The 72,089-nt window shown below is 34.8% G+C and overlaps 4 protein-coding genes across 4 annotated transcripts; 2 read left to right on the forward strand and 2 right to left on the reverse strand.

The window, feature by feature from the left end:
• Positions 1-11,964: 11,964 nt before the first annotated feature.
• On the forward strand, positions 11,965-14,399 carry LOC132179522 (uncharacterized). The gene is made up of 3 exons (XM_059592257.2): positions 11,965-13,061; positions 13,228-13,420; positions 13,542-14,399. The coding sequence occupies exons 1-3, from the start codon at positions 12,621-12,623 to the stop codon at positions 14,114-14,116; spliced, it is 1,209 nt and encodes a 402-aa protein (XP_059448240.1). The 5' UTR covers positions 11,965-12,620; the 3' UTR covers positions 14,117-14,399.
• Positions 14,400-23,811: 9,412 nt separating this feature from the next.
• Positions 23,812-28,444, forward strand: LFR (ARM repeat superfamily protein). The gene is made up of 8 exons (XM_059589944.2): positions 23,812-24,033; positions 26,161-26,330; positions 26,410-26,552; positions 26,735-26,991; positions 27,212-27,317; positions 27,414-27,552; positions 27,644-27,771; positions 27,910-28,444. The coding sequence occupies exons 1-8, from the start codon at positions 23,853-23,855 to the stop codon at positions 28,163-28,165; spliced, it is 1,380 nt and encodes a 459-aa protein (XP_059445927.1). The 5' UTR covers positions 23,812-23,852; the 3' UTR covers positions 28,166-28,444.
• Positions 28,445-29,931: 1,487 nt separating this feature from the next.
• Positions 29,932-32,771, reverse strand: LOC132177556 (3-ketoacyl-CoA synthase 11). The gene is made up of 2 exons (XM_059589927.2): positions 31,748-32,771; positions 29,932-30,848 (listed from the first exon to the last, which is right to left on the reverse strand). The coding sequence occupies exons 1-2, from the start codon at positions 32,516-32,518 to the stop codon at positions 30,063-30,065; spliced, it is 1,557 nt and encodes a 518-aa protein (XP_059445910.1). The 5' UTR covers positions 32,519-32,771; the 3' UTR covers positions 29,932-30,062.
• A 9,038-nt stretch (positions 32,772-41,809) lies between these two features.
• Positions 41,810-45,655, reverse strand: LOC132180009 (3-ketoacyl-CoA synthase 20-like). Its single transcript, XM_059592844.2, has 2 exons — positions 44,851-45,655; positions 41,810-42,754 (listed from the first exon to the last, which is right to left on the reverse strand). Exons 1-2 carry the CDS (start codon positions 45,589-45,591, stop codon positions 41,960-41,962), a joined length of 1,536 nt encoding a protein of 511 aa, XP_059448827.2. The 5' UTR covers positions 45,592-45,655; the 3' UTR covers positions 41,810-41,959.
• Positions 45,656-72,089: the final 26,434 nt, after the last annotated feature.

Raw genomic sequence — 72,089 nt, forward strand, 5'->3', positions numbered from 1 at the left:
CAGTTAGTTATATTGGAGGGGTATTTGTGTCCCCTCAAAAAGTGAAAAGACAAAAATACCCCTCTAATATAACTAACTGGATATTGTCCGATTCAAATGAACTAGATTCACAGACCGCATCAAAACTTATCAGTCATTGCTAGTATATTGAAAATTTTCTGTTATTTGAAAGAGTTTAAGAGAAAAAAATATAATTATTTGCTATTTTATAAATCACAGGAGATAATTAAATGAACATACTGCTTAAATATTGTGGCAAATTGTTTGTTTTAAAAGTGAATTAAAGAAATACTAAGGTTTGTAATCAATGGTTGGGTGAGATCATGTTCTCTATGAAGTAGATCATAAATTGATCACTTGATCGTATAAATGTGTCACCTAATCTACTTTTTGGGGGGTCATTTTCTTTTTAATTCACCTAATCTATTATTAGCTTGATATGGGTGATTATGTAATATTGGAAAATAAAATTAAAAGGATTGGATAGTTGATTATATCTTAGCAGTTAGCATCATTGTCAACATCATGCGTCCCATACAGATGGCCCATTGATTCATCACTCTGGACTCCTTCAACCCATATATATATATTAGATATCCTACCAAATATCACCTGAAATAATTTAAATTTGTGAACTGTTTGGCAAAGAAAAAAGTGACAGATATATCATCATGAAACACTTAGACCATGTTTAGAATTGCGTTTGAGAAATAGAGTTGTTAAGTAAAAAAAAAAAAAAAAACGTTTCGTTTTGGCTATTTTTAGAGTTTACAAAAAAATAATAATAATAATAGTTTTAAATTTTTTTATCAAACATGTAAGCTTTTGTTTGTCATAACTTTTTAGGTACTAAAAGTACTTTTTAAACTCTCTAATGCAATCTCAAACAAGTTCTTAATTATGCAATTATCTTAATGCAGTGACCTAAACCTCGTTTTAAAGAAAAAAGAAAAAGATAAAGAAATTGATACAACCTTAGAATACTCCTTGTTTGGCTTGAACAGAGAAGAAGAAGCAAACCCAAGAGAAGAATCCAAGCAGAATAGTCCCAAAGAGTGGGTTTTGGTGTAAAGAGGGACAAAGACAAAGCCATCATTTCATATAATAGCTTTTCCTGTCAAATGTCCTCAGCACTCATCATCTTCCATTGTAATAAAAATTGAAAGTTCATAGTTGAGACACCAACTTTGTTGTAATCGATGCAAACAAGCAGGGCAATACCTTTCTGATTATCATTATTCTATCTTTGGGTCTGAAATTATTTTTTAATTGCAGAGCTTCTACCTCTTCTTCATGGATCATATCCAATGTTCATACACACATACATATATAAATACATACAACTTTTTATCAAGTATATAATTTGCCCGATTACATCATTACCCATAATTTAAAATCGGAAAAAATACAAAGTAGAATTGTTTATGAGGATAATATATGACAAGAAAGAGAACAGAAAGGATTCTCTATGATACCCAATGGATTTGTAGCTATAGAATATAGGCATTAACAAGGCAAGGCAAGGGAAATAAGTATGAGGTGGGGGAAAACAAACATTTAAATCCGATGTGGGACCAAACCCATGTGGAGTATTATTTATAGGAGAGTACATGTAAAGGGCAGATTATGATATGGATGAATGAGGTAAGAGAGATATGGACTTGACTAAACTAGGGGCTAGAGGGGGGTTTGGTAGGCCAAAGAGATGGGGCATTTAGAGGAAGAAGATAGGGCAGTGACACCAACGGTGTGACATCTGCCCCTATTTGGTTTAATTGGTTACCTATTATATTGGTTTTCATAAAGGACCTAAACAGCTTCCCTTACCTTATCTCTCCCCCCCCCCCCCCCCCCCCCCCCCCCCCCAACAAAAAGCCTCAATAATCATCATGGGATTTGATTAAATCATGAAGTCAGTGCAGATCCTTTGTTCAAATCCATGGCAGAGAATGATCACAAACAAACAACCATAACAATATCTTTATGTTACAGCTAGCAATTCAGACAAAAAAGAGAGAGTTTTTATATGGTCTTTTAGAGTTTTGTTGAATATGCTAATTTTATAAGTATTCTTTTTATGTTTACTATCCGAATTGTTAGCAATCTAAGTAAAAAAAATGTGATAGTTTCAATGGGGTTGTCCGAATTTTGTTTGAGTGGATAAAATTTATACGAACTCTCTTATATTTACTGTCGGAATTGTACGGAAATGTCTTTTCATCCATGTTGTAGTTAGGTTTTCCAAATCCCAAATTTTGCCCCTTGCCAAGATTTCTCATACATGTAAGTAGTGCCATTATTGGGGGGTGGGGGTTCGAACAAGGATCTTGACCTCTCATCTACCACAAAGAGGCCCACTTCATCCAACACTCATTTATAAACCTCCATCAATTGTAATGACTTTGATGGAAAATGACACTCATCTACTTTACTCCCATGCCCCCACTCTTTTCCCCTTAATTCGGCAAAAAGAAAATTTCCCTAAAGTAAACCAAGGGAATCAGTTCAAGCCACTATAGTACCTTGCTATGTATGTCGCTCTAAAGCAAAGATAAGGGTTGATTTAGGTGGAGCAATCTCATGAAAAACCCATTTTGATTTTTGGCCATTGCAATTGTATTTACTACTTCTTGAAACATTGTGGATGAGATTAGCAATTTAAGAGTGCGTTTTGCAATGTCATTTAGCAAATAAAAAGGACGACTTTAAATCAAATTGCTGAAAATGTATCGTTTGGGAATGCGTTTCAAAAATATTGCGATTTGAAAACGTAAAAAAAAACAAAATTGAGTTTTCAAGTCGCAGGCAAAGGAATGCATATTTAAAAACGTACGATTTTAAATTGCTAAAGTGCGATTTTAAAGGCCAAATTCTAAGTTTACCAAACGCTTAACTGCGTTTTTAAATCGTTATTGTTTAATTGCACATTTTTGACTTCACCAAATACTTAACTGCATTTTAAAGTTGCACATATTAAAATAGTTATTTTTTAATAACGCGTTTTGAAATCAAAAACCCAATTAAACCCCTAGACTGTTTGGCTCATGAAAAGAGAATTAGGTGGCTAAACATGGATTTCTAGGGAATAAGAGTGATCAAGTAAAAACAATTGAAATGAAGGTTTGAGGAAACCATATGGGTCATTTGAAATTATGGAGGTAGGACCCTCCTAAGGCATTTCTTTAAGTCTTTCACCGAACAAAGTCTGAAACTTTTTCCTTGAGTCACAAAAAGCAAATTCATTGTAAATTTAAAAGCATTTGAGTCTCCAAAAGCTAATAACAAGCCCATGCTCCCAAAAGCTTTTAAAGAGGAATGATGAGTTTCTTTTTTTCTTTTTTTCTTTTTAAAAAAATAAAATAAAGAAAAGAAAAGAAAGAAATTCAATAATTTCAATAGACATCATGAAAAGAAGCTCACTAAAGTGGCATCAATTGCCTTGCCACATTAAAGTTGTAACAAGGAAAGATAATAAACCCAAGAGATTAATGCCAAATTGCTAAGCCATGGAACATCATTTTTGTTTTACCGCTTGTGCAGCTTTTGGCCTTTTATCATCCAAAGCATAAAAGTAGAAAAAAGATACATCCTGTTTTTTGACAAATAGAATAATTTTATATATATATATATATATATATATATATATATATATATAGAGAGAGAGAGAGAGAGAGAGAGAGAGAGAGAGGGTCTTGATGTTTGGGAAAAAGTAAGATGCTGTTATTTTGAAAACTTTACTTGCGCAAGAATATAGGTATTCTGTTTCCAACATTTTTACAGCTTTCCTAAATCATGCCAAAAACCCACAACCTCTATCCATGGAATGCCCACTTTTCCTAGGCAAGGCTAGCTTTTTATTATTATTATTATTATTATTATTATTTTTTTTTTTTTATCACTCTTTTAGGGTGCGTTTGGAATTGTGATTTCACAAGAATAATTTGTGTTTTTAAAAGATATCGCAAAACGTAAGGCGTTTGGCATTGCAATTTAAAAAGTATTTAATTTAAAATAAGAAAAAAATATGCCATTTCAATAAGCAGGTTAGTGGGTACTTATTTGAAAAAGTACGAATTTAAACCAAAACCATGAATTCGCATAACAAATAGTTAATAAAAAAAATATTTTTTAACATGTTTTACCAAACGCCTTTACAATTTTAAAAAGTAGCAATTTTAAAAACATTATTTTTAAAATCGCACTTATTGAAATCGCAATCTCAAACGAACCCCTTAGAGCATCTCCACCAAGAGTCTTCATTTTAACTACTCAAAATGCAACTTTTTTTTTAATTTTTTAATTTTTTATTTTAGCTACTAGTTTTTCACTATACATTCCAACAGAATATCTATTTTAACTATTTACTATAATTAAATATTATTTTATTATTTTGGGTTAAAAACTTTTTTGATACCTAGTTTTAGAGGTTTTTTAATTTTTCCCTCTAGGTTTTTTAAACCACCCCTAAGGGCTATGGGGGTGGTTTCAGCCACCCCCTTTTTGGCCCTTGGGGATGGCTCAGCCACCCCTAAGGTCAAACCGGGGGTGCCCAGGAGCTGTTCGGCCACCCCCATAGAATTTTTCAAACTGGAGGTGGTGATTCGGTCTTTTCCAAAATCTGAGGTACTAGTTTTGTCATGTTTTAAAACTTCGGGAAAAAATTAAAAAACTTCAAAACTCAGGTACTAAAAAGGTTATTAACCCTATTATTTTTTATTATTTCCTTGTCTTCCCCATAAAAATAGAGAGAGAGAATGAGAGAAAAGATTAAAGAAATAAAAAGAAAGAGAAAATATAATAAAATATTACTTACAAGTTGCTACAGTTTAGAGCATCTCCAGTAAGAGTTTTCATTTTATTATTCAAAATATAACTTTTTTCATTTTAGCTACTAGTTTTTCACTACACACTCCAACAAGAACATCTATCTGAATTATCTACTCTAATTAAATATTATTTTTAAGTATTATTTTATTAGTTTTTTATCATTTCCTTATCTTTCTCATAAAAAGAGAAAATGAGAGAAGGGCAGAGAAAAGATTAAAAAAATAGAAAGAAAGAGAAAATATAATAAAATATTACTTACAAGTTGGCAGGGACGGAGCCAGAAAATTTTATGGAAGGGGGCCAGCCAAATTTTTTTTTTTTCGGTTCTTTAGAATTTTTTTATTAAAAAAGATTATTTTAGATGTTTTTTATGAACTAAAGACTACTGTAAAGGCCAAAAAAAGTGGACATTTGAAAATAAGGACCAAAAATAAAAAATACTTAGTGGGTATGGGCCAACAAAATTAAAAATAGGGCAAAAAAATTTTATTGGATATGGCCAAAAAATTTAAAAATAGGGCCAATTTTTTTTATTTTTTGAAGGGGCCAAATGACTAAAATTAAAACTTTAATTATTTTTTTTACTTTTTTTTATTATTTTTTTAACTTATAATTTTTTTTTCCTTATTTTGGGGGGGACCATGGCCCACCCCGGTCCCCCCCTCCCTCCGTCTCTGCAAGTTGCTACAGTAACTTGTAAATATGAAAATTCACAGTAACAGTAGTAGGAAAACCTTTTATTTTACAATAGCAGTTGGAGCAAAAAAAGTTAACAAAATAGCTAAATTTAACTAAAAAACTAGTTTAGAAACACTGCTAGAGATCTCTTAAAGAGAATTTTCATTAGGGCTTTTAAACTAACTTTTAAGTTAAATTTAGCAATTTTGGTGCTCGAGCAGACCTTTTAAAATAGCAATTTTTTAAAAATTTGTTTCTTAAACCTTCTAAACATTTTTTTATTCTTTCTTTCTCCTCTCTCCTCTCTCTCCCTCTCTCCTCTATCTATAATAAAAAATAGGTTAAAAAATAATATTTAAATAAAGTAGATTGTAAAATAGATAGTCTGTTAGAGTTCATTGTGAAAAAATAGTAGCTAAACTAAAAAAGTTAATTTTGAGTGGTTAAAATAGCCATTAACGGCTGGAGAAAAAGTAATAGCTAAACTTTTAAATATAAAAGTTTACAGTAGCAATTATAGGAAAAAATGTTATTTTACAATAACTGCTGGAGCAAGAAAATATGATATAATAGCTAAATTTAACTAAAAAACTAACTTACAATGACTGCTGGGGCTGATGTAAAATGCCTATAACCTATTAGATTTATGAACACTTATTAATAAAATGTTGATTTAAAAGTTTATAAGCACTCCACATCAACCCAGTTGTACAAAATAATTGAGGCAATAACGTAATTGGTTCTGTTTGTTAATATTTTTTTGGAGGGCGTTTATTTTTATTTTTTATGTTTGAAAATTTTAAAAAGAAATGTTTTGATATGACATAAAGATGAAAACAATTTTAAATGTTTGTATTTTATGTTATTGTTGATATTTTTGTTTTATAAAGAGAAAAGAACAAGAAAAAGAAAAAAACTTTAACAACAAAAGACATGTCTATGTTTTTAAGAGACATTTAAATATAAGACAACAAATTATGGACTTAGTAGTTGCAATTTTGTTTCTTTTTTCCTTTCTAGTTTTGAAAACAAAGGTGAGGCAATGGGAGGGAGAGAGAGGCTTTTGTTGCACAAAACAGAAGTGTCCATTCAATTTCAAAACGTGCTATTTGCAATAAAAAAAATAGAAATAAAATTCAGTTAGTAAAAACATAATTAATTATTTAATAAAATCATAATTTAATGTTTAAAATCGTGTATTTTTAAAATTATAAACAAGATATTTTATGTGACATTGGTTAAAAACGCAACAACCCGGCCAACCTTGTCAACTTGACCATTTATGGGATTCGGTTGCCTTAAATTCATATTGGCTTGACTTGTTGATTTAATTTTGTCCCTTTTTATATGAATTGGATGACATGTTCTTAGGAAAATGCACGCAAGATTATAGTACACAAAAAATTATAACTTGGTGTCCATATTATAAAGTCCGAGGACAATGACCAGACAAGCGTACAAATGAAGGGTCATGATCACCGTAAATCTTGATTTAACTCTTTCTTTCTACCCTAATAAAGCACACCCATCGGCCATTTCTCTTAAATTTGGCTGCAACCATCGGTCCAATTCTTCCAACTGTTTTTTTTTTTTTCTAAGAAGAATTCTTCCAACTGTTGACTGGTCAATGTGGTCATGGTGCCTCCTAAAACATTAACACATGATTATTCCAGTATTATTCAATTGTTTATGTACTGGTTTTATCGTCAATTAAGCAGTTATCAATTATCATGATATTAAACACCAAATCTCTTTTACTTTTTTCTTTCCTCCATTATAAATCTTTGAGTTAAATTCACTTTATCCCATGAAGTTTTAGGAGTTTTTCAATTCGAATCCCAATGTTTCAAAAATTTTCGATTCAAACCCTCCGTTACTAATTTCCATCTAATTGGACGGAAATCATTTCACGTGCGTCTCACGTAGAATTTTAATACCCTCTATTTCAATTTTATCCTCATTAAAACCTATGCAAATGAGGGTAATTACATAATTTCATAGGTTTTAATGAGTGCAAAATTAGAATAGAGGGCATCAAAATCAGACGTGAGACGTATGTGTGATGATTTCTGTCTAATTAGGCATAAATTAGTAACGGAGGGTTTAAATTGAAAATTTTTGAAACATTAGGGGGGTACATTGCCAATTTTTAAACATTGAAGCTTGAATTAAAAACTCTTGAAACTCCAGGGGGTAAAGTGAATTTAACCCTAAATCATTTCGTTAGAATAAATGGGTAGTAGAAAAGATTTAACTAGAGAGCAAGGATGAAAGTTATTGTGGGTGCCAATTAACCTAATTGGTCAAGTCTCTTTGGCCTTATTAAGCTGGGATTTTAATTATGTCCACACAAGGGTGAGAGGTTTTAAGGCAGCATAAGGTCACCCTGTTATATTATTCAACCATGGGATTAAGAAAGAAAAATGGCAAAACAAAAACAAAAAAGAAAGATGACCAAATCTACTAATTGAGTTAACAAGGAAATGGTTCGATTAGAGTTCAATAATAATCAATAGGTACATTAGTGTCCAACTGACCCTGTAGTGCTCCGGCTGTCAATCAAGCTATGTAGTGAAAAATATTTGATTTTTTTATGTGACACTACTATTCACTAAACACTCGAACAAAAAATATTCAGAGATTGAACCAGGAGTTCGATCATCGGCCTGAACTGGCCAAGGCAAAATGTAGTCCGGAGCAAAACATTACCTTTAGTTCCTAGTCAGTTCAAACTGAGAGTCAATAAAATGTTTCGTATGCATAGATCCTATGCCTAATGGTAAATTGAAATTCAACATTTTAACCTCCACCCCCCCCCCCCCCCCCCCCCCAAAAAAAAAAATAGCATTATTCCAATTAGAATCAAATAATAATACTAAGGTATTATTATTTTTGGTTGGTCAAATTATTATTATTTTTTGGGTTGGTCAAACAATAATACTAAGGTATAATTAAAAGAGCAAAACCATATATTCCAATTAGAATCAAACGATTAGGCCTCTAGACAAATAGCATGACTTCGTCTGCAAAGCCAAAAAAAAAGAAAAAAAGAAAAAGAAAAAAACAAGTCTCTACTCTCTAGGTGGCCTCCTCGGTTTGATGCAATGAAAATGAAATGAAGATTTAAGAAAGAGATATTCGAGCACAATGACAGTTCCAAAAACCATATTTTTCTCCCCACAATGGGAGCTTGTTGATTACATATATGCTGTAATAATCATATGTGTTTTAATCAAACACAGCAACCTTCATTGTTGTTTTATATCCTGCACAAGAGAAAGTAACACTTTCCCTATTATATAATTAACATGACCATTCTTTTTCATTACCCCTTCCCCTTCTGATGTGCCCACAATTTGTTTGTATTCATCCATTATTTCTATGCACATTCTGAGTCACCCACAAGACCAATAATTGGATGGTCTACATGCATGACAACGTCTCTGTTTTTTAATATTTTTATTTATTTTTTAAAACGTGTTTAACCTAATGCAAATGTGAATACAGTTTTGAGTATTCTGTATTTTAGATTATTTGTTAATATTTTTTTTTGTTTGAATGCACTTTTTTAAGCACAATATAAAGCCACCACCTTAATTTTGTCTTAAAATACATGAGTATCCCACTTATACGTCTTGATGCTTATAAGAATACAAATTGATAGGCTAAACTAGAGGAGATTTTTAATGGAAAAAAGCAATAAGATTTAAGGAAAAATACTGTAGATGTTCTTGTTGTTTGACCTTTTATTAAATCACTAAATCATTCCTTAAAGTATGCACGCTTGTCAAATTATTATTATTTTCGTTAGATTTTTTAACGATGAACAATGACACATAGGCTGCTAGCCAGGTCATATATATCCAATCAAATTTTCATATTTGTACATGTATTTAGGTCAACATCATCAATTTTTTTTTTTTATAAGAAAAAAAGAAAAAACTAAACTAACAAAAAATGGAAGGAAAGAAAAAAGGGGGGTTGGGGTTGTCTAACATTGTTACTCCTTATTGGGCATTTGAAGGCAGTTAAACCACCTCCGTTTCTACTGCAAAGGAGCCAAAAGGGTGGCGGAAATACTCCTAATCTCTCTCTCTCTCTCTTCCTCTATTTTTTTTGTGTTATTTTTTTCTTTTCTATTTTTCTTTGATGTGGTGGTGCTGACAAAAATATATGTATACATGTCAAAACTTGATAAGATATGACATGGTTATCAGCTTACGTGTCATTGCTCATTGTTTAAAAATCTAACTGAGGGAGTGATTTGATAATGTCATATACTTTAAGGAGTGATTTTATGTGTTTAACCTTTTGGTTTAATTTGAAAAAATGTTGTCCCCAAGAGGTAGTTCAATTAGCTGGGGATCATACCTTATAAAGCGGAGGTCACTAGTGAATCTCTCCTCCCTCTCTTGTGTGGACATGTCAAAAAAAAAAAAAAATTGATAAAATGTGTAACCACATGGAACTCTACAATTTGTTTTGTTTTGTTTTTTTTTTTGTTTTTCTAATCTTAAATGATAATTAATACAAATACTTTATAAGCTTATCAAGAACATGATCGTCTCTAGTTCAAATCATTTGAATTGGATAATATCTAATTAATTATATTATAGGGATATTATTGTAGGGGACAAAAATATCTCTCAAATATAACTAACCGGATATTATCGAGATCCTAATTCCATCAGGACCATGGAAGAGAAGAATTGTCACCATTATTATGGCAAACATAATAAATTTTTTCCCACTCATTTCAACTTTAGATTAATTTGTTTGGACACATCTACTCAATTCAAAGCCCCCCAAAATTTTAAAACCCACCCCTAATTTTTTTTTTTTTTTTTTGGACCCCCAAACCTAAAAGTCTAGTTCCGCCCATGCATCTACTACTAGATTAGTGTGATTCTTAGAGTGGATTTTAGTAATTAACTTGAACCCTATAGGTGAAGAAGAAGAAGAAGAAAAGAAAAAAAAGACCATTCCGACATTTGTAGAAGTAGGTCGGCTGAGGCATGTACCTCGAGTTCTTTATTAATGAAAATTAAGTTCACATTAATCTTTGGATTAACTTCTATCCTGAGTTTAATCATATAATATTCTAGATAATTAGAATTTGATTCTATAATTCCTGCAAGAACGCAATGTTATTTTAATCAGTGGAATTAAAAACCTTAAACTTGGTATTTTTCAAATAATTAGAGAGTTATAAATGGGTGGTGTGAACTAGATTTATTATTAATTTAGTTTGTCTGTAGACTAATATCTTATCCAATCCTCATCTCATCCTAACATGAGTTTTGAAGTCCATAGAATTGTAAAACGACCCGGTTTGGGTAAAAAAAATATGTTCCCCCTTATAACTAAAGTAAACAAGTTCTTAGCCAAATTAATTTTCTTATTTTTAATAAAAATACTGATAATAATTTATTGTTATTATTATTATTATTTTATATTTTGGTTGTTTATTACAAATGAATAGGTGCGCTCACTGATTTGGTATTTATTTTTATTGTTTAGGGGATAATGTCTCATTTAAATGTTGACTTTTACACATTGAACAATGACTACAAGGGGGTTAAATATTAGAGAGATTCCATGTTTTAAATGTTTATTTCCCAAGAATTTGATTGAATTCAATAATATTTTAAGTCCATTTATTTTCTAATATATCCCAACTAATAAAAAGAAAAGGGCAAAAACACACACACACCCCCCTCAAAAATTTTAAAAAATAAAAGATAAACTAGAAATTGTCACCACAATTTTCCGCATAATCTTAACCTTTCTAATGTACCCCATTTTTTTTTTTATTCATGGAATTGAGGGCTTTAAGGTTAAGAGAAGGAAAAGTGTTACCTCTCTTCGTGTGTGAGGAGACAATGCATATACTATACTATAAAAATTTCAAGTAGCTAATTAAATATATAAATAAAAATAAATAATAATAATAATAATAATAATAAAAGAAGCTAAAAAAGACAACTTATCCTCGACCAGTACAGTACGTGTGGCGCAATGTTAGACGCACACATCTGAAGAACGTCCGAGCACACACACCGAAAGATCTCACCCTCCCCCTCCACCAACTTTTACTTTTCTTCGCCATTTTCAAAATTTGCACATTTTGCCACGATCCCCTCGTAGACGGTTTTCGATACCTCCGGTATGCGAGGGGAATCTACCCGGATAAATCACGCTAGTGGAAGGGTAGTTTAGTAGTTTCAAAAAGAAACCACCCAATCGAGCCCGCCCACGATCGTCCACGTGGCATTACCGGAAACGTCCATAAACTGGAACTACGTCCAACCCCTACCACGTGAGCAAACAGGCGCTTTCAGATAATCCTGGCCACGTAGGACTCGACCTGGCATCTGAATCCTAGTCAGCACTCCGCATTTCTCCAGCTCCCCTTATAAAATGCCAATCCGGCAATACCCAATCCATGAGTTTCCAGTTTCCACCAAAAACCAGAACCTCCCAAGCCAGCCCTTCCTTGCCATCTCGCTGACCTTCGCCGGCGACGATATCCTCACCGGAAAATGAATATTCCGGTGACCATCTCATCCCTACGAATACCCACTGTAGATATGTCCGATCATCGCCGTCACGTTTTCCACGAAACACACTTGTTGTAGAGTCACAAGTTATTCCTTTCTTCTTCGCTACGAGAATTCCAGAAGAAGGTACCCATTTCTCGCCCGTAAAGAAATTTTGGTAGATTATTCTTTTTCTTCTTTTCCTAGTTTAGTTTGGGACCGGATTGACCAGGTGATCGGACAGAATTTACCGTCTGCGGAGAAATTTTGCTTTGTTTAGTGAGAGACTTTTGAAAAGATGGAAGTAGATGGAGAATGTGCATGAATTTGTTGAGTGGTGGCGCTGAATTAACGTGTTACTGTTTTTCTCGTTCAGAGTGTTATCGGTTTTAGGTGCAGGTTGTTTAAAATTTTTTGGTTACTGTGAGGGTTTGGAAGCGAATCCAAGTTTATTGAGCACTGAAAATGGAGCAGAACTGACAGACCGATTTCAGTGCACGGTATAATTAGGCGGTTTTGAGAGGAGCGTACCCTTCGGACCTCTTTAAGAATTTCATTTTTTTTGTCAAATTTACCATGCCTTTTCCGATGAAGATCCAACCGATTGATATTGATTCTCAAGAACTGAGGGATCCAGCGGTTCGGGCCGATGCCGCCAAACCGGTTCTGAAATCGCGGCTCAAGAGACTCTTCGACCGGCAGTTTCCTAGCGTCCTCAAAATCTCGTCGGCAGAGAAGCCGAGCGGTGGCGAGGCGGCACAGTACGGAAACAAAGATGGAGGGGCAGAGTTCGAGCCGAGCTCGGTTTGCTTGGCGAAGATGGTGCAGAGCTTCATCGAGCAGGAGAGCAACGAGAAGCAGTCCTCGGCGGCGGCCAAGTGCGGCCGGAACCGCTGCAATTGTTTTAACGGCAACAACAATGACAGCTCCGACGACGAGTTCGACATGTTCTCTGGTTTCGCCGGCGATTCGGTCACCTCCGGGTCGTTCGGCGGCGATGCCTTCGATATACTAAAGGTAAAAAAAAATTCTGCTTCCGAAAATTCTAAATTTTCTTACGGTTTTCTCAGCAACTAAACGAAGCTTTAGAGTCTCGTTTAAAGAATCGAAAAAAATTTAACACTCCCAAGGGCCAAGAGCTTGAAATTAAACCCGAAGAAATTTGTGTGTTTTCTTTCAACAGAGCTTAACTCCTTGCGGGAGTGTTGCGGAGAGAAACCTCTTGGCAGACGCGGCAAAGATCGTCGAGAAGAACAACAAAATCCACAAACGAAAGGACGATCTGAGAGAAATCGTCACCGATTCTCTCTCATCCCTCGGCTACGATTGCTCAATTTGCAAATCCAAATGGGATAAATCCCCCTTTTACCCAGCCGGTACTCTCTCTCTCTCTCTCTTAACTTCTTGAGCTCAATTTTCATTTCATTTCAATTTTTTTTTTTTTTTTTTTTTAATTAGGAATAAAAATTAAGACGATTCACTTTGGTTTTGGTTCAGGGGAATACGAGTACATAGATGTGATTGTGGAGGGGGATAGATTGTTGATCGACATCGATTTCCGATCGGAGTTCGAGATAGCTCGGTCGACCGGGACCTACAAGGCGATCCTGCAATCTCTGCCGTACATTTTCGTGGGGAAACCTGATCGTCTGGGGCAGATCGTCTCGATCTTGTCGGAGGCAGCGAAGCAGAGCCTGAAGAAGAAGGGGATGCACTTTCCGCCCTGGAGGAAGGCGGAGTACATGCGGGCCAAGTGGCTCTCTACCTACACCAGAACCACCCGAAGCGACACCGTTTCGGTGACCGTGAACGAGAACGAGAACGAGAAGGACGAGGATAAATCTTTGGTCACCGCGGACAGTGATTGCGGTGAGCTGGAGCTGATCTTCGGTGAGGAAACGGCGCCGTCTGTTGACATTTTGCGGTGGTCGTCGTCGCCGTCGAAAAATTCCGACGAGGAAGTGAAGGAGGTAAGGCCGACGTGGCAGCCACCGGCGGTCAAACCGAAGAGCGTTGAGAGAGGAGCAAGGGTTGTCACCGGCTTAGCTTCTCTTCTCAAAGAGAAACCTTAAGAAAAATTTTGGAAATTTTTTGTTTTTTTCCCCCCTTAAAATTTTCAGGTATAAAAGATATGAGTATATATCAAAATATATATTCGTACTTCGGATAATAGTTTTTGATTCGCAAGTGCCTTATGTAAAAAGCAGCAACTCTATGATCGCTGTGATAAAAATAGAACTAGAAAAAGCAAAAAGAAAAAAAGAAAAAGAAAAAAAAGTAGATGTTCTTGTAAATTAAAACACCTGAGACTGATGATCGTTGAGAGGTCTTTAATTAAATTTTCCTTTTCATCGATTTCTTAAACCTGCAAGAGCTGTGTTTATCATAGTTGCTTTTAATTTTGTGCTTGCTTTTCTTATTTTAGTTCTTGTTTGGTGGGTGGGTGGTTTCTTTGAGGCATTGAGAGTACAACGACGGTTTCTTGAAAGGGAACAAAGGGGGATGAGACTTTCCTTTCTTAATTTCTCATCTTTTTAGGGTCCATTCACTTTTTTTGTTATTATTTTTCTTTGGCTATTTGGGATGACGGCAGAGTAAAAGAGAGAGAGAGAGAGAGAGGGGAGGCTCGTGGCGTCTCGAACGCCGTGAGGCGGAGGCAATATAGCCCTCATTAGAATTGCGTGATATTCCCTTTCTTTGATTTGTACGCTTTTTGTTGTGCTCGTGAAACCCATTGGTGAGATTCACGGCCATTGGGGGAAACTTCCTTGGGTGTGTGTGACAGGAGGTACTCTTGGACTTGGGGTATCTATTCACTGTTCAATGTGTGCACTGTCCTTTAACACGTGTCAGATTTTTGACTGGGGTATCTATTCACTGTTCAATGTGTGCACCGTCCTTTAACACGTGTCAGATTTTTGACTTGTTGAATTCTTGGAGGTTTGAACGAGACAAAAGTATTTTGGAATTTCTCTAGTCTCAGTAATAATCACCCCAGTGAGCCCACACATCCCAACACTTTACCCGTTTATAATTTAGATGTAATTTTATTTACCCTATTGTTTATTGGATTTTTTTTTTTTTTTTGAATCTAATGAGTAGTGCATAATATTGGAGATTTGCTGTTTTACATGGGTGTGTTTTAAAAAAACATCTCACAATCATTGTAGTGGGGGCTGTTTGTAATCTATGATGCTTTTGTATTTATCCTTATTATAATACCTTATGGAGTATAATTTATGAGGTAGGTGGGGTCCATGACAAGGCTGTCAGAGATCCAATAAGAAGGTTGTGGGTCCGTTTGCTTCTCTTATTTTTATTTATTTATTTATTTTATATATTGTAGATGATAAGACTGATACAGGAGGGGGTCTCTTTAGACTTTCCTGTGCAAAGCAAAAACAATAAAAGCGATTTTGCCCAAAGTTTGACAATAATACTACTACCCCCACGAAAGCAATATCCCACCTACTCTCCTCTTTCTCTTTTGGAGATTGCTTGCAAGGTGTAAATTCGACTTAATTTACTGATGAGTTTGCCTAGCCCATACGAAATCATTGGAGAAGACGATACACAATACGCTATTATCTGCTGCCCAGGGCTTCATGGTAACTACGCTGGACTCTACTGAATATATATATATATATATATATATATATATATATATTTGGCACAAATGATGAGGAATGGTAACAATTAGAAACCGTGCGAGAGAGTTCATGAAACGTCTAGACACTCACCCCCCTTATCCAATCATGATATGACATGTCTGCCCACAGTCTGGGCATCTTTATTATCCACCCGCTATGACGTGGACTCAGAACAAGGTACTGTTTGGGTGCCATTATTCTTTTGCCCTGCTCTCTTCCTTTCGTCCTTTTTCTCCCTTTTTTCTCTTTCCTTCTTTTTTTTTTCCTCTGTACTCCCTTTTCCTTTTGGTATACATATGTGGGGGAATGCAAGCATCTCTATGGGTTTCATGTGATGGCAACAAGATAGGACATGCAACTCGTGACAGGTTAAATCAGATGGCCAATTATGTAATTAACATTTAATATTTTACTGTAAATGTAATTAATATTTTTGACGAGATGTTACGGATTATCTATATTAAACTAATCGTTTAGCATATCTTGACTGGTTCTTCAGGCCATTGAAAAACACATATGAGCTCAATCTCATGAATATTCTCCAAAGAAGCAATTTGAAGTCGTACGTGTTGAGTACATTGTTCTTCTTCCTTCTGTCCTTGGCTCTTGTTTTTATTTATTTATTTAAGAATTCAAGTTAATAAATGAATCGGATTTTACTCATTTAATATTTATCATTAAGTGAGATAAATGATAAGTTTGAGAGAAAGAAAAAATAGAATGTTTGGAAGTTAGGATATATTGATAATAATCCGAACTATTTAATTTAAAAATAGTTGGAATTTTAGAAACTCAAACAATGAATTATTCTAAAGAAAATATATATAAAAGATTTTAATTTATGCGTGTAAGGATAATTTAAAGGGTTCACTTCTTTTAAATATTTATTAATTTATTAGAAATAAGTGGTCCAAAACCAATAATTACTTTCCGTCTTGATTAGATTACCTGTAGAATTGTTAGGCCAACGCCCACGAAAGTATAGCCCATTGACTAACAGCCCAAAAGGCAAAAGGGAACTACTCATTTGTGGAAAACGATATAGAATTTTTTTTTTTTTTTTTTTTTTTTTAATTTTCAAACTAAAGAAAAGTTCATGTATAAACTTTGGATTGCATCCATGTCCCTTCAAATTATCAAAAAGATAAAAATATTCTTATAAATTTAAAAAGAAAATTAAAGACCCACGTATCTTTGTTTTTGTTTATAAACTTTTTATTGAATGCATTTTTGTAATGAGGAGATTAATATTTTTTTATTTTTTTTATTTTATAGTTTAAGGGGACGTGCATAGGATGATCACACTATTATAAGTGTGGCCATATCGCACCAAATTGTATAATATATATAAGAAGGTAATATAACTTTCAGTGGAGGTAACCGATCAAGAAACACAATTCTTGGTCAAGAGTTGAGTTGTAGAATTCCATGAGAACACAAACACTATCCTAACAATCTACATTTTCCTACGTAGATTGGGTGTTCAAGTATTCTCTTGTTCTCCACAAAATTTCTACCCTAACAGAAGAAATCTTTTCCGAAAATTATTCTACAAGATCCTACGATCCAAATTCTAACGATATTGACAATCTAATGTTAATTTGAATGACATGTGTAGATTTTTTTCAAATTATTTTTATGTTTATGGCACATCATAACTTTTCTTTTCTTTTTTTCAAACAAAAATTACTCTGTAAAAAAAATTAACAAATGGAGCAAGACAACGTGAACATATTAAAAAAAATATAAAGAAAAACAAGTCAAGAAAAAGATAAAAGATAAAAGACAAAAGACAAAAGGGAGAGGGATTACTATAGCACACCAACCAAAAAAAAAAAACAGTGTCCATTAGCTGCATCGGTCACACATGTTGTTGACCAAATACTACAATCTTTGTATAAGCTGAACCACCGAACGGCAAACGACACGTCCCGAGCTGGATTATGCAGGAAATAAAAAAAAAAATTAAAAAAAAAAGCCAAAATAATAATAAAAGTCATACTTTTCAAAGTTAAATTTAGGAATATTAATGGCTTTGGTATCCTAAACAAATCCATTGACTTCCTTTGTAGACTGGGTTTTGGCAATGGCTCAACAAATATTGGTCAGACTCAGACTCAGACTCAGACTCAGACCCAGATTCAATTCAAGGTAGATGGAAGATGAAAGTACTTGAATGCAAGTAAGAAGTAAAGGGCAAAGAGCCCAATAAATTCTCCACGAGAGGACATCTCCAAAAGAAAAAGAAAAAAAGTAAAAAGAAAAATTGATGTAGCCCATCCCAATTTCCCAGACCAAGAATAGTCTGCATTTACAGCACAGGCCTGGAAGTCAGCTAGCGTAGCTCAAGGAAGGAATCCCATGGATAATGGTAGCCTCTCATAAATGTTATTTGCAGAAATCAAGTCATGGATTTAAACCATACAAGACAAAGGGTGCAATAAAACATACTTATCTCCCTCCAATTTTTGCTTCATTTATAGTTAGGAAAGCCAATGTAACCCGCGAACTAAACAGGAATACAACACGAAATTTTAAGGTTTGGATTTAGGTTAAATGAATTTGGGTTATAACAGGTCGTGTTTATGGTTTTACATAAACAGGTTTGCGGGTTGACACGTTTATATAATTTATTTATTTTATTTTTTTAAGTAAATTTTAAGTTTAACTTAATTTGTGATTGACAATTTAAATCGCAACTAGAGAACTCGATACGTAATTTCATGGTTAGAGTTTATGTTAAACGGGTTCATGTTATAAATAAACATGTCGTGTTCGAGTTGACACAAACTTGAGACGTGAACCTGTATTGTCAGCCCTTTATACACAATACAATAGCCAGAGTTGTTACACATCCAATGCTTTAATATAATGCGACAAATATGCTGATGTGGTACTAACGGAACGTCGCATAATTGGACGGAAGGATTCGTTTCAAATATGTGAAAAATTTAAAATGCACCTTTACTCATAAATTTATTATACATTTACCACATTTTTTAATAAAATTTGGGGTAATCCGTAAATAACAAGTGTACCCTATATGTATGTGTGAAAATAGTCTACAAACAACATAAATAGTCTGCAAGTAATAAGCATAATAATCAAGTAATAGTAATATGAGTAGTTTACCAGTAATTTCTTTTCTTTTTTATTTCTAATTTCTTTCTATCTAAAGATGTAGATGTTATATGGTTTGAACTTTGAACATTCAAAATAATATTCTTGAGTTTCTTTCTCTCATTATTTTTCTTAATTTTAATTTGCTTCGTTTCGTTTTACGTCAAAGTCTACAGACAAACAAAATAACCCATCGAATATGCGACAAGCATTATGAATATAATTTTCTTCTCACTTTTTAAATAGCTTCCATCACATCACTTGAAGGAAAAAGAAAAATATCTTATTTACATTTGGAATTTAGGATGTGTTTGGAATTGCGTTTAAAGATCTTAAAAGTATTTTTAACATTCAAAAAATCTGTTTAAAGAAAAAATTATTGTTTGATAAAAAAAATGAAAAGCACTTTTAAGAATCAAAAAAGTCTAAAAATAGCCAAAATGCTTTTTGCCCAAAAACTCTTTTTAACTTAAAATCATTACTTTTTAAATGCAATCTCAAACATGATCTTAAAGTGCAGTGAACAATTAGCCGCGAATCTCTCCTTAGCTTTTTTTTTTTTTTTTTTAATTGTTCTCCTTCGCTATTAGAATATGCTAAACATTACTCGTTCAACTTTCCACTAAGGATGACATTATTAAAGAGGAGAAATGCTATTCTTTTGTCTCTCAAGTCTCATCAATCTTTCATTATTTTTATTTATATATATATATTTTCTCAATTCATCATGAAATCTATAGTCTTCTTTCTATTAGAGCATATTCAACAGAAGTAGGCAAAATAACTCTGAAAAATTAAGTACAAATTTTTACTTTATAACATCTCCCACAGAAGCTCTAAGTGACCCTTTATAATTAAATATAACTATATATTATAAGCTATTTTTCTCTTCTAACAGACACTTCAAAATAAAAATTTTATTAAATTTTACTGTAATGAACTTTCAAATAGCACATTGTAAGATTTTTTTATTCCTTGTTTCTGTTTTTTTTTTTTTCCTCTCATTTTCTCTCTCCCTCTCCCTCGAAGTAGGGATAAAAAACAATAAAAACAATATTTAAAGAAAAGAGAAATGAGTATATTTCTCAATTTTTTTTTTTTTTTTTTTTTTTTAAGTTGATTCTCAAATGATATGTCACAATTCTATGAATTAGTAACACTTTTTCTAAAATAATAAATCTTATGAGACAGTGACATATAACTTGGGAACTAACTTTTGAAAAAAAAAAAAAGAAAAGGAAGTGGAGCATTTCTTTTTCCTTAAATATTGTTTTTATTGTTTTCTATCCATACTTTGAGAGAGGGAGAGAGAAATGAGAGGGACCAAAAAAAGTAAAAAAAAAAAAAAGAATAAAAAAAGCTTGCAAGGTGATTCGACCCCTCAAAAGAATTGAGGGGTCAAATCAACAATAATCTTATATCAATGCATTGACTTATATGTCGCGTATCGGGTTCGGATTATGTTAATGCATTGATGTAGGATTATATAAATCAACAATAATCGGACCCATTTAATAAAACATGTCATATTCCTCAATTCTAAACCGTTTATTTTCTATTGGATTTGTACTAGATTTGCAGATCGTGTAAAAAATTATATAAGTCCTAAATTTCGAGTGCCAGATTAAAGTTGTATCAAGACATGAGTATGCAATTATATAAGTTAACCCTAATATGATCCATATAATTAAACAAGTCAAGTCCTTCAATTATAATTCACTAATTTTACACTAAATTTGTATCATGTCAAAATTTGACCTCCCTATTGAAAGACCAAATGTTTATTAGTTTGAGTTGTTCATCTATTTGACCTTGTGGATTTCTCAGAAACTGCAATGGGCCGCTAACAAGGCCATCGATAAGCCATAAATTGGGCCAACTACCGATCAAACTGGGTAGACTTGGGCTGAATTAGTCTGGTTGACAAGCCCAAGGGAACAGGCTTTGCCACATGCATGATACGCACGATACGTGCAACTGTGCAAGGGAGAGGTGCATGGAGAATTTTGCTAGCAGTGCATGACGCGCATGACACAAAACGAGTGAAACTTTAAGCGAGATGTGAGAGCAAGTGCGATGACGTACTATGAGAAAAATATAAAGAAGAGAAGCGGAAACAAAGACAGAAAGAGAGGATTCGAGATGGTTTGGAGTTAGATACCTATGTTGACGTCGAAGGTAGAAAATGGCCGATAGCTAGGACTACATTTTTATTTTATTTTATTGACTTGAATACAATTGTACGTATTACAAAAGGGATTCTATTGGTAGATTTGGCCGGGGAGATAGAAAATGTAAGAAAAAGCTTCAACATGATGCTTTGATACCTAAAAAAATAAGAAAAGTTAGCCCCAAGATTTATCTAAACATTGTATATGCTTCAGAAGAAGGCAGAAGTGATGGCAACAAGACACCAAGTTGACGTTTGGGGAGAAGCATGGATGATAGATGGTAATTGGATTATAGACAGAACAAGCAATCACTCAATTAAACGCAATAATTATCACCAAACCTAATAAGCTGTCCCTAACACCCCCAATAAAGCAGAAAGATGCAGCAACTTGTTGTGTGTGTTTTTGTTAGACTTATAATGTTGGATTATTTATTCAACCATCAAAATTAATTAAATAATTAGATGTCTACATCTATCTTCAATTTTAATAATAGGGGGATCTTCCTAACCACCCCAACCCACATAAAAATAAATAATAATAATAATAAATAAAACCAGAAAATGACAAGAGTCCAATTATTATTAATTATCGACTGCATAAAAATCATTTAATTGATTTCTGTCTACTTCAACCGCTCATATTAGGATTCCCAGGTCAAGCAAAACAAGCACCTTTTAGTAATCATCGCATCAGAAGCATTAAGTATTATTAGATTTGAAGGATTATTGAATAGTGATGATAGATTAACTTAATTAAGTTGGTGAAGATTTTGTTTGATCTGTGAAATATTTTTAATTAAAATGTGAGTGAATTGTAGAAGTTAGGAATCAAATTTAGGATTTTTTTTTTTTTTTTTTTGCTGATATTATATTAAATTATTATTTATTTAAAAATTTTAATAATGAATTTAATTATTTAATTAATATTTTAATAAAAAAAATTGTTTTTCTTTTTTCAAGAAAAGGGTAACGTATATTAATGATAAAATGCTGGGGAAAAAAAAAAGGGTGCGCATCACCCTAGGGAATAGAATGTGGAGTCCATACAAAGCAATAGGCATGTTGAAAAATGGGCCTCTTGTGGATCGTGGACTGAGATCTTATGCAATACTAGGGGTGTTGGATGGGCTGCAGTGGCCGTTAATTTAAAATAAATGGTTCAGATTTAGACAATAAAAGTGAAAAAAGAAAAGAAAAGAACAAGTCAACCTTTGGGTGGTTTTTTGGGGTGATGGTTCGAGATGGTGGTCGAATTACTTTCAAGTGCTTGGGGTGGTTGACTCACCCTAGAATCTAGGGGTGTCAACCCGGTCCGGTTTTCCGGTTTTTGGCCAAAACCGGAACCGGAACCGGGGTACCCCGGTTCTTGGTTTTGGGAAACCGGAACCGGAACCGGGACCCCGGTTAACCGGGGTCCCGGTTCCCAGCCGGTTCCGGTTTTACCCGGTCCGGTACCCGGTTTTTGAAAATAATTAGTGTTTGGAGCTTATTTTAGGTATTGGGCCTAAATTAAAAAAAAAAAAAAAAAAAAAAAACTATTAATCTTTTTGTCTAAATTAAAGAGACTTGATTGTGATTGTTTCAAATAATTAAAAAATAAACCTAAAAAAGCATAAAAATCCTAAATAATCAATGTTTTTGCCTATATGAGCCTTAGAAATAAAAATTCAAATTTTTTAAAATACCCTAAACATAATTTTAAATTAGATACATAAAGAAAACATTAAAACAATAAAAAGTAAAAACAAGTATGTAAACAAACCAACATGCACAAGAAATAAATACCCCTTACTACAACAATTCAAAACTCAAAAAAATAAAAGAATTCAAATAATATATATATATATTAAAACACCGAAAACCTTCAAAAGACGCATTGGCAGTATTGCGTAATACTAACACTAGAAGAATTAATATATATATATATAAAATTTAATAAAATAATACCCGGTTCCGGTTTTCCCGGTTTTGACCGGGTGCCAAAAACCGGAACCGGAACCGGAACCGGGGTCCCGGTTTTTTTTTTTTTTTGGAACCGGAACCGGAACCGGGTCCCGGTTTTCCGGTTTCCCGGTTTTCCAGTCCCGGTTCCGGTTTCCCGGTTATTTTTGACACCCCTACTAGAATCGTTGGTTGGATCATCCTTATTGAGCTTAAATAGAAATAACGTTGCAACCTTTAAAAGAATGGGACAAATTTGCCCTTTATCAAGTTTGCTTCATCGAGCTTCGATCAAGTATCGATTGAACAATAGATCGATCGCATTTTTGATCTCTTGGAAATTTCTATTCAACAAATCTCATCGCTTTGCTTATTCAAACATTAATTAACTCTCTATCAGCAGTAACTCGTCCTCTCGATGGAAAGAAACTTGATATTTGCTCAAGTGAAAGGTTATTGAAATCTCAAGTACTTGTTGAATCACAAGTTCCTCTTTCTACGATCAAAACAAACAGCCTTTTAAATCTATAATTCAGTTGTCCCCAAAGATCATTCCCACGAAAGATGAAGCTAATTACCATAAAATGTGGTTTTCTATCTATTTAGTACTCACATTTTTATTTCATAATATTAACGTGACAATTCTAACTAATTATTGCTTAAAAAAAAAAAAAAAATTATTACATCAGCATCATAAAAATAATAAAAAAGTTGTAATATAAAAATGTAGTAACATTACTCTTCTTACAATTGTCAGCTTCTTTTATGTTTTAGAAGGCCCAAGGAAGGAGACAAATCCAACGAAAATTTTAAGAACCCAGCCCAGACTGACTGGGGCCCAAAAGTTTCCAATCCCAGAGAAGTAGATCAGATCTCTAATTCGCCATAAGCCGAACCAGAGAGAGAGAGAAAGCTGAGAGCGGAATGCAGAAGAGAGACCAGGGCAAGTCGGCTGGAGCGGTTGGCGGGGCCACCGCTCCCACGCCGAAGAGAGGCCGCCCATTCGGCAGCAGCAACAGTAACTCTGCCGCAGCCGCCGCAGCCGAAACAACGGCTCCATCGAACCTCCTCGGCCCGTCTCTCCACGTTCACAGCTCCTTCGCTGGTCAGTTTTTCAAAACCCTAGCTCTCTACTCTATTTCACTCCTACAGTCAAAATTTAGTCAATCTTCTAGTTGTTATGGACCCTAATACATGAATTAAGCTCTAAGAAGATATTAATTTCAGAGCTAGAAACTGAATATGTTACTGGTATTATGTAATTTTTATAAAACTAAAGTTCACGATTGTGCTTAAATGATATAAAATATGCTAGAAATTTCAAGAGTGTGTCGTTAGGATGCAACAAAATATTAAATGTGCTTTAAACCCTAATTCATGAGTTAAGTTATAAGGAACTATTAAATTTGCAGCTAGAAACTGAGTTTGGTACTGATGTTATGTATGGTTATAAAATTAAACTTTAGGATTTCGCTCAAATGCTGTAAAATATGCTAGGGATTTCAAGAGTGTATCATCAGGAGGCAAATGAATGTTCAGTGTGCTGTAAACGCTAGTGTGCTACAAATTCCTAGAGTTATTCATCTATGCATCTATTTGTATCTTGATTAGGGTTGCAGTTGTGATAGACCTAGATTTGACATGGAGTGTAGGAGGGTCAGATCAATGCAATACATTCTCTGTTGAATTGTCAGAGTTGGCATTTACATTGTTTTGCATCAAAGCCTAGCAGATTCGTATGGCGAATTAATTTATGGTTTGAGCATTCTCCTTGGGGACTGTTAAGTTTGAGTTGAATGCATTGTCAGTATTATAACATGTGTCCATTTTGAGAGGCTATGTTGAGTTGAATGTATTTTGTAGTGCATTTATTGGTTATTCTTGGACACTGGTTAAGTGGCCTACACTGCATGTTTTGCCTAATGCCTGTAAAGGTGATATGGCTTAATATAAGAATAACCTTGGTGACAGTGTGGGAAGCTGAAGCAGGAATGATTAAGTGTGTTTGAACTATGAAATGGAAGCAAGAAAAGGAAAATAGAATTTTGTGTGAGTGGGTTTAAGTGGGAAATTGAATTGAAATGTCGCAAGAATGCTTTGATGCAACAGATGGAATTTGTCAAGAACGTTTATGTGGTTGACCACAATAGGAGTTTTAGCAGAAGATGTAAAGAAATAGGGAAAAGTACACTTTACCCCCTCAAAGTTTGGGACGATTTTCAATTCGACCTCCAATGTTTCAATTTTTGCAATGCACCCTCTCAAACTTGCAAATTTTTTTCAATTCGACTAATATCATCCCAAAATTCCCATATTGCCCCTAATTTATTTTTTTATTTTTTATAAAAAAAAATAAAAAAAAAATATATGCCACCCCTTTTGGCCATCTGGCCATTTTTGCACCCCCAATTTTTTTTTTTAAAAAAATAAAAAAGTTAAAATTAGGAGCAATATGAGAATTTTGGGATGACATTGGTCGAATTGAAAAAAATTTGCAAGTTTGGGGGGGTGCATTGCAAAAATTGAAAATATTGGTGGTTGAATTGAAAATCGCCCCAAACTTTAGGGGGCTAAATTGCAATTTTCCCAAAAGAAATAAGTTTAGCTTGTATATGAGCCCTATAAAGTTTGGGAAGCAAAACATAATAAGAATGAGGAATGCCAAGCTTACAAAGACTTATACAAAAAAAAACCTTTACAAAGTGATGTGGCACAATATAATTGGAAATAAGATAAATTCAAATTTTGAAAAACCCAATCATGTTGTGCCACATCACTTTGTAAAAGGTTTTTTTTTTGTAAACCTGGCATTTCTCTAAAAGAATAACATGCTACAAGATCATTTATAATGAGTTCAATGTTATCTGTTCTGCTATTTCATTCATGCTTCCCAAGTGGTTTCAGTCTTTCTCTGAGATTTTTTTTTTTTCGATAATCTTTCTCTGAGATTTTTTGGGAGGTGTTCCCGAATGCTTCTGACATTCCCTTGACTTTCCCCAATGGTTCTGTTTTGCTTCATAAACCAGTTGGGACTAAATTTGCGGGTGGTTATGATTCTGATACGTTCACTTATCAAAAAAAAAAATGATTCTGATACGTTCTGCTGCATCTCTTCATTTTCTTCATTTCTCTTATCCATACACTGGCTCAGCAAGATGTTCACAATTTTTGTGCTCTCTTTATCTTATTTAGATTGTTGTTGACCCCCTTCTAACTGTTATGCTCTTTCTAGATCAAAACAATAAAAGGATCGTTCTAGCTCTTCAAAGTGGATTAAAGAGTGAGCTGACCTGGGCATTAAACACTCTCACATTGCTCTCCTTCAAGGAAAAGGATGACATGCGCAAAGATGCAACCCCTCTTGCAAAAATACCTGGTTTGCTGGATGCCCTTCTCCAAGTTGTATGTGTTTTTGTTCGTATATCCCATGCTTACTTTTATCATTATGACATAAGTACTCACTGGATATAAAATGAAACAGATTGATGACTGGCGTGATATAGCGCTTCCAAAAGAACACACAAGTGCACCGAGGGTGAGAACACTAGGTGTGAATTCCCTTGTAACAGGATTTGGGAATGAGTTTCAGGCATTGGGCTCAAATGGCGCTCACCTGCATCCTGGGTAAGTTCGACATTTTTTTGTTTTCCTTTTTTCTGTTTACATATATGAATTTCTGTGTGATACAAGTGTTGAATGCATTAAATTCTACACACACACACATTTCTGTTTGATCCAAGTGTTGAATGCATTAAATTCACTTTAAGTAATTGGAACTTGATTATGGGATAGTGTTCTTATGGCAGTCTAGGATCTGGTTCTTCTGTTACAGAAGCACTGGTGCAGAATAATGTGTCCAAATATCGTCCTTCAAGTTGGTGGTTTGATGAAGATGGTCTCTTTAATCTAGATGAAGAAGGGCGAGCAGAAAAACAGCAGTGTGCTGTTGCTGCTTCAAATATCATCCGAAACTTCTCTTTCATGCCAGAAAATGAAATTATTATGGCCCAGCATCGGCATTGTTTTGAAACGGTGTTCCAGTGCATAGAAGATCACATCACAGGTGAGAAGTTCTGTTTTAAAGCTCAAGAATTTCTTGTCATCAATTTTGAGTACATAATATCTCATCTAAAATGAGAAGTATAATTGCTTTTAGAAATTTATGCTTAAAAGTATAATATCATGATATCTCCTAGTACATATATTAAAATAAAAAGTTCTTTTAATGTTTCTGTTATTATATTTTGGTGTATAATGCCTCTAAAAGTTCTCATTGTTAACAGAGGATGAGGAACTTGTCACAAATGCCCTTGAGACAATTGTAAATTTGGCTCCATTGCTTGATCTTCGAATATTTAGCTCATCGAAGCCATCCTACATCAAAATAACGTGAGAAATCTGACCAGTTTTTTCTTTGCTTTTTCTCATGCTACTTTGATTTCTAAATTCTGGCTGATCAGTTCATCAATTATTTCCACAAAACAGAGAGAAACGTGCGGTTCAAGCCATCATGGGAGTGCTAGGATCTGCTGTCAGAGCATGGCATTGTGCGGCTGCTGAATTGCTTGGACGTTTGATAATAAATCCTGATAACGAGCCTTTCCTTCTTCCCTTTGTTCCACAGGTTGTTTACTTTTTATTTTTTTCACATACAAGTAGATTTGACAAGAAACTTATGCACTATGAATATAATGACGGATGAATGGAAACTGCAGATACACAGGCGTTTAGTTGATCTTATGAGCTTACCAGCCCTAGATGCACAAGCAGCTGCTGTTGGTGCACTCTATAACCTTGCAGAAGTTAATATGGACTGCAGATTGAAGCTTGCCAGCGAGCGATGGTGATTTTCTTTTTGTTCTTTCAAATGACTTAACAGTTTGCTATTTAAGTATTCTTTTTTCTCTTTTTAATATTTCAAAATGGGAAATTTTCTTGCTGAAATCCATAATAGTAACTCTTTATAATTAACCAAATTCAGGGCAATTGATCGCCTGCTGAAAGTGATCAAGGCACCACATCCTGTTCCAGAAATTTGCAGGAAGGCTGCAATGATACTGGAGAGCCTCGTCTCTGAACCACAGAACAGGACTTTGCTGCTAGCTTATGAGAATGCCTTCGCAGAGATACTTTTCTCAGATGGCAGATATTCTGATACATTTGCGAGGATATTATATGAACTGACATCTAGACCAAACAGCAAAGTGGCAGCAGCTCGCGGTGTTTGGGGCATGTAACTGGAAACCAGACATCTTTTGGTCTTTTGCCTCTGGTTTCCGAGAATATTGGATTCATGTTGAGCTAGTCACAAACACCTGGGATCACTGTATATATCTGCTGACGTGAGCATCAACGTTTGTAATCTTTTTCAGCATCACAGGCCGTATTCCTGTGCATTTGTAATTCGTTTTGGTTGTAATTTTAATGTAAATGGAAGACCATGTATCTGCTTTTTAGTACTTCCTTGGTTGCTACTGTAATTTTAATGAAGTAAGGGCTTGGAGATGCTATTTCAATCCTGGACCCAAAGCTGTAATGCTTTGTTGCAAATCACATGGCCCTCGAAAAGATTCTTGAACTAACTTTACAGTATTCAGCTCAACGCAGCAGAATCAGCCTATTATGAGGAGGTGTAGGAATCTGGAATTATGTGGAGAGGGAAAACCCTGCAGGCAGAGAACAAAGCAATATAGTATTGAAAATGATCAACGCTCTTGCGCGTGCACATCATGCGCCACCCAGGTGAGCGTGTACTGCACACACCACCACCTCAGTCTTGCCTTGTTTTTTTCTTTTTTGTCATGGAGATTCCGAGATTTAGTTGCAGATTCAAATGTGGTTTCTACTGAGCTTTTTCCTCCGGGTACCATTATCTCTAGATGCCACGGTGGTGTACCTTAACGGCGATTTTAGTTCTACCAGCTTCAATGCTCCTCTTCCTGTTGTGGATCTCAAGGCTTGTTGTAACAGAAGATATTTCAGGCATTTTATTGTCCCTTCAAACCGCCATCGTAGGTGACCCTTTTCTTGGCCTTTCAGTCGAAAATCGAGTGGATCGGGCCAATCACTTTGCCCATCCCCAATATCTCTTTGTTTTTTTTACCACTGTTATGGAGTTGTTGTAGGGTTACCCCCACCATTTTTTGTGTTTGTGCTTTATTGTTTATTTCCCCTCTCCTCTGCCCTTTTAAATTGCTTAGACAAAAAAAAAAAAACCCTTTATTTCTCTCATTTAATTTCAGAACCATGGAGAGAGCAGCTATCAAAACCAATTTTCATCGTGATAATATTACGGTACCCTTAGAGTAGGGCGAACCTACCAACCCCAAGAAAATCCTCAATTACGTACGTACCAACCTTCAATATTTGTATAAAAAGAAGGTAATTTTCAAGCTTTCTTCTGAGGATGGCTTGGTCTGCTCATATTTTCCATCCTTGGTAGGAAAGGTGTAACAGAAACCAGAAATTGAGCAACGTCTGTTTCTCAAAGTATCAAGAAAGATGTAAGCAGCGAGAAGATTTGCTCTGATTTTATAGAAAAAATGGATTATTCCTTAATCCTTTATAAAGTTCATTTTCGCTTTTGTTTTAACATTTTTTTTTGTTCAAAGTTTATACATGGGTGTGCTCTAAGAGCTTGCTGCAGCTTCCTATATATGCCTGTATTGTTGTTGAAGTATACTCCGCTGTTAAAAAAATATGTTTTTCTTATAAATGATATTGGAGCCGGAATATGAAAAATACGTTTGAGAAGATAAAATATCCCTTAGATTCAAATGAACGGGAGATGACACGCATGGAAGATCAACAACATCGCTAATATTAATTCAAGGAAAAAAGCTTTGCTTTTAGTAGTTTATAATTAATAAAATTATAAAGATCGAGTGAATGTTGACAAGTCAAGTTAAGTCAACGCTAATAATTGACAAGTGAGATTTGCATTTATACAGGTAGTAAGAGCATAAGATTTCATCACGGCATGAAAACTATAAGAGCCATTCAATTATGCAACAGATTTTGAGTATAAATTTATCACACACGATTGATCAAGACAGTCTTACCAGCTGAAAAAAAAATATAATTCAGTCAAACATAAAAAAAACAAATAAAAACTGACGTGGCAGCATGAAAGTTTCAAGAAACATTAATGGATGCCACTTTTGGCACATGAACGGGAAACTCATGAATCTCATCCATCCAAGGATTCTTCTCCTTAGCTGGGTCGATGGTCTTTAGCGCTTGCCAAACGGCACTGTTACACTTGAATCCAGAACCGAAAGCAATCTGCCATGTCCGATCACCCCTCCTGATCCTCCCCTTGGCCTCCGTGTAGGCCAACTCATACCACAAAGAGCTGCTGGAAGTATTTCCAAACCTATTAAGAGTCATTCTGGAGGGCTCCATATGCCAATCAGTGAGCTCAAGATTCTTCTCCAGCTCATCTAGCACTGCTCTCCCACCTGCGTGAATGCAGAAGTGCTCGAAAGCCAGCTTAAAATCTGGAATATATGGTTTTATCTTCATCTTAAGGATTTTTCTTCCCACCAAAGTTGAGAAAAATAGGAGTTGCTCCGACATGGGAAGCACCAGCGGCCCAAGCGTGGTGATGTTGGTTTTCAGGGCTTCTCCGGCGACTGCCATTAGGTCCTTTGACAGGGCGACGCCGATTTTTTTGTTGTCGTCCTCTCTTTGTAAGACGCAGTTGTAGCACTTATCATCGGCCCCCTTGTGGGTGCGGACGGTGTGGATGAGCTGATACTTTGAGCGGCGGCGATCAGAGGATCGGTTCGATAGGAGGATGGCCGCCCCGCCCATGCGGAAGAGGCAGTTTGAGACGAGCATTGAGCGGTCGTTGCCGAAGTACCAGTTGAGAGTGATGTTCTCCATGCTCACCACTAGAGCATATGAGTTTGGGTGCACCTATAGTCATTATTGAGAGGTGAAGAATTAGGTTAAGCATATTTATAAAGTTAGGTGGATATTACTTTCTAAAAAAAAAAATTGGTAATTATTTTTTTCACTCGATTTTTAAAAAATAATATATACATAAGATTAAGAAAACACTAAAAGAACATTTAACATTTTTTAAAATGAAAAGAGAAATGTTAAGAGTACAAATTTTTTTTACTAAAAGACTTATCAAACTGATGTGTAATTCATTAATTGGAGAGAAACAACAATTAATTTAAAAAAATGTAATGAGTATCAATGAATGAGGTACATATTAATTTGGTAAGTAAAAATAGTTAAGAATTTGCTAATTATAATGTTTAAAGCTCAACAACGGATAAAGAATATTTTAAATAAAACAGTTAAAATGGAAAAAAAGAAAGAAGCTCTAAATTAATTAATATTGCATATATATATATATATATATATATATGAGGAATGATAGGGACCCAACTTTTTTGCCCAACAAAAGTTCAACTTTTGCCTTATTTATTTTTAAAAAATAAAATAAAATAAAAAATGAAAAAAATGTTTGAAGCAACCCTATCTATTTTTTGTCTTTCTTTTATTTGGTATTTTAAAAAAAAAGAAAAATGGTATTTTTTTCATAATAATGTCATTTTTTTTTAAGAAAATGTCATTATTATGAAGAAAAATACTATTTTTCATTTTTAAAAAAATACTAAATAAAAGAAAGACAAAAAATAGATAGAGTTGCTTCAGACATTTTTTCCATTTTCCATTTTGGTTTTTTTAGAAAAAAAATAAAAGGTAAAAGTTGGACTTTTGTTGGGAAAAAAAGTTGGGCCTTTAGCATTTCTCAAAGAAGAATTGAAGGAAGTAAAAGTAGCCAATGACCAATTAATTACCTGCAACAGCTGTTTAGCAAGGTCTATGGAAATGAGGCCAGCACTGCAACCCATACCTCCAAGATTGTAGCTCAAAATGTTTCCTCTGAGTTTGTAGTGATTCACAATCATGGCGGAGAGTGACGGGGTTGGATTGAACAAGCTACAGTTCACCACAAGAATCCCAATATCCTTTGCCTTCACTCCGGTCTTTCCCAACAGCTCATCAATGGCGCCGAACATCACAGTCTCAGCCTCCTTCCTCGCCTCCGCCATGCACGGGTTCGGCGGCACTCGCAACACGGCCTCCGGCAAGTACGTCTTCTGCCCCAACCCCGACCTCTCCACAATCTTCTTCTGAAACGCCAAGTTTTCCTCCGAGAAACTCCCCGTCAGACCCGATCTCTCCATGAAAATCTCCCTCGTGCACATCCGCTCCTCCTCCGGCTTGTAACACGCAAAGTTCACCAAGTAAACTTTTCTCGGCCGGCTCGTGAAGTAAAGGGTGCCGAGGAAAACTATCAGGCTCAAGCACAGAGCCACCGAGACGAGATCGAACTCTAGCGTTCGCCATAGCTGGACGAAATCGTTTAAGGTGAATGTTGAAAGATGAACCGAAGCTATGCCGAGAAGCGGCACGAGCAAGAGGTACATGGCGTTGGAGATTAAGTAGTGGTACCCAAGCTTCACATATTTGAGTCTAACAGATAAGAGGAAGTTGGGAAGCTTATTTTTCCCACTTTCAACCGAAACCGACTCTGTTTCCCGGCTCTGTTTCCTCTCGTCCGCCATAGCCGATCAAAACAGTAATTGGTTTTGGAGAAAGAATGAGCAATACCCAGAAGATAATACAACAAAAAGCAAAACCCAAATTCAGAATTCTAGTGATCAACAGAATTTGAGAGGTGGAAAGCTAGCATTTGCTATGCATGTGATCAGAGAGACCAACAAGAAATCTTTGCAAAAGACGGAAGCAGAGGAACGAGATTTAAAGGGCACGAAGAGAGAGAGAGAGAGAGAGAGAGGATGAGGGGGAGAGGGAGGATACAACCACCCCAACGAACTTTTGATTGTTAACCCGCGGGGGCATTGAATATGCCAACCAGGAGAATAGGGTCCGTCGTTTCGTGGGGGTGACGTACGGTAAACATTTGACCTGCTTCCCCCAATTAATTGCTACTTTGCCAGTTCTACAGTGTCTACGAAGATTACAGTACCATGCAGTTGGGGTACGTGTCAGATAATGAATGGTGCAAGTCAGTCGACTTGCGCTCTCATAAGTCGTATTCAGTAATAATTAGAATTTAATTGGATTGCCGACTAAAGAGTAAAAACCACAATATGGAAGGACTATTTTCATTTCAAACTAATAATTAATGGAGATCGATGGGATTCAAAAATAAAAAATAAAATGAATGAAGATGATTTATAGTTAAGATTTAAGGTGTATCTAACGGTGCATGTGATGTCAATGTTGCTATATCTTTTAAAAACTTAAATACACCGTTAAATTCACAAACTTTAAATTCTGACCATATAATGAAAAAAATCTCCGTCCCAATTTTATATGCATATCTTCAGCAATAGTATGTATTTTAGCTATTCAAAATTTACCTTTTTGTATTTTAGCTACTAGTTTTTCAATACAAGCTCCAACAGATTATCTATTCAACTGTCTACTTTTTTTAAATATTATTTTTTAACACTATTTTTATTGAGAATAAAAAGTAATCCTTGAGAAATAATAAAATAGTCATCTAGTGTGTTGCAATGAATAGAAAAATGGTACTATTCACGGCAGCAAAATGTCCCCTTTAACTACTTTGGAGCTAATCTGCTGGAAAGAAAAAAAAAAACAAAAGGCTCAAAATAACTAAGTGTAGCTATTATGAGCCATTTAACTAATCTGGAGATGCTGGGAACATGATACGTTATTTCAAAAAATTAGATTTCATAGCATTTAATATTGTATATGTTAACCCAATGCTACCTCATTATTTGAAGGAAATTTAGATGAGTTATTTCGGATTAAGATCCTTACAATTAAATTCTTAAATTGTATGTTGGGAGATAAAACGATTATGGAATTTTTACCAGGAGTACATTAACATACATAATTGAATACAATTCTAACCCAAAAGCCTAAGCTAATGGGCTAAGGTTCACTTAGGTATATTAATTACTTTTTTTTTAATTTTATATTTTCTCAATGTGGGACACAACACTTACAAGTGTACCAACAACAATCTCCCTCTCATTTGTGAGTGTGACCCAACTCCCCTTTACTTGTGAGTCTTTTTACATTTTCAAGAGTGTCTCACGTCAAGATCATTGCGGATGAAGACACAACTCTAAACTCGACGCATACAGACACTTGTCTTAGGAAGGTAACCATGGCTCTGATACTATTTGTTGGGAGATAAAGCGATTATGGAGTTTTTATATACATAATTGAACACAACTCTAGCCCAAAAGTCTAAGCTAATGTGCTAAGGTCCACTTAGGTATATTAAACATTCTTTTTATTTTATATTTTCTCAATGTAGGACACAACACTCACAAGTGCACTCACAACATTGTAAAATTTAGGCCGTTTTTAACATCGAAACGCTTGAAAAATATCACCCATTAAAATTGTGAAAAGTTATCGAGTCAACTAGAAAGAATTTTCCTTTGATAATGCTTCTTATTCACTTTTGCACAGACACTTATTCTTTAGAAAACCAATAGATAATTTTTTGCTCAAAGTTTTTTTACAACATAGAGAGCAATAACATGATAAAAATATACTTAATTATCAATTATAACAAGCCATTGTTTAATAAGTTGCATTTTTCAAGTGTTTAGATGTAAAAAAATGACATAAATTTTGTGATTTGATAATTTACAATTTTAAAAAAATTGTAGGAGATCATAGTCTAATTATTTTATGGTTATAATTTAATGTTGTTATATTTAACGATGTAAATGGTACTACACACTATTACATGGCTTAATCTACACTGTTATATACAATAACATTAATTTCTGATCATGAAATGCGAATTTGGAATGCGATCTACACTCAAGATTTTATTTTAGGACACAAATTTCTTCCAAACTTAATTATTGTATTTAATGATATAAATGACGTCACATCATTTAAAGTCTTTAAATTATGTGACAATATATTTGGAATAGGATCCTAAATGAAATGGAGAATATCTTATTAATGTTTTTTAGAGGAGAAATGATAAAGACACAACTTTTTGGCCCAACTTTTCCCTTATGTGGTCATTTAAAAAAAAAAAAAAAAATTTTTTTTTTTTAAGCAATAACATCCTATGTGGTCCTTTTTTTTATTTGGTATTTTTTAAAAAAAATTTAAAAAAGGGTATTTTTCTTCATAATAATGACCATTTAAAAAAAAAAAAAAAACCAAATAAAAAAAGGACCACATAGAATGTTATTGCTTCAGAATTTTTTTTTTAAAATAAAAAATAAGATAAAAGTTGGGCCAAAGTTGTGCCAAAAAGTTGTGTCTTTGTCATGCATCTTTTTAGAGAGGTAAAATTGTTATTTTAATTTTGTGGACAATTTTACCACTCTAAAATATAGTGACTGGATACTCTCAATTTCAAATAAAATAGAGATGATTCTTTTCTAACATATTCATTACCTTACATCATACACTATTAAATATTTAAAATAAAATATTCCTTTCAATTTCAAGTACGAAGATGATATCCTGTTCCCATGAGATAGAACTCGGCTAAAAATCTTTAATCTAGGCATGGCTAAAAAGAGAAGATTTTTTTTTTTTTTTTTTAATATAACAATGCTTCTTTTCTATTAATTTCATAAAAATAAAGCATGTTTCTCTAACAAAATAATGTCATAGATATAGTGAGAAATTTCTTCTATCTAAATTTGATTCATGCTTTGTTTAACTCTTTGAGTGTCACCGTCTGAATTAATTCCTAGATATGCAACATATTTCGACGAGTCACGTCTTTGGTTGTTGTCCAGTTCATCACAACTTTCTTAACTATACAATGATTTCTTAACTTTTTCATCTCTGCTACAAGTTCATTCCCAAACGCAATCTCCTCCACTTCCTCTATGGTTAGTAACAATTGCTCCCTATGCCTGATAATTCTTTCATCATCGGTTAGTATTTGATCCCTGAAAAGAATCAGAGAGAAAACAAAAGACATACCAAGATCTAAGATTGTTACTTTTAAGGTTTCGTATAAACAAACCCTTAAAAAATGACTAAAGAAAATCAAAACCCAAAAAATAGAAAAAAAAAAAAAAAAAAAAATTCACCTCATAGATCGCTGTTAAAAACAAATCTAGAGAGAAGACAACCAAGAACTATTGCGGAGCCTAAGCATCAGCAAACTCACCATTGTATTATTCAGTTAAAAAAAAAAAAGGAAGAAAGAGTTAGGAGAGGAGGAAAGAAACGCCCTCCTCCTCCAAGAATAGTTATCTGGCAACTTAGCTTTTTAAAGAATATTATATAGTTTCAATGATTTTTCTAAATATAAAGATGGCTAGAAAAAGATGATCACCATGAAGTATATGCGGCTTCGTTCACAGAATTAATCACAAGGGACTGTTTGGAAGATGCATTGATGGGATGAGAAATTGGTCAATATATCTCATTTAATGCTTTTGTTTGGAGATGGGTGGGTGTCCCTATACAATACTGGCGTCCTACTAATTTCCCTATCTTCTCCCCTCCATTACAACTCATTCTTAGATATTCTGTGTCCCACACTAATGGAATAAGACAAATTCAATAATAATAATACAACTTTCTAAGGCCTTAATTATGATAAAGAAGCTAGTCAACATCAACTTAAGGTCCAAATTATGCTAAAAAAAAAAAAAAAAAATCAAACTAATATAATTTAATCACTAATTATAGAAAAATGTTAGGTGTTTTTTTAGTGTCCTCTTAACTGTCATGTGACTTTTAAAATCACTAATAAATTTAAAGTCAATAATGATAATCTCAAATTCAATAATAATTTTAAAAGGTACATCACAGTTAAAAAGATACCAGAAGAACGCTAGAAGAACACCTAACATTTTTTCTAATTATATACTACTTCAATTTACCGTCTAATGCCTCAAAAACTATTGAGCGTGCATGAGTTTTTTTTTTTTTTTAGACAGGTTGTAATGGGGGGGGGGGGGGGGGGGTGTTTAAATTAAAATGACAAAGTTTTTCTTTAAATTGATTTGAATGAATTTTCTTAAACATAGTCTATAAAAGTGACATGTATCCATTAAACATGTGAGATACACATGTTTTTTTAATAGTAGGGACAAAGTTAGAATAAATTTTATTAAAAACTCATGTGTATCTCACATGTTATTAAAAAAAAAAACACATGTCATTTTTATAGATTAGGTTGAAAGAAATTCTTTTAACCTAGTTTGGAGGAAAACTTTGTCTTTTAACCCGCAACTTGCGAATCCGAAACAAAAGAAAAAATACCCCTCAAAACTATGTCTTTTAACCCGCAACTTGACTTCTAAAAAGACAACTACTTCTAAAAATTATCAAAAAGAAAAAAATACCCCTCAAAAGAACAAAAATTTTTTTTCAAGAAAACCCTCATACCCATAGTGTAGGGTTTTTTTTTTATTTATTTTTTGTTTTTTAAATTGAGGTGCATTTTTTTTTTTCCTTTTTGAGATTTTTTTTATTGAACAAATATAATTTTCATTGATGAATAACAAATCAACCAGGGGTATAGTAGTTTGCTCCCTGATTACAATACTATAAATACAATTTTGAGTTTTCTCAATCCAAGCACTATCTATGACATGCTTAATGGCTTCTTTAGCTAAATCTTGAGCTACTGAATTTGCGTCCCTTTGAACATATTCAATCCCGCATGATCTCAATAAATACATACGTTTTTGAATACTAGCTACAATATGCCTGAAATTACTCCAATTTTTGTTCTTCGCTTTACCGCATTAGCAATTTGGAGGGCATCTCCCTCCATAATAACATCATAGAAACTCATCTACCTACAAAATTCCGTCACCTATAATGCTGCTAGAGCTTCCTCAACAGTAGGGTTAACTAATTTTTTTTTTTGTGTCAAACTACATGTTGCTAGAACTCTACCTTCATGATCTCATACAATAAGCCCAATACCTATTATTCCACACCCATTATCTACAACTACATCCCAATTAATTTTAAACATACCCGTGGGAGGTTGCTTCCAAATAATAGGTGTGTCTAGTTGGGGGAGACCCTACACTTCATGCTCCTTCTCGTTTACCCTTTGGAATTCATCAAGAGAGATAGTAGCATCACAGAATACTTGACATAGATGAGAGAATTCACCCCCATTCACTACATACATTATTCCTTCCAAAACCACATTTTCTGTGCTATCACTGCCATGAGCTAAAGTTTTGCTAATTCACATCTTGCCATCATCTCCTCTACAACATGAAAAAAATTAAGCGCCTCACCAATGCCTTTTTGCAATTGTTCTGGGCCACAACTCCAAACATTCTGAGCTGATGGACAACTCGATACATTGTGTTTGACCATTTCTTCATCCCTCCCACAAATTAGGCATTGTGCATCTTGAACAACTATTCTTCGCAATAAATTCACTTTGGTAGGTATAAGATTTTGACAAGCTCTCCAATTAAACATTTTAGCTGCAAATAGTCTTCCAAAATACATCACCATCTCGCTGCTTAGATAAAAGGCGAACATTAAAACTCCTTTAATAGATTGGCATGACACATTAAACTAATTAAAAGATTAAGGCCTCGTTTGGTTCGCGGAATGTCTAGTCCATTAGAAAAGGATTAACTACTACTGAGAATAGAAGAGTGTGAAATATATTAGCTATTCATATTCCTTTGTTTGGTTATAATGCTGTAATAGACTACTTAATCCTATTCTTTCGTTTGGTACAATGCAATATGTTGGTAAATGAAATCATATTGTGATCAAATTTCCTAAAATACCCTTATAATACAAATACAATTTATATTATTAATTCTTTTTTTTTTATTTTTTTAAAAAATAAATAAATAAACAACTTTACTATATTTTTTTTTCTTTTTTGTTTTTAATTGTGTCAGGTATGTGGCCCTTTTTTTTTTTTTTTTTTTGCAATTATGCTACAAAATTATTATATATAAAAAAAAGTAGTTGAAGAATGTATAGAGAATCAAAAGAAATCAAAAAATAGATTATATATATATATATATATTGTATTTTATAAAAACCTTGCAGATTCTGTTTCTCCGTAAAAAAAAAAAAAAAAACTGAGAAAAAAGAGATACGGAGAAACATAATAATAATAAAAAAGTTACATAAATAAAAACAACAGAGAAACGGAGCGAAGAAAATCAGAGAGAAATGGTACAGAGAATCAAAAGAAATAAAAAAAAAAAAAAAAACAAAACGGAGAAACGGTACAAAGAAGGGAGATGGCATAGAGAAAAAAAAAAAATCATTTGTATTTGCAAAAAAACTGTACCATAAGAATCAGAGAAAAAATAGAAAGAGAGAGAACGAAATATAGAGTCAGAGAAAAGAGAAACATATATATATATATATATATATAGAGAGAGAGAGAGAGAGAGAGAGAGAAATTTAATCCCACAAGTGGGGTTTTTTGTGGCAATTTACACAATTAATTTAATACCACAGGAAATGATTAGCTAAACCACTTATTTTTTAGTGGCTTAGCTAACCCTATGTGTATGAGATTAGTAGTTCCATGGGAATAGACTATTCTTATGAATAGAGTGTTACCAAACAAAGGACTAGCTATACCTAGTGTTAACTAGTCCAATCTAAGGGTCTATTTCGCAAACCAAATGGGGCCTAAAAAGACATTACAAATTAAGCAATAAATTGAAGTGTAATTGTAGTTTTTCCTAGAATTATTATTTTTGTGATTATGGCCTATTGAAGAAAGGAGGGAAAAGGGTAACCTTAATAACTATTGGTAGCTTAAAAATTAAAATTATGTTATATATATATTGAGAATTTATTGAGAGAAAAGACAGGTTCAGAAATGGCCGGATTAGCAGGAGGAAGGGTAGCCCCACCCTGAATCAAAGGTTGCAGCCTTTAGTTACTGATAGTGGATGAGTTCAAAAAAGAACCACAATAGCATAGGACTATACCCCACAAGAGGCCACTTCCACAAAAGAGAGAAGCGACCAACACAAAAACAAGGGACACCAACTCCCGATAAGGAAGAGTTCAAAGGTTTATCTTGCTCTTATATATATATATATATATATATATATATATATATATATATATTCTAACACTATTTTCATTTTATTTTTATGCTAGTAATTGAGCACTTCAATATATCCTAATTACTTTGTTGTTTATGGACTACCCATAAATTTAGCAAGTAGCTGAAATAATTCGTCAAATATATATATTTCTCTTTTGGATAAGGGAAAGCCTTGGGGGGAGGGCATTTCTGTAATTAAGCAGACAGTGCGCGGAATTTGTGGAATTTCTTAATCACGTGTGAACGGGGCCGATAGAAACTTAACACGGGGTACTTGTCATCGGGGCTGGTGACAGGTATGCAACCAAAAAGTAAAGGCTAAGTTTGACCTTTTCAGTTAAGTCATCCCATTTAAAAAGGAGTCAAATAAGGAATGCGCTAATTTCGAGGGTAAGTTTGACCTTTCAATTATGATAAGATCCTTCATTAAACGCCCCTCAACCAGCCCCTCTCTATTAAATGCTTAAACTTCCAACCAAATTTCCAACAATCTTAGCTCATACCCAGTCCGGTTCCGGTTCGGGTTTTGTTGTTTTGTTCGAACCAACCACGTCCGTACGATTGGGTTGTCGCAAACTCATTTAACATGCCATAAAAATATATAGAATATCAATTGGCAGCTACGTAATTCAGCAGCGTGCAAGAAAGATATAAGATTTTGAGCCACGTACAATAAAGTTGGACAATGGTAGGCAAGAAAATTACGCCACACACACGAAACCCTCTTTACTCGTTTCTTTTTATTGGGTGTGGTCAATTTTATGGGAACCTTCAAGTTTAGTTGTTTGTCCTACTCATTGACGGTTGAGTAGTAGTCTTACCAATTGGATTGATTTCTGGGGTTAATTAACATGCTCTATATATAATAAGCAATTGGGGGACTTCTTTCAGAGTTGGTAACAAGTTTTTCCTACCCATTCTAGGACAGCCTGTTTTTTGTTTTTTTTGTTTTTAATTCAATGGGATCATCTTGCTGAGAATTAATTCAAAATAGCTAGAAGAAAACACTAGTTTATTAATTATAATATGGGAGTTTGAACATAGTTGATACTTGTAGATTCTAAAGGGTTGATATACTTGAAAGTGTTAATTTAATTTAAATTGTTGCGTTTTGTTTGGCATATATATATGTGATCTATATATATAAAGGTCAGAGATAGAGATTGAAAGAGGTAAAAAGATGAACTCTACTTGATGATGATTTGATTATTTACGTACACTCAACATTTATACACAAATTCTATGAATCAATTTAGGAATTTACATAAATGAGAATCTGATCATCAGCCATCAGCCATCAGCCAGTGTTTGATGGTTTTTCTGATATCCCTGGTTTGGTGTGCTGCTTCTTTCCATATTGGGTATACTTTTCCCAATATTTCCATTCAAGTTGGATTATTAATGGATATTAAAGACACGCAACTTGATGAGGAAATGGTAAAATTGCATAGGCGCAAGTGCTTTTGTAAACAGTTGTAGATGGTAGTCGATTTCGATGCTCTTTGTTTGGTCATGAAAGACAGGGTTAATTAGATGCTATATGGCCGGGTAGTGCTTGTTGTCACAATATAATTTTACTTGCTATATATATATATATATATATATGAACGTTTCAGAGTTAATTAGATGATCTGTTTGTTAATTAGCTAGCAAGTGCAACCATGGGAAGCTTCTCTCCTTCATTGGTTTGCTGATATTCAAAGAAATGTTCCACCTTGCAAGGAAAGTCCAAATTAGCCCATATATAGTTGGAGATAATTAAAGTGCTCCTTATTGAAATCAAACGATCGACCATTCATAATAAAAATTTATTGAAATATAACAACTGCACCATATATAGTGCTACACGTACTACTCTAACTCTCACAATTTGGCCATGCATTATTGTTGTAGATTATAATCAGAACTAACAGACACATATTCCCCCCGCTTGAATGCATTAAAATTTTCTAGAAACATTGACAGATACCATTTTCGGCACATCAACTGGAAACTCGTGAATCTCATCCGTCCAAGGATTCTTCTCCTTAGTTGGATCGATGGTCTTTAGTGCTCGCCACACAGCACTGTTACACTTGAATCCCGAACCGAAAGCAATCTGCCACGTCCGATCACCCTTCCTAATCCTCCCCTTGGCCTCTAAGTAAGCCAATTCATACCACAAAGAACTGCTAGAAGTATTTCCGAACCTATAAAGAGTCATTCTTGAGGGTTCCATATGCCAGTCTGTGAGCTCAAGGTTCTTCTCTAGAGCATCTAGCACTGCTCTCCCTCCTGCATGAATGCAAAAGTGGTTGAAAGCCAGCTTAAAATCTGGAACATAGGCTTTCATCTTCATCTTAAAGATTTTCCTTCCCACCAAAGATGCCAAAAATAGAAGCTTTTCCGACATGGGAAGGACTAATGGCCCGAGTGTGATGATGTTGGTTTTGAGGACTTCTCCAGCGGCTTCCATTATGTCCTTTGAGAGCGAGCAACCAACTTTCCCTTCGTCATCCTCTCTTTGAAAGACACACTTGTAGAACTTATCATCGGCGCCCTTGTGGGTACGCACGGTGTGCACGAGCTCATACTTCGAGCGACGACGATCAGAGGATCGGTTGGATAGGAGGATGGCCGCCGCACCCATGCGGAAGAGGCAATTTGAGACTAGCATTGACCGATCGTTTCCGTAGTAACAGTTGAGAGTCGTGTTCTCGGTACTCGCTATTAAGGCATAGGAGTTGGGTTGCGCCTAGTAAATACAATGAAAAGTCAAAGGGTTTGGTTATATTTATGAATAAGCAACTCCTCTACACTACAATTAACGATGACTAGCTAAGCGTGTTCTTCTACTTTTACGTGAATATTATTTTTTTAAAAAAAAAAAATTGGTCAAGTAATATTCATATAAAACCAAAACAACATCTAACATTTTCATAGTTTGGCATACACATCACTTTTATTTTATTTCAAGATAAATAGTTGTTGCTATCAATTCTTTAATTTCAAAATTTTCCTTGCTTACATACCCATGAAGTTAATCAGAATACACTACTGTGCATTAGTAAGAAAATAATTTTTTTTTAAAACTAATTTATTTATTATTATTATTTTTTTAAGTACAACTTCATTGCAAATGACAAAACAAGTTACACATGCAGAAATACACGAAAAGGGAAACATAAGAGAACATAACCCAACCAAGATAGGGACTTGGATTCTTTCCATTTCAAATGAAATGGAGAGGAATAAGTTAGTTATTTTTATGGAGCAATTTTGTCATTTTTGGGTTTCTTGTTTTTTATTTGGACAAAAATGTGATCTTAAAGCAACTAAATGGATTCCCTCCATTTCAAATGAAATGGAGAGGATCCTTCTCCCCACGATAGACTACAAACACCTCAAAGCCCTGAAGATCCAGGAAGGTGGAAGTCACTTGGAAATACAACTTTTGACAGCTGCGGCCCATTATAATGGATAAAACCATTGAGAGTAAAAGAGCACCTATAAACTTAGATCTAATCCGACTTTCAAGGAGACGAACTGACTAAGGGATGGCAACTTAGATCTAATCCGGCTTCCAAGGAAACCGAATAGTCTAAGAAGAGCAAAAACAGCGGAAGAGGATCTCCAACATAGACAAATAGTTTGAAGTCCAAATAGTTCGGATTAACATGTGAACAACAAAAATACATAGAAAAATATAGAAATAACTCAGAAAACAACAACTTCGGCAGAGGGTGAGGCCGAGGAGAGCCATGTGGGGATGCTGAGCAACTTGTGAGGGCCATGCGTTAGTGCGCTAGATCCACACGCAGAAGCGTGTGTTCAGCGCTTCGGTGCGTGGATGTTGGGGGGAGGCACGGATGATGGCGCCAGGAAGCTGGGTCACCAGTGAGGGTAGTGGCATGGCGCGTTGCAGGCTGGAATTGGCGGAGAAATGAAGATATGATTTTTAAAAAACCCATCTTAAAAAAATCATAGATTTGGCTGGGAACGTGGTGGAGAAGGCGACTGGCGTGGAGGGAGACGATGGCTGCATTTTTTTTTAAGGATCGGGGATAAATCGTCAACAACGTATGATAGATAAAGCCTCGCAAGAGCTAGAGAGAAAGGAGTTCTCTCAAAAGAGAGAAACTTAGAAAAGGGAAAAGGAAAGAGAAATAAAAAGGGGAGGAGGAGGGAAAACCAAAACTAGTGTTCCCTCCTCCTCCGGTGACTTTGGCTTTTTTTGGCTTCCTCTCAATTTGTAGGAGAGATAAGAACGCTACTCGGACTCAAAGATTTATTCCATAATAAAAGTCCAAAAGTGCTTCTTACATTGGAGGGTTTTAAGAAAATAAAATTTAAAATATGTGTGATTTTGGAAATATTTTGAAAACACTTTTATGTTTTCAAAATAAAAAAAACATACTTCTCTCAAAATCATTAACAAACAACTCAAAACATAAAATATATTTTTTTTGTAAAAAAATCACACCATGTTAAGAGTAACCACATGGCCACCATAATCCCAATAAGGGTAGATGCGCGGCCGCTGCAACCTGACTGAGGTGGCTTTACGTGAAAATTAGTATGTGCTATAACATAAAACACATGGATATGCATCTACATGGCAATTAATTAACTAAGAAAAAGGTAATATTGAGGCGAGAAATGATAGAGGTCAATAAATTTATCATATTTGGCTCATATTCTTTTATAAATAATCATTAAATTTGTGGAGTCCACTATTGACTTATGTAGGATCTACATAAGTCTACAAATTCAATGGTTGATTATAAAGGAATATGAACCAAATATAAGAAACTTATTGAATCCTAACATTTCTCTATTGAGACCAATTACCTCTAGTAACTTTTTAGCAAGGTCTATAGAAATAATCCCAGCACTGCAACCCATGCCACCAAGATTGTAGGTTAAAATGTTCCCCCTGAGCTTGTAGTGATTCACAATCATGGCGGAGAGGGACGGGGTTGGACTGAAGGCGCCACAGTTAACCACAAGAATCCCTATATCTTTAGTCTTCACTCGGGTCTTTTCCAAGAGCTCATCAATGGCTCCGAACAGCACAGACTCAGCCTCCTTCCTTGCATCCGCCATGCACGGCCATTTTTCCGGGACCCTCTTGAGTGTCTCCGGCAAGTAGGTCTTCTGGCCCAACCCGGACCTTTCCAAAATCTTCTTTTGAAAGGCTAAGTTTTCCTCTGAGAAACACCCACTATTACGAACCGTTTGAATGAAAATCTCCCTTGTGCACATATACTCCGTTCCAGGCTTGTAACACGCAAAGTTTACCAAGTAAACTTTTCTTGGGCGATTCGTGAAGTAAAGGCTGCCCAGGAAAACAAACAGGCTTGAGCATAGGGTCACCGAAACAACCGAAACAAGATCAAACTCTAGGGTTTGCCATAGCTTGACGAAATCTCGGAGGGTGAATGTTGAAAGATGAGCTAAAGTCATGCCAAGAAGCGGCACGAGCAAGAAGTACATGGCGTTGGAGATTAAGTAGTGGTACACAAGCTTCGCATATTCGAGGTTATTTTTCATTCTCTCAGTCTCCGGGTTCTGTTTCTTCTCATCTACCATAGTTGATCAATATGTATAAAAGAATGAGCAATAGTACCCAGAAGGCAGAACAAGAGAAAAGAGAACAAAGACGAACGTAAAAGAAGTGTGAGAGCCTAAACGGGGGGGCCGGTATGTAGCTATATATATAGTTTGGGTTGAAGTTGCAAAATGAGAGAGAGAGCGAGCGAGAGAGAGAGAGAGTACAGATTAATAACCATACCCTATAAGTTCCCTAAACCATTGGGTAGTTAGAGAGAGAGAGTGAGAGAGCGAGAATACAAATTAATAACCATACACTATAAGTTCCCTAAACCATTGGGTAGTTAGAGCACTAGCACACTAGCATGAGTTTCCTTTTAGAATACAAAACTACTTTTTGTTTCCCTATGAAATATATTCACAATGATTTTTCTTACATTTTCTTATACCATTAAAATATTATTTCTTTACAAAATACAAATTTCCTACCTACCCTCAATTTTTTTCACAAAATCCCAACACAATTCATAATTAAAGACAAAAAGATCAAGATGAGAGATGAAAGAGAAATATTTATATTAAAATAATGTATAGAGAACATCTTTTGGTTCCCTATATATTGGGAAACACCGTAGCAACCCTTGAGAGTTGGTTAAATGTAAAAAATTTGATGCGAGTAGATTTTTGTGATTTTTTTTAAATTTTTCTTAAACATAAGAAAATGAATGACATATAAATTAAAGCATTTGCTGCTAGTGCTCCTATGAGCACTCATAACAACCTCCTATTTATTTTTCCTAAATTTAAAGAATCAAACCGCCTTTTGTTTTTTGTTCAAATACACTCTACAATAGCTTCATTTATTTTTATTTATATCAATCAAATATTATTTTTTAACAAAATTTAAGCTCCCTACTTATCTTCACATTTTTTACGAAGGTCAACATAATCCTCAATAAAAGGCAAATAAATATTTGTGTTAAAATAATGAATAAGCTAGGAGCTATACTGAAGCTCTATAGCTTCTCTATGCATTGAGTAACATTGTAGCATATCAAATGTTTACGAAAGCTGATGCAAATGGTTTTTTTTTTTTTTTTTTGATATATATTTTTTCTATAACTTTTTAAAAAAATGCATTTATAGAGTAGCTGTTGTGAATGCTCTAATGCATTTAGCAGCACTTTAGCTACCTAAAGCTTTATATAATGATATAAAAAAAATCAGACGCTCACTCTCCTCTCTTCTCTTCGCGCCACCCTATACTCCAATCACTTTCCTTTTTCCTCACAAATATCGCTCACCTACTTCCCCTTATGCACAACATTAGCGGGAGAGAGAACGAGCAGCGGATCAATGGTTGGGTCATCGTTATCTTGTAGTTGGCATTGACTTTGATGTCCCAAAACATTAAACCCTAAAAAGGGGGGGAGAGAGAGAGAGAGAGCCTACAAATTAATTGCCATACCTTATAAGTTCCCTAAACCATTGGGTAGTTACAGTGGTACGAGCACTCAAAATAACTTTCATTTTAATTTTCCTAAATTTAAAGAATTAAACTATTTTTTGCTTCTTTATCCAAATGGAGTACTCTATAATAGCTTCTCTTATTATTATTATTATTATTATGTCAACTAAATATGAGAAAGCTATATAGTAAACCCTCATATGACTGTCACACAACTATGATGATATATATAGTAGTTAAAATCAGCCATTGTTTTTTTTTTTTTTTTACAAGCTTTTATTGATCCAAATGTTAATTTTCACTCCTACATCATCATAGTTGTATGATAGTTGTATGAGAGTCTACTAAATAATATTACTTTTTAAATATTATTTCTATACAAAATATAAGATCCCAACTTATTTTCACTTTTTAAAAAATTAATCCTAATATAATTCACAATGAAAGACATAAATATTGTGTTAAAATAATGAATATATAGAGAAGCTATATGAAAGCTCTTTAGCTTTCCTATACATTGGGTAGCACTGCAGCATACGCAATGTTTAGGAAAACTATAAGGAACACTACAAAAAATTCCTGTTTTAGTGACGTGTCTACAGTAACTGTTTTTTTTAAAACGTCACAAATTGGTGATGTGTTAATTTTTAGGAGAAAATTTACTTTACCCACTGAAGTTTGAAATGTTTTTTAATTTGAACCTCAATGTTTAAAAATTTGCAATGTACTCCTTTAATGTTTCAAAAATTTGCAATTACCACCCTCCGGTACTAATTGCCGTCTAAGTAGCACTACAAAAAAAAACAATTTTTTCCTTACTAGAGTTTACTGATGTGGCATTTTTGACATGTGTTGAATATCAGATACATAGGAGTTTGTAAATTTTTTTTTTGACGTATTACTGTTTAGGAGGTCAGAATTTTCTAACGAGTCAATTTTGGCACGTCAGTAAATTGAAAAAAAATAGTAAATTTTCTTTTCTTAAATTTTTTTCTGGATTTTTTTTTTTTCAATTAAAAAATTTATTAATTTAAATTAATTTTCAATCAAATTAATTTTTTTTTGGAATTTCTCTGCACGGCAGCTCCCTCATTATTAATTTAATTTAATTTTCAATTAAATTATTTTTTTTTGGAATTTCTCTGCACCACTGAGGATAGAAATCACCGCTCTTATGGGTGGGTTGGATTTGGGTTTGGGGGAAAGAAGATGAGAGCTTCACTGACATCCATTTGTTATATCTTTCCGTTTGAAAGGATGTCAGTGAAGCTCACCTCTTCGAGAGGCACTATGGTCATTTCATTAGATAGGTTGGGTGCGAAATTGGAAGACGCAGCATAAAAATCCCACATAAGACGCACGTGATATCATTTCTGTCTACTTAGACGGCAATTAGTAATGGATGGTGTTAATTGCAAATTTTTGAAACATTTAGGGGTACATTGCAAATTTTTAAACATTGTGGTTAAAATTGAAACACAACTCAAATTTCAGGGGGTAAAATGAATTTTTTCATAATTTTTAACACGTCACTAAATTTTTTAGTGACGTGTTAAAGTTTACACGGTACTAATTGGTGGGGTGTGAACTTTAACACGTTACTAAATAGTGACGTGTTAAAGTTCAACACGTCACCAATTTAAAAAACCATTAAAAATATTTCGGAGAGGGAAGAAACAAACAAAAAAAAAATAAAAAATAAAAAATAAATTGTGACGTGTGGAATGTTCACACGTCACCAATTGGTGATGTGTCAGAGTGACACGCCACCAATTGGTAACGTGTTACCGTGGCACGTCACCAATAAGGTGATGTGTCATAGTGACACGTCACCTTATTGGTGACGTACCGTTGTGGCACGTCACCAGTTGGTGACTTGCCACTGTGGCATGTCACCTCGTGGTGCATGGGGAATCAGCGCTGCACCACGTGACGTCTCCTCCCTTCTTTTCTTTTTTTTTCTTTCTTCCTCTCTTCCTCTTCCTTCTTCTTCTTCTCTTCTTCTCCCAGCACGCCATCATCGGCACTGTCGTCGTCTCGTCTTCTCCCTCTAGCCTTTTTTCAGCTCAGTCTCTCCCTCATCGGCACTGTCTCTCCCTCTCCCGGAGTCTCTCTCCCCCTCCGGACAATCACTCTCCATATATATATATATATATATATATATATATATATATATATATATATATATTTTATTATAGGTATTTGTTTTAAATTTAATTTTTAGTTTAATTTTGTTGTATGGTAGGATTGTTACGAACATGAATTGTATAAGCTAGTGTCATATATAATGCTAGGCTAGGCTGTTTTATTTATGAACATATATGAATTGTTTTTTTTTTTAAGTGTCAGATAAAATGCTAGGCTTTATATTTAATTTATGCAAATGAATTGCTTAATTTTTTAAAGTATCAAATATAATGCTAGCTAGGCTAGGCTATTTTATTTATGAACATGAATTGTTTAATTTTTTTAAGTGTCATATATAATGCTAGGCTAGGTTATTTAATTTATGAAAATGAATTGTTTAATTTTTTAAAGTATCAACTATAATGCTAGTCTATTTTATATATGAACATGAATTGTTTAATTTTTTTAAGTGTCATATATAATGCTAGGCTAGGCTATTTAATTTATGAAAATGAATTGTTTAATTTTTTAAAGTATCAAATATAATGCTAGGATATGCTATTTTATTTATGAACATGAATTGTTTAATTTTTTTTTAAGTGTCATATATAATGCTAGGCGATGCTATTTAATTTATGAACATGGATTGTTTAATTTTTGGAAAGTATCATATTTAATGCTAGGCTACTAGCATAACTCTGGAGTATTATAGGATAAAAAAAAAGAAAAAAAAAAGAGTATGAATCTAAAATTATAGCATTTTAGAAATAATAGAAATGCCCACCTAGGTAGTTTATTTATTTATTCATAAATGATAATGTTAGGTTTGAATATAACTTGATGTATTCCTACGTTCCTAATGTAGTTACGCTATGGACAAGAGTTGGATGACAAAGTATAGGAGTTCGAAAGAATACATGGACAATTGTAATTCGTTCGTGAAATTTGCAGTTAGGAACTGTAGAAACCCTGAAAAATTAATTCCATGCCCCTGTAAGACATGTTGCCTTCACAGGTAACACCCGCCGAGTTTGGTATATGACTACTTGACCAGGGGGAAAGGAATAATAACCTCTTACACAATCTGGTTTTATCACGATGAGAAGCCTGTACGAGCTCTTGTTAAAGGCTCTAATTGGAATACCTCGGCCGCAGATGCAGGTGCAAGTATAGAATAGGGTGGAAATATCCATGCCATATTGTGTGTTTTATTCGGCATGTACGAGATTAGGAAAGACAACTGTGAGCTTCAGGTCGTGATGTAGGGGGATGAAGAAATTGTGCACAAAAAAGTTGATGAGGATAGTGCATGAAAGTACTACGACTTGATTAAAAAAGCAGACAAGCTATTTCATTATAAGACCAAATATAGCAAATTGAGCGCTACTATACATCTGTACAACTTGAAGTGTGTAGGTGGACTTAGTAACACGATATTCTCATCTTTGCTTGAGTTCATCAATTAGTTGCTACCGGCAGATGATGAAGCTTTGCTAGGTAATACATATGAGGTCAAAACATTTCTCAGGGACATGGGACGCGGATATGAGAAGATTTCAGCTTGTTGTAATGACTGTTTGTTATTCTTGAAGGGCAATGCGGAGTTAGATTCATGTACAGTTTGTGGAGAATCTAAGTGGAATGATGAAATTAATTTAGATGAGGCTAGTCAACTCATATCGTTTAAGAGACGTCTGGTGAATGTGTTGCTTCGAAGTTAATGCAAGTGATTTTTTTTTTCTTTTAAATTTTTTCTATAATTAGGAAAAATAAGTAGCTATGGAGTAGCTGTTGTAAATGCTTTAATGCATTGAGTAGCACTTTAACTACCCAATGCTTTATATAATGATGAAAAAAACAAAAATTGAACGCTCTCTTTCCTCTCTTCTCTTCGCGCCACCCTCTACAGCTACACTCCAATCACTTTCCTTTTCCCTCACAAATCTCGCTCACCTATTACTCTTCCCCTTCAATTCTGCATGACATTAGTAAGAGCGAGAAGAAGTTGCGGATCAAGGGGGACAAAAATTTTCTACAAACTGATTTTTTTAATGACATACGGGCCATCGTTGTGTAGTTGGCATTGACTAAAGTAGCGGATAGCACCCAAAGCACAGGTACGATCGTTGTCTTCCAACCAAAGCAACGACATGTAGGAGTGGGCCAAACCCGCCCAAACTGATTCATCCGACCCGACCTGCCCAACCCTGCAAAGACTGGGTTTTAGTATTAATTTCGCGGATCCAAGTTGGGCTTTTAACTATCTGTGCGGGGCGGGTCGGGGTTATGATTTTTTTATTTATTCGCATACCCGACCTGCCCCATTGCATAACACGTAAAAGAAAACCCTAAAATTTCCTAACCCTAGTCATCTTCAGCTGTCTGCTTGCCTCACTCTCTCTCTCTCTCTTTCTCTCTCTCTCATACTCGGAGCAACGTTAGCCATCTTTCATAGATCCGCCTAACCACGTCCAAATTTCTTTCTTTTTGAAGAAATGTTGGGGATTTGATGGATAGAGGAATCAGAGGGTGGATAGAGGAAGCTCGTTGGGAAATGACGGTTGGGATTTGATGGGAGAGAGGAGAAGGGTGGTAGTGGTGGTGCTGGAGCGGAGGAGTTGAGATCTGACTCATCAGAGGTGGAGGGAGAGGGAGAGGCGAGCGGCCATGAAGAGCGGGTTGGAGTTTTCTCAGGAAAGTGAGGAAAATTGTGAAGAAGAAGAATACCCGCCCCGCAACCCAAGACCCGACGGATACTCATCAATACAGTCGGATCTCGGGTGTTATTTTGAATACCCGTCATGTGTGGGTCAGGTATCCGAAACTCCTCAAATCCGGCCCGATCAAACCCGTGTCCACCCATAACGACATGGATCATGGGTTTCTTTCTCCTTTTTCCTTTTGCCCTATTAATCAGAAAATTTGCACATGATTTGAGCATATTGTAATTTGGACAAATATAATATTAACTCTTGAAAGAAGTCATCCGATCATTAAATTCTAGGGATAAATACAAAATTAGCTATTGTGATTGACTTAAATTACAAATCATTATTTGCGGTAAAAAAATAATTCAAGGGTTCTTGGGATAGGCCGAAATAACAATTTATCCTATAAAGTCAAATTTCGTCACAATACTTAACGGATTCTGTTAGTTTGCCACATCACTACCAATGAAAAATCAAATTTCATGTTTTTCACTCTTTTTATATTTCCCATTTCTTTCATTTTGTTATTTGGCTCAATTTTTGTGGGTGCTGGGGGCTTAGGGACTTAAGTACCCTGGTGCAGCACAGCGATGGGCTTGCAAATGATAGCCTCCTTCGCAGCCTCACATTGTAGTGAAGCACGAGAGTTGAGAGATCGTAGTTGTCATTATTTCATTGGTGTTGGCGAGAGATACTAACAAAATTGGTCAAGTGTTTTGACTGAATTTGACTGTAGAGACTAAATTATTATTTTGGTATACCCTGAATACTTCTAAATTATTTTTTATACCACATCCACAAGAAGCGTTTTATAATTTAGGCCAGCCACAAAAATTGATTTTGCATTTATCCTTTTTTTTTTTCTCTCTCTTAAAAACCAATAGACCCTCTTGGTATTTCCTAATGCAAGGGAAAGCCAGAAAGCTAAAGTGCTCCTAATTAAGCACTAGCAACAACTTATCTTCAATCTTTTTCTAAATCTAAAAAATCAAATTACTTTTTGATTTAATATTTAAATTCATTCCTTAGCCCGCGAGCCATCCCCGCTTCACAAGTGGCCTTGGGGGGTGGGTTGCCCCACCTCCAAAGGTGGCTGGGGCCTGGGGGTAGCTCATGGCCACCCCTCCTCAGGGTGGCTGCCTCTATGTTTTTTATTTTTTAAATAATTAATGATGATGGTAGGTGCCGGGGTATGGTGAAAAGCTTTAAAGCTGCTGTTGATTCTCGATCGATCGATTAGCCGTCCTGAGAGGGACGTTGATTAAAATTCTTTAACTAGACAATTTGTAGTGGGGTGAGCTATCCCAGCCGGTGATATATTAAGTACATAAACTAGGCCATGAAATTAGGAAGCGGCATTAATTAATTCATAACAACATATTGGTCGATATTTCATTTAATAATGTTTGTTTGGTGTACGTTGGAGTTGGTTGTTCGTAGAACCAACCAGTTTCCTACCAACCTTCCGTATTTGGCTTCGGCTTCTCGTTACAACTCCTTCGGTTTATGTCACACGGCACACTTAATACTTAAAATTGCGTTATGAATGGTGAAAAATGCTTTTAATATTTAAAAAATACTTGTATCAAATTACAAGTTGTACTGTTTGATAACAAATTTAAAAAGTATTTATTTGACTTTTTTACGCCTCAATTACACGTCATTTTTTTTTTTTTTTTTTCAGTAACATTTTATCAAGGGTAAATTAATTAATTATGAATTTAAATTAAGAAAAAAAGTCCACGTAACTCCTTCAAATTATCACGAAATTGTTAATGTTCTCCTCATATCCCCATAAACTATCAAAAAATAACAATGTCCTCCCAATAACAAAAATATCGATCCCTTAATAAAATTTAAAAACCGTAAATTCCTCTCCTACACTTCTTTGAAGAAAAACTAAAAAAGTTAACCTTAATTACTTCTCTCACTAACAAAACTATGCCTTGTTTTTTCAACTAGACCCACCGGCATTGACAATTTTTGGTGGCCCTCAAGTTAATTAAAATTTTGAATTGTAAGTGCATGACTCCTAGATCATTTCCAATGGAGGAGCTAAATTTTTATGCAAAATAGCTCCTCAAAACTCATTTTATCTAGTTTAGCCAATGAATTTTTAAAGGCCTCAGCTCCTACATTCGATTAGCTATATTTTTATCTATATCATTTAAATATTTTTTTATTAAAAATTGGGAAAGAATATTTTCATAATAATCCCTTGAAAAGTGGAAAACGTTTTGGAAAAAAGAGAAAACAAGTGCGGCTACATGTAGCCTTTTTTTTTTGGCTAATCCAATGTGAGGTTTTTTTACAAATTTGATTAACCATTTTAGATAAAAATACCATTTGGCGCCTCCATTGGGAATGCTCTTAAAGGCCTCAACTGTTTTGAATTGTAAGTAACTAGCAGTATGTAACGTAGGAAGCAGTAAAGGTTGCAAAAATTTCATTCTTTCTTTCTAATTGTTGTAATCACAATTCTATTTAAGCTAATGAAAGCCCAATCAGATGGGTAAGTGAGGAAATGACTATCTCTGATGCACTTCTCTCTCTTGTTTAGAGAGAGAAACTCTGGGAAACCCTTAGGGTTTTTTCCCCAACCACCTCCTAGTGAGGTCGTCTCCACCTTGTGCGGCCTTCCCGGGGTGGAGGAAAAGGCTTTTGCCTTTTCCTCCCCCCCCCCCCCCCCCCACCCCTCCCCCTCCCCTCCTTTTTTCCCTCTTTGCTGAGTTTTTCATTTGGGTTTCTCTGTGTTTTGTTCTTTTTCTCTATGGAATGAGCTCAATTCTCTTGTAGTTATTCGACCATGCACATGTGAACATGGGAGAACTATTGCAGGACAATTCCAACAAGAAAGGCCTATGGAATTTCTACAAGGTCTTCATGAACGATATGCTACACTTCGTAGCCAAATACTTCTCATGAAATGTTTTCCTAGCACAACCAGAATTTATTCACTTGTTCGTCTAGAAGAAAAACAACAAGATATACATTCTTCATTATCCCCGACTCTAGATGTTGCAACTTTTATCACCAAGACCACAAATCGTGGTGGGCAACTCAACCGTAAGCCAGCTACCATTGTGATTATTATGGCCGTGACGGTCACACTAAAGACCATTGTTTCAAGCTTGCTGGGTATCCTCCAAAGAAGACTGATGCTCATGCTAAGACAACTAACACAGAAGATTGTGCCATGGTGTCACCACCACCCATCACTCAAGAACAATACAACAAATTTCTCGATATGCTCTATTCAAGTAGCATCAATTCTAGTGTTTCGCTACAGGTATAACCCTTATTGCTCACTCTGCTTCAATGTGGATTATTGATACATGAGCTACTAACCACAGGTGCCACTCATTGTCTTTGTTTTCCTCTTATAAAGCCTATCCAACTTCATCTTTTGTTCAGCTTCATAATGGGTACAGTCGAATGCATTTATTACACATATTGGGACCATATGAGTGTATACTACCGGTTCCCCATGTTGATTAACCTAAGAACTCGATGTGGATATCTTTTGTTACTTATGTTAAACTCAGGACTCGGTCATCCAAATTGATTTAACTAACTAGTCCATACCACATGCACATGTTGATCATACACACACATATGAGGAATTCATGAAAACAGGAATTAATCAATTTAGATACCACAACAAAATCATCATAAGGGCGCCAATATTGAATATCAACTAAACATAATTAGGGCTTCAATCTAGCCTTACTAAATAAATTAGTTACACATAATAAAAATAAAACTAAAAGAGAAAAGGGAAAGAAAGAACCGAAAGGTAGCATCCAATTCCTCTCCCCACAGTTGTGTCTTTTTCAGCTTCCTTATTCTTGTTGTGCCAAATACTACCTAAATTAATAGATAATATTTAGTACGTTTTAACTCGCAAGTGCACAAGATCAAAACAATAATATAGTAGGCAAATACGATATCATTCCCACGAGGATTGGTAAATTATGTTTAAAAGTAATTTCCTATTTAATTAAGAGATAAACTCAATTGTCATGATTGAGTTAAAATAAAGAAATAAAATAAGAGATAAACAAAACTAAAAAGTATTAGGGTTTTTGATATCCACCACTAATCAGATTAATTAAGATAACAATATGCCAATGCGTCAATTATATCGGTATAATTAATGTTTGCCAACCTAAGGGCATGGGTGTCTACTCCTTAAGCTATTGATTTCCCTAAGCAACGAATTAGGCATGAGTGTCTACTCTAATTCTTTTATTTCTTAAAGCATTTAGCATGGGTGTCTACTAAGTTGTTTTTTAAGAAAACATAAATCTGTGGAAATCAACAAACACACGAGGCCTAGGGCATGGGTGTCTACTCCTGGTTCCCAAAGTTGATTAACCCAAGAATTCGGTGTGGATATCTTTTGTTACTCTTATTAAACCCAAGATTCGATCATCCAAATTGATTTAACTAATTAGTCCATACCACATGTATATGTTGGCCAAACAGACACATATGAGGAATACAAGGTAACAAGTATTAATCAAGTTAAAAACACCAAAATATAATTGTAGCAAAGGCGCCAATATTACAATCATAAAAAGACATGATTAGGGCTTCAATCTAGCCCTAATAAAAATATAAACTAGACAACAAAAATAAAAGGGTGGAAGAGAAGAAAAACCCAAACTCCTCTTGATGTAGCCTTCAGTTCCTTTCCAGAGCTTGTGCCTCTTTTCTCCACACCTATTCCTAGAGGCTAAGAGGTCTATTTATAGGCTTTAGAAGTCCTTGTTAAACAAGTAAACCCGGAAAATTCGCAGGGTTTTAATCCTATTACAAGTTGGAGTTGGAAAACCATAATATGGAAGGAAACAGAGTCTGTCCGCAGCTTCTAGAATTCTCCAGCGCATAGGTGCGATCAATCGCAACCCGTGTGCGATTGATCACAGTCTCCTGTGATCGATCACACTCCAGAAACTCCAATTTTTCCAAAATTCTCTCTTTGAGCCCAAATCTTCCAGATTTACTTCATTTTCTTCCAAAAGCCTACAAAAGCAAAGAAAGTACAAAAAGGAAGTAAAATGGCCTAATTAACCAAAACCAAAGGATTAAAACATGCAAGTTAAGGGCTGAAAATATGAATATTTTAGCACTTATCACCCCCCCCCCCCCAAACTTACATATTGCTAGTCCCTTAGCAATACAAAACTAAAAACAAGAATGAAAAAACAGAAAACAAGAGATAAATCCATCTTTCGTGGGATGTACGATTGCATTTAGCATATGCAACAAGCCTTTTAATCCAGTAGGAATTCCCTAGTGGACGAGTGAAGTCTCATGAGGGTTTTCCAGAAATGTTACCCACAAACATCATGCAAGAGTTTATGCTATTCGAAAATTAAGGTATCACTCAAAACCATGATTCTCATTCATTAGCAAGCTTAAAAAGATAAACCCCATCTTCACAATGAATTGGAATTTTAAAATTTAATTACTTAGAAAAAACATGCTAAGACATCACAAGTTTGAAAACAGGGTAAAGTGAACTAGCACATAAATATGAAGCTTCCAATTATTCTAATGTGCAATGTCTCAGTATCTCAAAGTTCACTGAAATCCCTATTAGAATGAACAACAATGGCATATTTTTCTCTTTCTTCTTCTTTTCTCTTTTTTTTTTTTTTTTTTCTTCATCAGGTTGTGCAATGCTTGATTCCCTTAAGCTTTCTAATTGATCCATGTAACAAGTGTTAAGTCAATGACTCCCAAACCAGATGGTTTTAGGGCATTAGGTATAGAGACACCCCTAGGACTTACTTACTCGAGTCAAAAAGGCTACGAAACCAAACTAACCATGATATTAACCAAATAAAAAATTTTCACCTTTTGACGTGAACACTCAATGCTCTAAGGCAAGAGGTCCAGTTACTCAGTGAAAAGCTTATCAATGATCATATTTTTCTTTTCTTTTCTTTTCTTTTCTTTTTTCATTTTTTTTTTCACATATATATATGCCAAGGTATCCATCTAATAAATCATCCAGTTTCACTTAAGACATAGAAACTCACACATTAAACTTTCATGTCATACCTCACTAATTTTGTGCTAATGTGCTTGTGTAAGATCAGATCAAACATGTGAATTCTCAACTGTCCTAAGCAAGTAACCAAACTGAAAAACTCAATTATTAGCTCATGTGTTCAAAATTTTAAGCTCACTGATGAATTCAAGCCACAATTTTGGAGAGCAACTAAAATTTTAAGACAAACATGAACATGCATATATTTTTTTTATTTTTTATTTTTCACAAATAAAAATAAAATAACACTGGGACAAAGTGTGTTTGAACAAAATGTGTGCCCATACCCCCAAACTTAAATGACACATTGTCCCCAATGTGTCTAAATAAAGGAAATAGTGTACGCGGGAGATGGAAAACATCGTCTTGGAAAGCATGGCTCATAGCACACCCCCAAACTTGAAGTGAAGCATACTTGTCCCTGCAAAATAAGAAAACACAAAAACAAGTAAACGGAAACAAAACTAAAGGGAAAAAGATGATATGAAAATACACAAAGACAAAAATAAAATAACAAGATAACTATGGGTGCCTCCCATGAGCGCTAAGTTTAACCGTCTTCAGCCAGACTGTACAGCAGCTTCAGTACTACTGGATGGAGGTGTGCTCAATCGCACTGGCGCATGGTAGCTCAAAGTTGTGAACAGAGAATAATAAAAACTAACAGACTTTAAAAACAGAAACGTAAAACAAAAGGCAAATTATAAGAAAACAGAAAAAAAAAAAATACAAATAAAATAATAGAAATACAAGATTGAAATCAGCAGCTTCAGTACTATTGTCTGGCTATGTGCTCGATCACAATGCAGCTGCGCTCGATCGCACTAGAATGGGCGCTCGAGCGCACTGTCGCAAAACATAGACATATAAGGCTCAGAGGCAGCTGTGCGCTCGATCGCAGTGATACCGCGCTCGATCGCACTGCCGCAAATTATATGAGATTTGCTGACAGATCAGAAACGAAAGACAAAATAGACAGAAATATAAAATAAACAAAATAATAAATAAATAATAAAAAAAATATGAACAAAACAGAGCAAAGAAAGAAAATTAAAAAAAAAAAAAATAATAAAATAAAATAAAATAAAAGAATTATAAACAAACAAAAAGAAAGAAAATAAAAGAAGCAAAATTAAAACAAAACTGAAAATAGAATAGAAACAGATAAGTAAATGGAAAAATTAATATATATATATATATATATATATATATATATATATATATATTGGATAAAACAGAAATAAAAATTAAAATAATAGACATGAAACAAAAAAAACAAAAAATAGAAATATAAAAATAAAATAAAATAAAATAAAGGCAAAATTGCTCCCTGGAACTACGCTCGATCGCAGGTTTGTGCGCTCGATCGCACTGTGCTCAATCGCACCCGGCCTACGTTCGATCGCAGTCACAGAATGCAGATTCCGCAAGCTGAAACAAGACAGAAACAAGGAAGTAAAAAGAAACAGGAAAATATTTTTGATTTTTTTTTTTGATATAAACAAAATTAAAAGAACATAACTCAAGGAAAATAATTATAAACAAAATTGAACACAATCCACGGCAACGGCGCCAAAAACTTGTTGTGCCAAATACTACCTAAATTAACAGATAATATTTAGTACGTTTTAACTCCCAAGTGCACAAGATCAAAACAATAGTATAGTAGGCAAATACGAGATCATTCCCACGAGGATTGGTAAATTATGTTTTGAAGTAATTTCCTATTTAATTAAGAGATAAACTCAATTGTCACGATTGAGTTAAAATGAAGAAATAAAATAAGAGATAAACAAAACTAAAAAGGATTAGGGTTTTTGATATCGACCACTAATCAAACTAATTAAGATAACAATATGCCAATGCGCCAATTATATCGGTATAATTAATGTTTGCCAACCTAAGGGCATGTGTGTCTACTCCTTAAGTTATTGATTTTCCTAAGCAATGAATTAGGCATGGGTGTCTACTCTAATTCTTTTCTTTCTTAAATGATTTAGTATGGGTGTCTACTAAGTTGTTCTTTAAGAAAGCATAAATCTGTAGAAATCGACAAACACACGAGGCCTAGGGCATGGGTGTCTACTCCCGGTTCCCCATGTTGATTAACCCAAGAATTCGGTGTGGATATCTTTTGTTACTCTTATTAAACTCAGGACTCGATTATCCAAATTGATTTAACTAACTTGTCCATACCACATGCATATGTTGGCCAGGCAGACACATATGAGGAATACAAGATAACAGGTATTAATCAAGTTAAAAACACCAAAATATAATTGTAGCAAAGGCGCCAATATTGCAATCATAAAAAGACATTATTAGGGCTTCAATCTAGCCCTAATAAAAATATAAACTACATAACAAAAATAAAAGGGTGGAAGAGAAGAAAAACCTAAACTCCTCTTGATGTAGCCTTCAGTTCCTTTCTAGAGCTTGTACCTCTTTTCTCCACACCTATTCCTAGAGGCTAAGAGGTCTATTTATAGGCTTTAGAAGTCCTTGTTAAACAAGTAAACCCAAAAAATTCGTAGGGTTTTAATCCTATTACAAGTTGGAGTTGGAAAACCCTAATATGGAACGAAAGGGAGTCTGTCCGTAGCTTCTAGAATTCGCCAGCGCATAGGTGCGATCGATCACACTCCAGAAACTCCAATTTTTCCAAAATTCTCTCTTTGAGCCCAAATCTTCCAGATTTACTTCATTTTCTTCCAAAAGCCTACAAAAGCAAAGAAAGTACAAAAAGGAAGTAAAATTGCCTAATTAACCAAAACCAAAGGATTAAAACATGCAAGCTAGGGGCTGAAAATATGAATATTTTAGCACTTATCAATTCTCAAGGTTTAGAGGTCTATTTATTGGGCTTTAGAACTCCTTGTTACACTAGTAAACCTAGGAAATTCGTAGGGTTTTACTCATATTACAAGTGGGACTTGGAAAACCCTAATATGGAAGGAAAGGGAGTCTGTCCTCATCTTCTAGAATTCTTCGGCGCAGAGGTGCGATTGATCGCAACCCGTATGCGATCGATCACACTACCAAAAACTCTAACTTTTCCAAAATTCTCTTTTTGAGCCCAAATCTTCCAGATTTACTTTATTTTCTTCCAAAAGCCTTCAAAAGCATGGAAAACACATAAATGAACTAAAATAGCATAAATTAAGTAAAACTAAAGGATTAAAACATGTAAGTTAAGGGTTAAAAATATGAATATTTTAGCACATAACACACCCCCAAACTTACATATTGCTAGTCCCTTAGCAATACAAAACTTAAAAAAAGAAAAAAAAAAAAAAAAACAGAAAACAAAAAGAGAAATCCATCTTTCGTGAGATGTGTAATTGCATTTAGCGTATGCAACTAGCCTTTTAAACCCCTAGGAATTTCCTAGAGGACGAGTGAAGTTTCGTGAGGGTTTTCCAGAAATGTTACCCACAAACATGATGAACAGTTCATGTTATTCCAAAACTTCAATCATCACTTCAAGATCATGATTTTCATTCATTAACAAGCTTAGAAAGATGAACTCCATCTTCACAATGAATTGGAACTTCAAAGTTCAATTAATTACAAAGGACATGCTAAAACATCACAAGTTTGAAAACAGTGTGAAGTTAACTTAGCACAAAATTATGAGACTTCCAAATCTTTCCAATATGTACTGTCTCCATATCTCAAAATTCACTGAAATTCCTATTAGAATGAACAACCAAGGCATTTTTTTTTTTTTCTCGTTAGGTTGTGCAATGCTTGGTTCTCTTAAGCTTTCGAATTGACCCATGTAGATGGTTTTAGGGCATTAGGTGTAGAGACACTCCTAAGGACCTACTAACTCAAGTAAAAGGCTACAAAACCAAACTAACCTTGACATTAATCAAATAAAAAATTTTCACATTTTGACGTGAACACTCAATGCTTTAAAGCAAGAGGTCCAGTTACTCAGTGAAAAGCTTATCAATGATCATTTATTTATTTTTTTTTCATCATATATATGCCAAAGTGTCCATCTAATAAGTCATCCAATTTCATCCAAGATACAGAAACACACATATCAGACCTCATGTCATACCTCACAAATTATGTGCTAATGTGCTTGTGTGATCAGATCAAACATGTGATTTTTGAACTGTTCTAAACAAGTAACCAAACTACAGATATACTCATCAGATCATGTGTTCAAAATTTTAATCTCACTGATGAATTCAAGCTATAATTCTTTCAGATTAACTTAAAATTTTAGGGTAAACATGAACATGCATAAACTTTTTTTATTTATTTATTTTTTTTCAAATAAACAAAGAAACACACAAAACAAATAACATGAAATTGGGACAGAGTGTGTGTAAACAACACGTGTTCCCATACCCCCAAACTTAAATGACACATTGTCCCCAATGTGTCTAAATTAAGGAAAGAATGTACCCGGGAGATGGACAACATCGTCTTGGAAAGCATGGCTCATAGCACACCCCCAAACTTGAAGTGAAGCACACTTGTCTCTTCAAAATAAGAAAACACAAAAACAAGTAAAAAGAAACAAAACTAAAGATAACTAAAAAGATTAACTTAAAACATACTAAACAAAACAAAATAAAAAGATAAACTATGGGGTGCCTCCCATGAGCGCTAAGTGTAACGTCTTCAGCCAGGCTTTGGTACTTTAAACTTGAAGCACCAATCTTTCCTTCTCTTGCACCAAAGGGAATAAATCTTTTCTGCTGTAAGGTGATTCCCAATGTCTATAGATCGGGGAGGACCACTTTGAGTTTTCTCAAACAATTTCTCATCCGTTGGGGAATCATGAACTGGAATAAAGTAAGAAGAAAACTCAGGGAGCTTCTCTATCTTGATGTCCACAATTTGCTCATGTGGTAGCTCTAACAGCCTTCTCTCTTGGCCTCTTGGTGTTTCAGGAATTAGAGCCAATGTTGAAAAAATCTTAGTGCTCTCTTCTTTTTCCTGATGTGGTTCCTGTGGAACTTCAGTTCGCTCCTCCTTTCCCTCTTCCACTGGATTTTCAACCACCTCTTCACTCTTCAGTGTGACAGCTTGCTCATGATAGTTGGGGCATTCTTTCTCCATGTAATGCTCATTTGGATTGGCCACCAACTGACTTTGACACTCTTCTTCTTCTTCTTCTTCTTCTTTAAGTGTATCTGATTTTTGCTTGAGGTGGGCCTCCATCCATTCAAATGATTGCTCTCTTTCCTCCATGCGGTTAAGATGAGTCACCACATCTTTTGCAAAGTCAGCATACTATTTTTCTAAAGCAACAACTGCTTCTTCTAAGGTAGACCTTTTTGGAGGAGGTGGTTCTTCTTGATATTGTTGATGTGGAGAAGAATTCAAATGATCATATATGGGAGATGGCTCCTCTTCTTGGTATTGTGGGGGCCTGTAGGTAGAAGATGGCTCCTCTTCTTGGTATTGTGGAGGCTAGTAGGTGGAAGATGGCTCCTCTTGATATGCTTCTTCTTCTTTGAGACTATTGCCTTTCGGTTTGAAGTAGGTCTTCATCTCCTTAGATGCTTGTTGTGTAGTCTTAATCAATGTATTTACCATATCTATAAGAGAAGGTGGTTCAGCTTGACATTGTTGTTGTGGAACTAATTGAGAGGAATATGCATGATCATAGAATTACTGATCTGAGTGATGTTGCAGTCCATGAGATTGTTGAGCATGAATTCCGAGAGCGTGAGCTTGCCATGAGAGATTGGATTGTTGGCTCCATGTTGGGTTACAGGAATCAAATTAGCGGCCGTTCCCCTGTCTAGAGAATGATGTGTTCTTATGCCCAAAAATTTTGTTAGAAATTTGTCTGATTGAAGGACATTCTCTAACATGGTGATAAGGGTCATGGCATAATGAACATGGTCCATAGGGTGTCGAAACGCCTCCCCACATGTGTGAAAATAGAATAAAATAACTAAAAGAAGTTAAAATTAAAAGGGAAATAAAAACAAAATTAAAATAAAAACTTACTAATATGTAGACTCGAATAACCCTGCATGAAAACAAAAGAAGAAAATCAGATCTATAGTTAGTGCAGTAATTGTGCTGCTCTCTGGATGTACGATCGATCGCACCGTAAGGTGCGCTCGTTCGTACTGTGCACTCAATCGCCCTGGTTGGGCGCTCGAGCGCACCTCCAGAGGCAAAACAGGAACTTCGGAAAAAAAATAGAAAAACAAAAAAATTTAAAACAAAAAAAAATTAAACCAAAATTGAATATTGAATATTAAAATAACACAACTAAAGGAAATTAATTCTAAACAAAATTCGCCGCAATCCCTGGCAACGGCGCCAAAAACTTGTTATTCATAATTACCTACTTAAATTAATAGGCAAATAATTGGATGTTTTACCTGCAAGTGCACGAGGTCAACATAGTAGTATAATGTGTAAGTACGGGGTCATTCCCACGAGGATTGCTAAATTTTGTCTAAAATTAAATTCCAAAAGTAAAACAAAACAAAGATTGATTTGATTTGATGATAATAAAAAGGTAAGGCTTTGATATCTACTACTAATTATATTTAGTTAATATATCAATATGCTAATGTTTTGATCATGTTATGTCTATCTAATGTTTGTCAACTTAAGGGCATGGGTGTATACTCCTTAAGCTATAGATTTTCCTAAGCAACGAGTTAGGCATGGGTGTTGTTGTGCAAATTTATTTAACTCGCAAGTGCACGAATCGATTGTAGTTTAATGGATTGTAAGTGCGAGATCGAACCCACAGAAAATTGTATTTTTTAAAAAGAGCAATTTAAATCTAAACTAATTAAATCCTAATATAGTTCCAAAAGATTTTTTATTTTGAATTTGGTTTTGAAATTAAAAGACAAACATAAACTAATTAAAATAAAATAAGGTCTCGTTTGGTTCGCGAAATGTCTAGTCCATTGGAAAAAGATTAGCTACTACTAGGAATAGAAGAGTGTGGAATATATTATCTATTCATATTCCTTTGTTTGGTTGTAACGCTGGAATAGGAAAAGGGAGTTGATTGCTGCAATTGAGGGTAGTTTTGGGCCAAAAATAATGGTGAAGTTGGAGAAGGAAGAGGATGGTGCTAGCCATTGTTGGTGCACATATGCCGGTGATGGCATTTTTGAAGTCGAATGTAAAGGCAAACGATTTGCAGTCAGTGTGGAGGGCAGAACATGTGGGTGTAGAAAATGGGATGTCACTGGGATACCATGCAGTCATGCCATATTAGTGACTACTATTGCAAAGAGAAGTACCTGAGGACATATGAACCCACCATCTATCCCTTGCCCATTGAAGAGCAATGGTCTAGGAGCAATTAACCGATTATCGAATCACCAAAGACAAGGATAGCTCTTGGGAGACCTAGGAAGGTAAGAGTGAGAGGGGTTGAGGAGCCCAAAAATCCAAACGCCATCAAAAGGGGGGAAACAAAAACTAGTACGAGAGTACTACGATCCACTACAGGAATTGATTGGAATACTGATTTGGCAATTTTGAATTGCATACTCTCATGTTATGGTTTTTGTGAAATTGTGTTACTTTTGTTATTTGTTAATTTTTGTCATTCATTGGTCATCATTTATTATGTTATTTTGCAGTTGGATGACTCATCCAATGTTGCATCAGCTAGTGGAAGAAAAAGAAAAAATGGGAGGTAAATCAACCAGTAATGGAACAAAAAGGCAGAGAGGAGGTCAAGCAACCAATTGGTACTGGACATGAAACAACCGAATTAGGCAATGTGAGCCAGATTGCACAACCTTCTGCACCCCAACCAAGTGTACAACCAACTGCCCCAACTGAAATTCCTACTTGTCAATTCGATGTAAGTCCTGTTTGGTTATTGTAGGTGCTGATTTTAAATTGATAAGAATAACAAAATGTGTCATGATTTTTTCAAAAATATGTAGGTTGTTCCTACTACTCCCCAACCAAGTGCACAACCAACTGCTCCAACTGAACTTCCCACATCCCAACGACGTTCCCCAACTAAACTTCGTAATAGCCAATTCAATGTAAGGCCTTGTTATTTATTGTATGTGGAGATTTTGAATCCAATGTAAGGCCTTGTTACTTATTGTATGTGCTACTTTTGAATTGATCTAAGGCCTTGTTATTTATTGTATGTGTTGATTTTGAATTGATTATCTGATATATGGTTTTATCTAAAATTTGCAGGCAGGTCCTACAGTTAGAACCAGGAAGAAATTGTTAGGGTTAGCCATAAGATCAAGAGCTGCTGGTGGTTTGAGGGTAAATGCTCGCAATGTTAGGGACCCTAACCGCAAGGGCAAGCTAGTGATCGAAATCACAGGATCGAAATCACAGGTGAGCCTGCTGGACCACCAAAAATTTCAGGAGGTGGACCATTATGTGCTTGGGGACTTCCACGAGCAGGTGGTTTTACCTTTAGGGTGTCTCCCCCAGATTTTGACATACCCAAATCCCAAGTGGCAGCAAGTGACACAATTCCACCTGGAAGTAAACAAAATGCAAAAACGGACAAGGGAAAAGGGAAAGGGAAGTAGAAAATATGGCAACCATGAATGATTGTGAGTTGGAGTGTTTTGTGAGTTAATGAATGTTATGTAATTATTTTGTGACATGAAGACATGCCCATGTTTTGTAATTATTTTGTGACATGACGACATGCCCATGTATGTGCTGTTATTATTTTGCGACATGAAGACATGCATATGTAATTCTAGTATCTTGTGTTCACAATATTAGCCAATGTGGTGGCTTTTTTAATGGTAGTTGTGGATGATGGTAAATGCCAATGGTAATGTTTTTGAATGTTTGTGAGTTGAAGTGTTTTGTGAGATAATGAATGATATGTAATTATTTTGTGACATGAAGACAGGCCCATGTTTTGTAATTATTTTGTGACACGAGGACAGGCCTATGTAATTGTAATATTTTGTGTTCAGGGTGTTTGCCAATGTGGTGGCTTTTTGGATGGTAATTGTGGATGATGGTAAATGTCAATGGTAATGTTTTTGTTCACCACAATAGTAGGTAAATTACTATAAAGTGTGCCATGGTAATTGAGCATTATGACTATTTCGATTGATATTAATGTATGTAAGTTACAAGTCTTACACAATATAGTAGGTCAATTACTCTTCTTACACAAAAACAGTGGGTAAATTACTTGTTTTACACACAAAAAATACTAGGTAAATTATTTGTCTTACACAAAAATAGTGGGCAACACCACATCACAAAATACATTGCACCATAAGGTTTTCATTACACATTTCACTCAAGATGCATTGCAATAGTTTTCATTAAACATTTCATTACATGCTCAGGGAAACATCAACCTTGAGGAATATCTATTAGACACGGGATAAAACATTAATACATCAAGGAGAATAAATGAACATGCTAAGGCAAACTAGTACTTCATCTCCTTTGCAAGAAATTTATTCTTCTGCATTTGTAATTGCATTTCAAAATTAATAGATGTAACCTCCATTTTGGCCTTATATTCAGTAACTTTAATCTTGCATTTCAAAATTTCAAATTCTCGTGCCACTCAAATAGTTTTTAAACCACTTGCTTACCATGTTGACAAATATCCAGATCAACCCATTTGAAAAAGTCACATCCACTATTGTCTGAATTCTACACAATCAGATCAACATAAATTAGATCTCACACAACTATTATGATACCATAAGCCACCAATAGTATTTCTAGACAAAATAGTGTATCTGGCTTCAACCAAAAATGCTTCATCCAAAATCCTTCATAGAGTTTCAAAATCATTCAAAATATATCACAACTAATTTCATGAACAAACTAAACCCTAAACCATACTTAGTTATCATGACCATTTAACCAAAAACATCGAACAAAACCACCATACTCTGCTATCATGACTATTACCTATATCGAACCAAAGTACTTGGCTAAAATACCCAGTTAAGCAAACAAATTTCAGCAAACACCCAACTAAGCAAACAAATTTCAGCAAACACTCAGCTAAAAACCGTACCATCCTCAACCAAATCAAAATACCCAAAGCAAATAAAATAGCCCACATTTGCGAGAAAAAAATAAGCTTAAGAGCTGGGTTGTGAGAAAAAAATGCCAAAAAAAATCTTACCACATAATTTTCACATGTATAAAACCTTTTACCGAAATTCGGTAGCGTGAATGTTGTTAAGATGCGTGATCTCCTCCCACATTTGCACATTGGATTGTTGGTTCCTGTTCCTGCATCGATGAGTTCACTGACTTCACTGTCAGCTTGATTCATAGTGAGTATCAAATGGGTATAACGAAGCAGAATCATGAAATGGTCAGCCCGAAGAAGAAGAACAAGAAAATAGGGGCTGCCCGAAGAAGAAGAAAAAGAAAAGCGGGGCTTTCAGTATGTGGGTATGAACGAAAGAAAGAAGAAGCAGATGATTAAATGGTGAAGAGGCAGAGAAGGAAAGAAGGGGCTTCAATAAAGTTTCGGGGGTAAAGCGGGGCTTTCAATAAGTTTTCCCCACATGCGCGGCACGTGCTACCCCTTCCGTTAGGATTTCCCAAAAAATCCTAACGTAATGGGCAAAGTGAATGAAACTAAAAATTTGATACATGAAAGTGAGAGTTTTTGTACAATAGGGGGGGGGGGGGGGATTGTTTGCAAAAAATGCGAAAGATTGGGGGCGAGGGGGTGTAAGTGAAGTTTACCTTCTTTCTTTTTTTTCAAAACGTGGCATAATTCATCAACGAAGTTGTGTTGAGACTCCGCAACAAAATGGTGTCGTTGAATGTAAGCATCGAGTACACCTTCTTGAGGTTGCTCAAGCCTTTTGTTGTCAAGCACACTTAGGCTTTACAATTTTGGGGTGAGTGCGCTCTCACTACCACATATTTGTTCAATAAAATGCCATCTCCTCTTTCTTCTAGAAAGTCTCCATATGAAATTCTATTCCCACTCAAAATTGTATTTTTCTCATTTGCATGTTTTTCGAAGTTTATGTTTTGCTCACAATCGATCATAGCATTAAACATAAATTTGATCAATGAGGTAAACTTGGCATTATTGGCTACCCATTTGCTCAAAAAGGTTACAAATTTTTTGATATAGCCACTAAAGCCATTTTTACTTCTTGAGATGTCATATTTCATGCAGGAATTTTTCCATTACGTGATTTATCTAAATTGACAACCTCATCTTCTCATGTCATTCATTTACCTTTGAGTGACGATCCCAGTTTTGATTTTTCTATTGCTAAAAATGATGCACTCACTTCTCCTATTGAACAATTGGATATAGAAACACCTAGTGTGGAACAAAATCCCATCACTTTTCCTACTAATCCGCAATGTAATCTGCCTAGTCGCATTCGGCAACCACCTTCTTACTCGGATGATTATTAGTGCTCCATTGCTACTCATGACCATCTATGTAGCGCCCCAGAATTTTCAAAGTTATTTAATAGATTATTTTGATGATGATCTTATTTTGATATTCATTTTAGCCTATGATTTTAATTCTTTGAAATTTATGGTATTACAGAGAGTGGTAATTAGAGAATGGTAATTGGTGAAATAATAGGATAGTAAATTGTAAGAATAATTGTATTGGTAGGTAGAATAGTAAGGGAAGGTAAAATAGTCAATGTAGGTATAATAGTATTGGTAGAAGGAGGATAGAATTGCAGATGGGTAAAGGTAGGTATAATAGTGTTGGTAGATGAAATAGTAAAATGATGGTAGAATTGTAGATGGATAAGTGTAGATATAATAGTGTTGGTAGATGGAATAGTAAAATGGAAGGTAGAATAGTATTTGGGTTTTTTCTATAAATAGAGCTCTTTCCCTTCACAAATTTCACCACTCCTCTCCCTTCTCTTCTATATATTCTTCCTTCTTCCGTTTTTCACTCGGTCTTTCCTCTTTCTAAAAGTGTTTACTCGAAACAGAGAGAGAAAGGGCGAGACAAAGCGTTGCAAGAAAGAAAGAACAAGAGAGAGAACAGACTTGAGAAATTAGTTTCAAAAAAATATACTAGTGGTGATTAATCAGATTGGAGCAACTAGATCCTTCAGACCACTTTTTAGCTTCAGCCTAGAAGTAAGTAAATTCACTATCCCTTCTAAAATTACTTCATATCATGCTATTTATTCATTCTTGTATCAAACTATAAACGATTATTTTATTTACCTGTCATGGAGATATGTTGCATGCATGAAGGATTTCTAAAAGAATTATTTAGAAAGTTTCTATTTCTTTAAACGCTTTCTAAGTACAACAAGTTTATATTTGGAAAAGTTTCATTTTAAGAAAAGAAAGTTGAGAAATGATGATGAGAAAGAAGAATGATGATAAACCCTCCTACATGTTGCCTTAAGATGCATCAAAAGAAGTACAAAGAAAAGTACAAGAAATGAGTTAAATGTTTATGAAATGAGGGCACATGTATGGAGGAGAGTATTTTTGGCCCCAAGATAAGTAAGGATGAGAGGAGTTCGGTACCGATACTCGGATGGAGGCGAAACCACTGAAAGAGGCTATGCCAGAAGGTGGTATTCCATCAACATGACCGTTGAGTGCACCAAGAAAAGAGTTAATTGACGATCGGGCATGGCTGAGGCCACAGTTCAGTGCCATGGTCACAAGGACCTGCAACCCTCGTACACAGAGGTAATAGTGTACATGGGCCCTAATATGAGAAAATGATAATATAATTTCAACGATGATATACTATGATGATATACTAGAACAATTTACAACGATGATATACTATGATGATTTACAATGATGATTTATAATGATGTATTATGATGATAATTTATAAAGATGATTTATAACGATGATCTATCACTAGATGTAATAGTACGTATGCTACGGGAGATGCAACCGTACATACATGTATTATTATGGCTGGATGTATACTTATTTGTGAAAACGATTTTCAAAACTGAGAGCAAAGAGTAAAACTATTTATGGTTGTGGATTTTTCTTGCTGAGCCCCTTTGGGCTCATTCAGTTTTATTTCTTGTTTTCAGGTAGAAAGGACGCTGGAATAGGAGGCCAGAATGGGGGCGGGAATAATTATTAACTTTCAAAGTCTTTCCATATCTGTTATTGTAATAATATGATATTCCGCAACTAAAGTTTAATGTTTCCTAATTTCGCTTGTAATAAAATCTCTTGAAAAATGTTTTATACATTGATCGTATCTTTTAAAATCAAGTACTCTAATAGACCTTATAGATCTTTGCAAAAATGTTTGTTGTAAAAGAAGAAAAGTGGCAAACTCAGCCTTAACGGGCTGGGGATGTTACATTCTACCTTCTCCATCTGACTTTAAGTTGAAAGGTACACCTTACTTGCTCCATCAATATATTTCTCTTTCTAATTTTTCACTTGCACACAAAGGGTTTCTTTATACTATTTGTTCAACATATGAGCCTAGAACCTTCTCTCAAGCAATGAAGTCACCATGATGGCAAGAAGCTATGAAAAAAAAAAATGGATCTCTTTTAAAAAAGATACTTGGAGCCTCACTTCTCTTCCACCCAGCAAGAAAGCCATATGATGAAAATGGATGTATTTTGACCGTGTGACTTTCTGTTACGAGAATGGAGTTTATGCAGAAAATTATTAATATTATGATATATTAAAATATATGATACGTTAGAATATTTATATTGTGTTTATTTTTAGTTGATATTGTCTTTGTTTATTTCCATGTAAGAGTCTTGATGACTCAATCCTAATTTATGTTCCAATAAGAGCTGATGACTCAGCCCTAGAAAATATTGTAATAGTTTGCCTATTTAAAGGCCATTATGTTATGAATAAAGGAAGCAGAAAATTAATCCAAACTTTATGTTTGAAAAGGTTTTAGGTTCTCTTCAACGAATCTAAAGGATCTAGGTTCCCTCAAAACCTAACAATCTATCCTATTATGTGTATGTAAAAGCATTCACATAACATTTGTGAAATTGGGGCTTCAACATGGAAGAATGGCTGAACGACGACTTCATTTTTTGTGTACATCAAACCCCTTCTTTAAGAGAAAGCTGTCGATTTTTTTCTCCATCCTTTCCATCTGCTCTTCTAATTTCTTTATCAAGCCTTCGAACATTAGTTATGAGACTAGCAAATTGTTTTTCAAGTCGATCAAGACATGAATCCTCCGTGGATCGTTGATTGCTATAGAAAA

The sequence above is a fragment of the Corylus avellana genome, chromosome 4 (genome assembly GCF_965113065.1).
Source record: "Corylus avellana chromosome 4, dhCorAvel1.hap1.2, whole genome shotgun sequence".
In the NCBI taxonomy this organism is placed as follows: Eukaryota; Viridiplantae; Streptophyta; class Magnoliopsida; order Fagales; family Betulaceae; genus Corylus; species Corylus avellana.

What these genes read in the sequence shown, in the direction of transcription:
- LOC132179522 (XM_059592257.2), top strand. Translation starts at nt 12,621, where the DNA reads ATGCCTTTTCCGATGAAGATCCAACCGATTGATATTGATTCTCAAGAA. An exon ending in ATGCCTTCGATATACTAAAG is followed by an intron (nt 13,062 to 13,227) that starts GTAAAAAAAAAT and finishes TTCTTTCAACAG; the next exon opens with AGCTTAACTCCTTGCGGGAG. An exon ending in ATCCCCCTTTTACCCAGCCG is followed by an intron (nt 13,421 to 13,541) that starts GTACTCTCTCTC and finishes GTTTTGGTTCAG; the next exon opens with GGGAATACGAGTACATAGAT.
- LFR (XM_059589944.2), top strand. Translation starts at nt 23,853, where the DNA reads ATGCAGAAGAGAGACCAGGGCAAGTCGGCTGGAGCGGTTGGCGGGGCC. An exon ending in CGTTCACAGCTCCTTCGCTG is followed by an intron (nt 24,034 to 26,160) that starts GTCAGTTTTTCA and finishes TGCTCTTTCTAG; the next exon opens with ATCAAAACAATAAAAGGATC. An exon ending in TTCTTCCCTTTGTTCCACAG is followed by an intron (nt 27,553 to 27,643) that starts GTTGTTTACTTT and finishes TGGAAACTGCAG; the next exon opens with ATACACAGGCGTTTAGTTGA.
- LOC132177556 (XM_059589927.2), bottom strand. Translation starts at nt 32,518, where the DNA reads ATGGCGGACGAGAGGAAACAGAGCCGGGAAACAGAGTCGGTTTCGGTT. An exon ending in TTGCTAAACAGCTGTTGCAG is followed by an intron (nt 30,849 to 31,747) that starts GTAATTAATTGG and finishes TAATGACTATAG; the next exon opens with GTGCACCCAAACTCATATGC.
- LOC132180009 (XM_059592844.2), bottom strand. Translation starts at nt 45,591, where the DNA reads ATGGTAGATGAGAAGAAACAGAACCCGGAGACTGAGAGAATGAAAAAT. An exon ending in TTGCTAAAAAGTTACTAGAG is followed by an intron (nt 42,755 to 44,850) that starts GTAATTGGTCTC and finishes TGTATTTACTAG; the next exon opens with GCGCAACCCAACTCCTATGC.